Consider the following 72,089-nt stretch of genomic DNA (forward strand, 5'->3'; position numbering starts at 1 on the left):
CTCCATCTTGGGACACAGACTGATAGAATAATGTAGGTACCAAAGACAATCACTCCGAGGCACATTCCTGTTTCCTTATTGAGCTCTGCTTTTTCTATGCTACTCTGTATTTGTAAGATGTATCCCAATCATGTTACACTGCCTGATTAAAAGCTCTATCTATTTTCTATTCAAACTCAGAGTTGCTCTTGGTATGAAAATGTTATAGAAGATTATGTGCACCGAGTAGAGTTAAACATCCCCCCACCCCCCCTACACACAAACACGCACACCAAATTACAAACTGAATGTGCTGGTTTTAAACTCAGGGCTTTTCCCTACCCTTCAAATAAATGGAAAAATACTGAATTATCGTTAAATGTTCAAAACAGTGGGCTACCGAAAAGAGGACTAGAGGGGGAGGTGTTTGCTGACATCTGTGCTGAGTCAGCAGCCAGCTGCAGGTGAAAGGAACAGATATAAGCTGTCAATGTGGATTCCATACCAATCATGTTCATTGGAAAGCAGAAAGAGGAAATGGTCACCATCAACAGATTTATCACCCAAAGGGCTGAGCAGTTCATAAATTTAATCCAGCCAAAGAATTGGGAAATAAAATTGATGCTTATAAGAATCAGAGGTGGGGGTGGGGACTCTTCAAACACCCTTCTACAGGAAGATAGCTGGCAGTACTTGAGCATATTTTATTTGAAACTATTAGAAATATGAAAAGGTGGCTTCCTCCCAGACCCTGGTTGAAATATTGTAGCTTTGTTTTTATGGTCTTTGTAAAAGAAGAGCAATAAAGAGACACAAACAGGGTAGTTAAGTTTAATGGCAGTTAAAAAAAAAAACCAGACACCTGAATATATGTAATTTATTTTCCTAAAAAACTAAGCCCCCATTGAGCTGCTATTAATTAGCATGGAAATGTGTTGCAGAGCCAATATTGCACAAGATTTGTTATCTTGGAGACTTTATGAAAAGGAATAGCAAAACAACCCAGAGAAAATGGTTGTCACCTCATTGAACGAGGAGGCAGAAGAAAGCAATTAGGAGGTTGGCAAGGGGAGGAAAAGCACAGCTGCAGAGGCAACTGTCTCTGCCAGAACCGAGGGCTATGTTCTGCTCCTATGTAAGGCACTTCTGGCCATCTTCATTCTCCAAGTGGGGAAACTGAGGCTCGGGACCTTACCAGCTCCAAGTGATGGAGTTCATTAAGGAAACAGCTGAGATTTAAACAAAGGAGAGCTGAACAAATTTCAGGAAATGGAAAACATGGTTTTCATTGGTGGTGGTGGTGGTATTTGATTTTGCACTCGTTTTCTTTTTGGAGGAGCACAAAGGGAGGCACAGAAAGAGAGAGAGAGGAAGGCTGAATGAATACAATCATGATATTCAGCACACATTAAATGGAAAATGAGTTATGTCACTTGAGGGCAGAGGTGGAAGGGGTAAACTGAGAGAAAGCCAAGACAAGGGTGATATTGTCTAAAAAAGGAAATGCACTTATCTGATCTATGAAATAGTAACCACTCTGCACAACATGTTAATAATAACAATAAAATTATGTTAAGAAATAAACACATAACTAAAATAAAGTAGAAGAGAGCCTAGTCTAAGCCCTCACTTTATCCCACCATAGTTTGGATGCCATGCCCCTGCAGTGCCCTGATTGCTTTCAAGTTGCCAAATAGACCGTGTACCTGCTCACAGAGACATGGAAGAGGCAGACTGTGGCAGCAAGCACCTTTCTCTCACTTGTTTTGAGCTCGCCTGTGGAGGGAGTAGAATTCCTCCTTGCTACTGGTTTTGTTTTCTGTGTTCACTATCACAGCCCCAGTGAGGAGAAACAACTCAATACAACTCGATTGAACAACCACTGGCTTCTCCACTAAGCTATTTCTCTATACAGAATTAACACCGAGCCAGGTTAGTGAGAACGAAACCCTCAGAGTTTCGCCCATGAAACACGTGATGATATCCTTTACGTAAAGGCCCTCTAAGAGGGTGACTTCTGAACTTCTTAGCTGTAAGTAGTGTGTAGTGGAAGGCTCCCCTCAAGGGAGGTTTCCTGGGCTGTTTCTAGAACCTGTTCCACAGTGTTGCATCTCTCACATCCACACTTGCCCACATGCACATGCACAAATAATATCTACTCCCCCATTCATATTGTCACCTTCCTCTCCCTCCTTTTGCTCTGCTGCTTGGATACAGAGAGAAGTGGAGTGAGCCCAGTGCTGTGTCAGGTGAGAGGCCCGGAGACAGGCAGACTGAAACATATCACAATCTGACATAGCAGTAATTGTCCTGTCATCACACACTATCAAGCCTTACAGGATGCAGATACGAATGTCCTGCCTGCAAGTGTCCCCCTCTCCTAACTGCGTATAAGTACACAGAATTCAAAGAGAAGAGAACACAGACTCTTTTGGCTTAGAAATGGAAAAATCACTCTGAGAAACCTCTTCCTCCTCAAATCACTACAAATTGAAGGAATGATGTCAGACCTCCCAAAGGAGGAGGATGGGAGGGGACCTGACTGGTGGCAGTCATTTGGTATTAAACGGGTTTGCTGAGTGGTATATTCCTTCCAAAAGCAGCACCGAATTTCTCTCCAAAATAGGCAGTAGAAATGTTCCCGTGATTAACAAGGTGCCAACGTGTGGGCCAATAATTCAGAATCAGCAAACTCAGCCAGCAGCTGGCCTGAAAACACTGGGCAGACAAATTTATGAGGCTTTGCTCCACTCAGAAAGGGGGAGCAAGTTCGAGCATAATAACCGTATTTCTTACTTGCATTGTCCAGAGAAAAATCATCCCCCAGATTAAGAGGTGGTTTCTCGGATGCTCTTCCATCCTGATTAGAGAAACATAAACCCTTTCGTAATTGTCTCTGCACTCTCTAGCTTTCTAGAGGGGAAACAAAGCTGTAGTGTGCCAATGCCATAAATATCAGCAACATGATGAACCAACTCTTCATTGATGTGCTCTAGTTCAAAGGACCCTGGAACTCGATTGCACATTTCAGCTGGAATAGAAATGTAGTTTCTAATCAACAGGGGCCTTAGGAAATCACAACAGCTGAACTACAAAAAAGAAGATAAAAAAGAAGAAGAAAGAGAAGGAGGAGCAAATTATAGTCAAGAAAGAAGAAAGGAGGCACAAGGCAGAGACACAGAAAAACAGAGGACAGCGAGAGGTGAGACTTAAGAAATTAGAAATACAGGCTGTGACTTGGTATGCGTTATATACAAAGTAGTTTGTGAAAGACTTCTGAACCACTTTCTTGTTTGATATGAGAATGAACTATAAGTTAGCTAATGCTATTTTACAAAGGAGGGAATGAATACAACACAGTAAGTAACTTCACCAAAGTGACCTCACAAGAATTAGAATCCACCAGGGAGTAGAGGAAGAAGAGAGAGAAAAGGAGGAAATTAATTTTTGGAAGGAAACATTGGTAGAAGCTACGAGTTTCTTTGTTAGGAAATGAGTGGCTTCTCAAGCATAGGCAAAGCGGAAAACACAAAGAGGTATTTTAATTGTGCCAAGCTTAACTTTCCGCCCCAAAAAGTAAAACTCCAATTAGGAGATTCCTGCTAAGGACAGAAAATGTTAGCAGAGACCAACGCCTGCAAATTCTAAGACTGAGGAGGATTTTGCACACTGCCATAGCCCTGGGCTCTTTTAAAGGCTAGTAAAGAAAAATCTGGGGAGCACAGAACTCAGTAACTGAAAATAGTTCTGGCATCCAGTCAGGGGAGCCAGAAATGAACATAGCAGAGTTCTAAAGTACTGAGCTTTTTCACTGACTGAGAGAGCGGGAACCTAACACAGCCACACTAGAATCACAAGGAACGAAAACAAATGGATTATATAAAGGCATGTCAGGCATTTTAATTATTTTGCTGGTCCTGAGGATTGAATTCAGGGCCTTTCACTTACTAGGCAGGTATTCTACCCTTGTCTCACACCCCAGGTCCTGTTTGCATACATTATTATTGAAGGGTCTCCCTTTTTGCTCATGTCAGGTTGGACCTCAGTCCTTCTGTTCATAATTCTCATGCCACTGGGGATGACAAGAGCATGCCTCCATGCCAATTTTATTTTTTAAAGGTTGTGATAGGGTCTTATGGGCCAGGATGGACTGAAACTTGGTTTTTCCTGAGCCTTACTCTCCTTAACAGCTGTGGCACAAGGGAAAACACACAAAACCCTGGTAGAAACATAGAGAAAGGAGCCAGGTACAAATATCCCTATTAGATATTACTCCTCAATCCCTCTGCAGTCTGCCCTGGAAAGCCACTGCCCAGACCATGTGCAGTCAGGTTTCCCATCCGGGCCAGCTCAGTCCCAGGGCTTGAGAAAAAATAAAAAGAACCTGAGACTCTTTGTTTTTTGCTAGTCCTGGAGCTTGAACTCAGGGCTTGAGCACTGTCCTTGGGCTTTCCTCAAAGCTAGAGAGTTCTACTCCTTGAGCCACAGCACCATTTCCGGCTTTTTCTGTGTATATGGTATCAAGGAATCAAACCCCGGTCTTCATACATGCTAGGCAAGCACTCTACCACTAGGCCAAACTCCCAGCCCCAAGGCTTCTGTTTGCTGTAGATGGTGTGGTTCCTAGCATCTAGCTCTGCTTCTGCAAATATGACATGGTCAGGGTTTGGGGATTCTTGACCGACTCTTCATCTAAAACATTAAAATTGTAACAGAAACAAGAGTGCACCTCGACTCATTCAGTGTTTAGGGAGCCTGGATACAGGGCCCATGAAGGACAAGGGCCTTATCTTCATGGTGAGGGACAACAGGATGGATGTGGACAAAGCCTAGGGAACAAAAAAGCAAATTCCTACCCTGAGGTTTGTTCTGAGGAGCACAGGCATGACTCTGGGGTGGAGGTCTGATTGGCAGGTGGGCTGCTTCATCCAGTGACTCTCGTTGTCTCTCTGAGGAAGGGCCTATCACGAATGTTCTCAGGATAATAACCAAGACTACAGAGAAAGCCCTTGTGTTTCAGCAGCGGTGTGCACGAGGCCTTGAGGATGGAGAAGGAGGAGCTGGGTCCAAAGACTGTGGCCCTTCTGTCCCGGTGTGTCTCTACTCTCATCATCTTCAACACAGAGCCTACTTCAGAGATGGGGCAATGCCAGAAGCCAGTTGATGCCCACAAGCTGTTTACGAATGCCTCTAGTCGGGATATGATGAAGCATGGGAAGAAAATTTAAAACCTGCTTCTCTATTTAAAGTTCTTCTATTTTGCCCCTGGAAACTAACATTGGCCCCCAAATCAATGGTGCTTCTGAGTACTTTGGTCTTGATAGTGCCCTAATTTGGAACTGGATGTCGCTGCTTCTGTCCCCGGCTCTTGCTTCATCCTTCATCCCTTGGCTACCTCAGCTCTCCTCCACCTCTTCACTCTTGAGCTCCCAAGGTGATTTCTTTTCAACCCTACAGGGCCCTGGACACTCTGGCGATCTTGTCATGATCTATATGCACCTAGCACGGCTGCTTGGCATCCCAGATCACATGGGAGGAAGGGGGGGTATATAAAATCCAGCTCGACTTGCCCAAGTCACTGTTTCTCACAAGTTATGGCATTTGTGTGTGGAGGGATTTCTGTTATGTCTAATAAATATTTGAGATAATTAGCTGAAAAGGAAGAAAGGCTCATTTTGTCTCTTTGTCTTGGAGGCTTCAGTCTACAATTACTGGCTTCATGTTTTGAGGCCTTCAGCAGCTCAGTACACTGTGGTGGAAGTAGATGGAGGAAGATATCTATTATCCAGTGGTATCTGAGAAGGGGGAGATAGGAATAGAACTTAGGATGTCCCCTTTCATGTTAGGCCCCAATAACTTAAGTTCCTCCCACCATGCAATCCTCCTCAAGGTTTGTTGGGCACACAAGATCACCTTGTGGGCTAAAGACCGAGCCTTCAGCTCATTGGCCTTTAGAGGATACTGAAGAGCAAGACCATACAATATTGATTCTCAGGAAACTGCTCTCCACACTAGGCAGAAAGACAGCAAGGTAAGAGCTCACAAACCACCTAGATCTTTCCTGGGCTCTCTCTCTTTCTCTCAGTGCCACATTTATGAACACATCTCTCCCTCAGATCATCTTCCAAATGGAATCCTGCCCACACACAGTCCCCTCCCTTATCCAAGGAGCTATTTCGATCTGGGAACTCACTTACTGGAACATTTGGCGAGCAGGTTAATGGTATCTCTGGGGACTCATTCATTTGTGCAGTTAGGGAAGCTAAGAAGATGTTTTCTGCAGTCAGGTATAGCGAAGAGGTTGTAGAAGTGAAGCCTGTGTGAGAGCTGGGCACGTCTTAGAGGGGCAGGGAGGCCGGTCACTTCTGTGTCATCAGGTGGAGAGGACTTTGGGCTCTGGGAGTTGTTGGGAGGGAAAGTAAAGGACCTTTAGAAATGTCGACCTTTTGATTCCTAGAGCCCAGAAATACTTCCCTCCATGGCAAAAGTGACCTTTGCAGCTATGATTAATTTCTAATTTCTAATTTCTAATTTCCCCTCTATTATCCAGGTGGGGTTAATGTGATCATAAATGGAAGAAGGCAAGAGAGAGACAGAGAGACAGAGACACACAGAGACAGACGAGATTCTGTGCTTGATACAGGGATGGAGGAGCTAAGGGAAATGACAAGTATTCTAGCTAGAGTCCATTATTCATTGAGTCATTCTTTGAGTCTTCCTTTGGTGCATCTGCAAACACTGAGAGCAAGGCCGTGCAAAACTCTCTGTCAGATGCTGGGGAGGGAAATGCTGGGGTGCTCATAGTCTTCAAAGACTTTTGACAGGATAATAGCACCAGGCACTGTGTGCTCAAACACTGGGGTTCCCAGAGTCACAGGCAAGCACAGGAGAGAAGCAACAGAGGAGAACTAAACTGAATCAAAAATAATGGACAAATGTGCCTGGAAGGGGGGAAACCATGAGCTAGCCTGGGAGGGTGGATAAGAACCAGTCAGCGGCAGACAAACGAAAGTCCCCAAGCATTGAGCGGGTAGAAGAACACAGAAGCATGAAAGAGTGTTGATTGCTTGGGGAAATGTGGGATCACAGGAGCCCTGCATGCAGAGAAGTCAATAATTAGGCATGAGACTAGATCAGTAGGCAGGTTATACCAATAATGGACTTGTTCAAAACGTGAAGGGTCTTCTCTCCCACTAACATGTCCCAAAGCATGGGGCATGGGGATGGTCACACACATGAGAAATCACAGGGAAGAAAAAGGTACTCAAGGAATACCTCAAGAACTGGAAATGAATTTTAAATCTATTGTATTTATTCTTAAAAACTTATATACATGGAACCTTTATTTCTTTATGCAATATGTTTGCATGAATACTTAACACTACTGTTAAGACTGCCCACTCCTGACCACCCTCAACTGAGTGACTCAGAGTGAAGAAAGCTGAAGAATAGTTCAGAACCAAATTGTCCATTTCTTTGAACTCAGTCCAGGACAGCCACAGCAGTGAGAAGTTCAGAGAGGCTGTAGGAGAGCAGATACAGAGGGCTTGGGCCACTTGTCCATTGTGTAGGATAAAACTCACTTGCCAGGCAGCTCTACATCACCATGCATTTCTTCCACACCATTCAGGGACTTAGTATATGAACTGAATGGGTATGTGAATAAATAAATGATTCTGAGTTGCCAGAGATGAATGGAGAAAGAAAGGGCTTGGATAATGAGTAAGGAGATACAAACATACACAATGCTTATGGAAGTTCAGGTAGAATTCTATGGACAAGGAGATGTTTGGAACACAGGGTCTCTCCTTCTGTCTTGTACTCTCAGCTTTCCTGTTATTTAAACAACAAACTAAAGTCATGGCTCTTCCATTTGCAAAACAGAATCTCCATAGGTTTAGTCCTGACCAAACTAGAGGCTTGGCACAAGGCTCTGCCGCAGTGTGAGCTTCTGTCCCTTGAGTCTCTCAGACCAGTGTCATCTGTTGGCAAGCCCAGGTCCCCACCTAGAATCATCTGAAAAAGTGAAATATGTAAGAAGAGGGGAAATTACGAACACAAGATGATTGAAACAGGGCCCAGCAAAGACATAAAAATATAATCTGGAATCCTTTACTAAAATTCTCATTTCCTCTTTGCAACAACCACTGAGGTTGAAGACACAGTTACTGTCATTGTTAGGAAAAGGGACTATAAGAAATTATATAAAATATGCAATTTATGAATATAATTTCCAAATCCAAGTCTTTGTGATCCTATTCTCACACTTGACACAAGCACAAATCACAGAGCCACGGCCAATACAATGCAAGGTGAGCTGAATGACTTTGAGCTGGAACGAGTGCAATGCTGCTTGGTAGGTCGCTTGCCATTTGTTCATCCTATTGGAGTTTCTATCTGTGATGAATTGATCAAGATGAGTTATCGTATGCAATGGGTTAAAGTTGGACTTTCCTTTCCTCCTTCCAACAACCGAGGCACATTTTAACTAAAGGAATCTAGTCTGAACATCTGAACGTGTTGACTTTTGCTGGCCTTATCATAACATACCAGTTAATCACTGTTTACACACAATCTTATCATAGAAAGTAAATCTAAATACAAACTTTCTCCACCCAAGCTTGACATCATGCCTGTAATCCCAGCACTTGGGAGGTGGAATCATGCATTTGAGAGTAGCCCTGGGTACATGGCAAGACCTTATCCCCCATTCCATAAATAAACCACCTTGAAATTTTGCCAAACGCCCTATCGCTTCACATTTCAGGATGCTTTCCAACTCACGCTGATCACTAAAGACAACTTGCATTTGATCTACCATCATGGGAAAAAGATGCCAGTTGCAGCTAGGGATGTTATTACTCACTGCAGACTGAATTTTAATAGGAGATTTCTGGTGAAAGGGGAGCAAGCCACGAACAGCAGTTTTCAAGTTTAGGTCACTCAGTTGAAGGCTATCTTCACTCTTATGGGGAGAAGATAAAGTTCAGTATGGTTTGCAGTACTTCAATATTGTTTTTCTTTTTTTGTTATCTTTAAATGGTTTTACACAAATGTTGCCATTCAACAAAGCATTTTATGAATGCAATGCATCTTGCTCAATGGCAACCCTTTCACCATTCTCACCTGTTCCTCTTTATTTCCTTTCCTTTTCTTTTTATCCTTTCTCAGTAATGGAGATTGAACCCTGGGTCTTGCATATCTGCATGTGGTAGCAGACCCCAGAGTTATATTCATAGCTCTCACATTATGTGCTGGGAATGAAGGGGCATTACTTAACTCTGGTGGTTCTCCTCACCTTTCTCCCTGGGGTTAGCAACAGGACATGAGAGGAAGACTTCAGTCATCTGCTTCTCCCCATGTTTTTTCCCTGTGAGTTGCTAAATTATACCCCTGGATAGTGAAGAAGATGCTGAAGGAGAAGCCATCTTTCTGGCAAGGTGAGTCACTGCTCTAGGTGATCATAGAAGTGACCACCCTGAGTTGCGATGTATAAAGTCTATGGATGGTCATCTGGAGATAATCAGGAGACATAGGATACACTCAATCTCCAAACCTCACTGTGTGGGCCACAGTTTTAGCATCTACAAAACAGAGACAGTCAAAGCATTCATGAAATAAAAACTATTGCCAGGATGGCTGTTATACAATGCCCTTGTCACATAATAAGTGATCAATGGAGGGTGTGAGTTAATGACTTTGTCCAGAGACTTGGCACCTGTCTCAGCAGTGTGAATGCAGATACTCTGACTTAGGTCCAGTTCCCCTAATTAAGAAGATGCTCCATCAGCTGTTGGCTTTTGTGACACATCAGTGTGACTTGCGGAAGGGAAGGAGGACACACAGTGAACACACATGACACACACATGCTGCACTTCTCCCCCACATGTTCCCTGCGACCACAGAGATGGCGCAACAAAATCCAGATTCACCTGTGCAGCCATTCAATCAGTACTTTTGTCAACACAGCCAGTGGCTAGCAGGGTGAGCGGCCCCAAGTTTATAGAAGACTTACACAATGGGAAAATACAAAGAATTCAGTGCTAAGCCAAACACCATTCTTCTTCTGCCTCCCGTTAGCCAGAGACCACCTTGACCCAACATTGTCCCCTCCTAAAGCTCATCAGACACCATAACTTTGCAGCTGCTTCCTGGCTGAACCTTGAACCTGAGCACATGCATTTATGTATTAGAGTGAGATAATGTCTCCTCATCTCTAAGTCAAAGACAAAGACTGATTATGCTGTGTCCACCCCTTCTGGTAGCCCTGAAAGTCCAATAAGATCACATTCATACCAGTAGCTAATAATCAAATAACTCTTGCTATCTGCTGGGCAATATAATGAGAACATACAATAACTTGTGAAAATATTCTATCAGAAAGATGATATCCATCTTCATTTCACAGATCAGAAAAGTGAGATGCAGGCCAGTTAAGTAGCTTGTTCAAAATCAGTTACTAAAGGGAAAGAGCTCAGGATTCGAACCCAGGATGGGGAGGGGTTAGGGAGGCAAGTTTGTCCCCAAGCTTTGTGGTATAAAAAGGGTAAGACAGCTCTGTGGAAGTTTGTGGAAAAACATTAGCCAGACCTGGCCTTGCTCACTGACTTCTCTCCAAAAGCAGGAGTTTAGCTTGCAAAGTAAATAAGTCATCATTGCCAGTGGAGTGTGCACAGCTCAGGAAATACTGTTAGTCTATGTTACATCATAACATCCGTACTCAGATAATGCTGTAATACTTCATGGCACCAAATTTGCTTCCACAATAAATCTCCAGCTACTTTCCCTTGCCTTGGACACTTTGAGGTGAGGTAGCCATTTTTTCCATGCCTTCTTTCACTTCTATCCATTGGACGATTCGTTGCATTGGTCAATGTTTTCTTTCCCTCCTCTTGTCACAGCTTCACAGGGCTGGTTCATCCTGATCCCCAGGGCCATGCAGGGATTCTTCTATTAGTTACTTTTCTCATCAGGGTAGATTTTTGGCTCATGGTTACAGAGGTTTTAGAACAACATGGGGTATGACCCAGCAGAGCAGCTCAAACCATGGTGGCCAGGAAGGGAGGAGAACAGAGAGGATGGGGGCAGAAAATACTTCTGGTTCTCTTTTTTTCATCTTTTATTCCATCCGATCCACCAGCCATCCAGATTCAGGATGGGTCTTCCATCCGATCCACCAGCCATCCAGATTCAGGATGGGTCTTCCATCCGATCCACCAGCCATCCAGATTCAGGATGGGTCTTCCATCCGATCCACCAGCCATCCAGATTCAGGATGGGTCTTCCATACCTTAGTTAATCTTTTCTCAAAACAGCCTCAGTCAGAAATGCCTACAAGTGAAGTGAGCTTTACTCACCTCTGGGTGATTCTTAACCCAGTCAAGGTCAGCTATGATAAGCCTACCCTTTTTCTACCTGGAATCCAAATGTACATACTTAAGCCATAAAATTCCACCCCTGGGGCCCCAAAGACTCATATCCATCTGATACTTTAAAATGCACTTAGTTCATCTCCGAGAGTCCTTGTAGTCTTAACAGTTCCACAATTATTCAAAAGTCCAAGTTTATAGCCTCCTCTGAGACACAAGGAAAACTCTAAGCTGTGGGCCCTGATTTTACAAAATAAATACACACTTTCAAAATAAAAATGGCAAAAAGTAAACATCTCCAGTCTCAAAGGGGAGAAGAATAGAATAACAAAAGGACTAGAGCGAGCCCAGCATCCAACCTGACCAACATTAAATTCTATAGTTTTGTGTGTAGCATGCAGGATGCATGGCAGTATGATGTGAGTTCTTAAGGAGCTGGGCAGCCTACCTGTGGCTTTGCTGTTTGCAGCCTCTACGATCTCACTCTTGGAATGATTCTAGTCATCATTCAGGGCATTCACCCTAAACCGTCGGGGGTCTCTGTTGCAGCTTTGTGAATTGCCCTCTCAATGAGAACTGTCTAAAGAAATCCGGACCCTGCCACATGTTGCCAACCTCCCAGGCTTTTCCTTGAAATCTAGGCAGAAGCCTCCACAAAGTTGCAGCTTGCTTGTAAATCCAACCTCACATGGATTACGCCCAGGTGAGCCTCAGCTTGAGCAAATACTCACTGCGTAGGACAATAACTACAGTGACCTCTGAGTGCCCAGATGGCTGGATATGGACAACCAATCTCTACATGGACTTACTCCCAGAGTAAGGTACCCCAAACATTTCTTCTCAGTGCAAAGTATTTCCAATGAGTTAAGACTTTACAGCCACCCAGGTAGTAATGTGTGGAGCCTGCCATTTGCTGAGACATTATCACAGCATCTCAACTAGAGTCACAATGCAAAGTATTTGCATTCAGAAAAATAGCTCTCTAGGACAGGGAGTTTGGCCTAGTGGTAGAGTGCTTGCCTAGCATGCACAAAGACCCGGGTTCGATTCCTTGGTACCATCTACATAGAAAAAGCCGGAAGTGGTGCCATGGCTCAAGTGGTAGAGCACTAGGCCTTGAGAAAGCCCAAGGACAGTGCTCAGGCCTGGAGTTCAAGGCCTGAAACTGGCAAAAAAAAAAAAAAAAAAAAAAAAAAAAACAGCCCTCATGTCTTCAGATTCCACATTTTCCTTAACCTCCACTTTGTATGAGCCTTGTAAAACTGGAAGGATTTTTTTGTTGTTAAGGTATTTTGCTCTGCTTTTCACTTATAATCCTCACTGTAATCTTAGCTGAAAGCAGCTAGCAATAGCCATGCCACTGCATAAATGCTGAGCTGCTTTGAAATATTCTCTGCCAGATTAATTAGTTAAATTCATCTTTACTCAATGTATTAGGGCTTGGACAAAATGTAGACTAGTTCTCTGTTAGAATGTAACAGGCCACTGATCTAATTCCCAGCAGAGTCCTGTTGTCATTTTACACTACACAGACACTGTCTTTTCTTCTTTTCTGTCCACATTCCTGTTAGCATTCTGGTCTTAGGAGCTCCCACCAGAATCGTCCTGGAGAGCAGGCATAATGGGACAGAGCAGGCTATAAAAGGTGGAGGGGGGGGGATGAATTTGATTCCTATGTTAATAAGCTCTCTCCTTTCTCCCTTATACTATAATTGACCCTCAGCCTATAAAAATGCAGACACACCCAGAGATTCTGCACTAATCTACTTGTGCTTTTCAATCCAACCAAGTTGATGACCCTGATTAATTATCATGCCATTACACAGTGCACCCCCTCCCATCCATGCTGCCTGGTCCATTCAGGCTCTCACCTACCTGTTGCCATGGAAGAAATGCTAGAGCTGCCACATGCCCCCTTCCCAGATCACACCTTAGGATTTGTAGAAATCCACTGGGACAGAACTATTGATAAAACACATGTAACACAAATTTTTCTGCTTCAACCATTGCCAAGTATACAATTCCAAGTGCACAATTTAGTAATTTTAAATATATTCTTATTGTTGTACAAGAGATCTCTGGAATATTTTCATCTTATAAAATTAACTCTACATCCCTTACACAGTAAATGTTTGTTTTCATTCCTTGCTGTTCCTGTCAGCCATTCCTTCTGTTTTCTCTTTCTGTTCATTTACTCTGTGTGCCTTAGATAAGTGGGACTGAGCAGCATTTTGACCTTTTGTGTCTGGGCTGTTTGTTTCTTTCTTAGTGTGGTGTCTTCAGTGTTCATGTACACTGTTGCATGCATTTGAAATTTTTTCCTTTATTTCCCTTGTTTTTGTCGTTCTGAGGATTGAACCCAGGGTCCTGGTGTGCTACTTCTCTACCTCCAAGTTATAGACAAGAACTGTACTATTAAGCTATGTCCCCAGATACATGTTTCTTTTCAAATTTGGAATAACAAGCCAGGTGATGGTGGCTTATGCCTATAATCCTAGCTACTCAGGAGACTGAGATCTAAGAATCATGGATCAAACCAGCCTGTGCAGAAAAGTCCATGAGACTCATCTCCAATTAACCAGCAGAAAATTGGAAGCAAAACTGTGGCTCAAACTGGTAGAGGTTAGCCTTGAGCACAAGAGCTCGGGGAAGGTGGCTAGGCCCTGGGTTCAAGCCCTACAATGGACAAAAATATGTTGTTTTTTTTTTTTAGAATAACATTCCATTCTATGTATATAAAACATTTTGTTTCTCTAGTCATTCTATCAATGGACACTTAGGTCATTTCTATTTTGGGCTACTGTGACTAACACCACTATGTGAACAAATTTCTGCTTTTTTTCCCCCTGGTACGGGATTTGAACTCAGTTTCATGCTTGCTTAACTTTTTTGCTCAACTAGAAACCTACCACTTTAGCCTAACTTTTTTGGATACTTTGAAGAAGGAGAGTTTGTGGGGTCAGACCCACACATGAGGCACCGTCTTTGCCAGGTCCCCCATAGTTCTGACTTTATGAATTTGGAGGCTGTTCATCTGGACAAGTTTTACTCCTAGTTTTTGGAAATTTATTTTTATCTTAATTACTGAATATAAAAGCAAGGTAGATACCTAAATCTGTGACATGTTTTCTGGGATCTTGTGGACACTTTGGCCTTTGTCTAATCCCTTTAAAAACAACTTCTCTTCTACAAGATGGCAATGAGCAGACTTCCTGCCACACTGGGCACGCACTCAGGAAGTGAGATCTTTTAACAAGAAGCCATGTGGACCTGAATGACATGAAGAAGGCATCAGTGAAGCTTAGTGTTTGAGAGATGGTTGCAGAAGGTAGTAAATGGGAATGGAGGAGAGAGACATTGCCATAAAGAAGACCCCAAAGGGAGAACTGAAGACAGCGTACATCAAGGCTGACTGGGTTAGACCCTGGAGTGTCAATTTCAGGAGGAGAATCTGTGGAGCTGTATAAATGTCCTCATGATGAGTGAAATCTTAAGACAGCTCCTGGGTCACAGCTCCATACAAGAGAACCAATAACCCCAATCGTGATGCCTTTGTTTGCTCCTTAGCTGCTCAGTGGAGGTGTCAATTTTCAGAAGTTATTAAAAGTGCCCCAAACTATACTTTCTCTTAAGAGAACAACCCATAATAATATGTGTGCTAAGAAGCACGCTAGCCACGCTGCAGATGTTCAATGAAAGTCTCCCAGCCTTGTTCCTCTTGTTATAAACCTCACATCTGGCCCGAGACAATGCTCAGAATCATCTCTGGAAAAGCATTCAGGGAAAGAGAGGAAATATAGATAGTGTGCTCTCAACCATCAGAGCTGCTTTCAGGGGTTTGGAATCTTCAGTGAGAGAGACTGACAAAACACCTCATCAGGACTGGAGTTGCCCAGAACAAATCTTTTCTCCCAACATGAAGGTTTCCAGAATGAATAAAAGGTGGAGCTGCTGTCCATGGCTGAGGCAATGTCTGTTACTTGAATTAAAAAGGATGAATAATCAAACAGATCACAGTACAAATAACACCAGAGACATTTCCACATCATCAGCCTTCCTATTCTGAAAAACAGCCCCCAAAGCACCTGAGAGACACTCAGTCACCAGCAGGATGAGGTTCTGTCTGCACCATTAACATACTTCTTCCCTCCTGTTTCCAGAGAGAGGCAAGCATTGAATCTGAAAGCCTTCTGACCTATGTCCCCACTCCTGTCCCTCAGACTCGTGGGTGGAAGGGAACCTGCAAATGCTGTGGCTCCTGAGCTGGGCCATCCTAAGTATATCGGGGTTGGGGGGCTCCCTGTTTCTCTTTAGCTCCCAGATGAACTTGAGCATGGCCTAGCTATGTGCTCTGGAGAAGTTCCAGGCAAGGTATTTGGAAGAGTTCATAACCCTTGATCTACTAAAGAGTCATCTATTTGAAGGAACTTGATATTTTCTACAAAAATCATGAGAAAAACTACTTTCTACCCATAAATAGCCTCTTATCATATGCCTTTGCAGGAAAAATGAAGAGGTATTTAGACTAGATAATTACCACCATTATTATCAGCACCATCCTCTTCATCACGGCAAGGAATTAAAATATCACCGTAATACATCTAGGCTGAGAGTTAATTGAGGAAGAAACAGCTAGACAGAGAAAGAAGACAAGAGCTGAGGGAGCCAAAAATATCCCAGGCAGAGTGCAGAAGACAAGGCAAGTTGCTCCAGTCTCTTCTCATAGTGATTACCTAAATCCTTCCTTTTCTTTGTCTGCTCCTTTGTTTGATCCATCATCCCACCAGTGCGTCAGCTACTCTTGTATTTGCCTCTATTTTAGATTTGGTTTTTAACTCTGGACTCTGAACTCTGGCCTATTTCTGGTTAACAACTATGAAAATTTCTCATTTTCATTCATTTCTACATTCATTCAAGAAGACTACAATGTTTATTTAACCTGTCTTCTACCAGTGAGGCACTGCGATAGGTGCTGCATATGAATTGTTCCAAGTCCTCAAGAAACCCACAATTCAGTAGAGGAATTTGGCATGGGTTAACAAAATACGATTGATATCCCACGGTCACTCATTCATTTATGTAGTCAGCAATATGCATTGATCCTTTTTACTGTGTACCAAGAACTGATAGAGGCCCCGCTGATATTGCTTTCTTTTCCCTGTCAATACAATTTTTTGAGAACAAAATAAAAAACACGTTTTTCTAGAAATGAGTCTCATCACTATGGTCACCGTCATGCACAAAGAGGTCCTGAGGGAGTAAGAATATCCAAGTCTTTGTTCTGTGATCTGAGAGGCTCCTGGGATAACTGGGGTTTTAGGGGACGCCCAGAGGAGGGGTGATGGAAAAATTGGGGTTTCTGGAAGGTTTTTTTGCATTGCCCACATTATCTACTTCTCCAGAAGCACTGTCTGTCAATTTCTGGTGTAGATTTTGGTTACCCCTGGCAACGCCCGAAGGAAGTAATGAAGGGCCTGGAAAGCACACAGACCTCCCCAACGTGAAGTCATCCCAGAGCCCAGGGAGCGTCTCAGGCCATGTCAGGTGATTAGGATCCTTCATTAGAGTGGGTGTGTTGATTTTGGAGAGGATTTTTTAAAAAAATATATGCGATGTTGCTCTAAAAGGTGCAGAGTGTGCTACTTGCATAAACTAAGCTAGTTACAATTTTGAAAGAGAAAAATGTCTTTTTTTTAAGTGTAATAAAACAATTTCCTGCCCTCTAGCTTTCTGAGAATGAAGTCTGTCGTTCTTGGAAAGACATTCAGGTGCTTACATGGACTGTGCTGATAGAAAATCTGGCTTGATAGAAAAGCTTTCATGTCCATGATAACGCTGTTCTCTCTGAGCGCTAACACCACCACCCTTTAGATAAGGCTACGGCTTTCTCAGAACTTTCCACTGGACTATGATAGCACGGTACTGTGGTTTCTTCTCACCCGCCATCAGAGTATTAGTAATGAGTTGTTATAAAACTTTATTTACACAATCACTTTTACTTGTAGGCTGAGAAATTTGTAGCAACAAGACCATACCTATCATGTCCATATTATTCCAAAACCCAGTACTAACTGCTCTGCTAGTAGTGGTTGTGGCAATAAAGCAATCAGAATCACCAGTGAGTACAAGGGACACTGAGAAAATTGCATCTGTCGGCTATCACTGTACAGTCGTAAACTGCTCAGAACCCAGTGGCTTGAGGTAGTAAACTTTTGTCCTCACAGTCATGGCTCTCCTCCTGACCTGCAGTTCACCAGTCAGTTGAGAAACTCTATTCCACATGCTTGTCACTCACGACAAACCAGCAGAAAGTATGCATGACAATGGCAGAAATACAAGAAGCAGGGTTCAACCATGCCAGCATATTTCAAGTTTTATCATTAAAATAGTCTCACAATTTGTTATTACTTTTTTTTTTGCCAGTCCTGGGCTTGAGCTCAGGGCCTGAGCACTGTCCTTGGACTTTCTCAAGGCTAGAGCTCTACTACTTGAGCCTCAGTACCACTTCCGGCTTTTTTTTCTATGTATGTGGTACCGAGGAATCGAACCCGGGTCTTCATGCATGCTAGGCAAACACTTTAACCACTAGGCCAAACTCCCGGCCCCTGTTATTACTTATTTCATTCCTGTTTGCATCCCATGAACAAAACAAATCATATGGTTAAGCCCAGTTTTACTGGATGTGAAATATACTCTGTCTACAGGGAGTGGGTAAGGGCGCTCTGTGCCTCCTCAACCACATTCCAAGACACCACAAACTCAAAGATTCAATCTTGGGTCTAGCCAACATTAATTTCATAAGAATTTTCTTTTCCTCATAGATAATTACTAAGCAATTCCACTCCTATGCTACGTTGCTTGTTGAAATTCATAATTGGAAAATGACTCATGAAATCTGCTGCTGGAAGTATGAGTATAAAATAAAACGCATTCAAAACAATCACCCTACAAGAACTTGTATTATGTTGGTAATAAAGTCTGCATATTGCAATGGAGAAAGGAAAGACTGTAGTCAGGCAGTTCTGAGTGTTGCACTCGCTGTGTGTTTGGGAGCCATTGTTAACATCTCTGAATCTCTTTGCTATCCCTGTTAAATATGAAATGCTCCCTATCTCACAGGGTGGTTACGAGATGAAGAAGCACGAGTAATATTAACCATGGATAGCCATGGTTCTTAGCTTCTTCACATAATGCTTCTCCTTGTTAAGGCCACATTGTAAAATACTTGTTAGAAACTATGACTTCAACAGTTTTTCATTAGCTGTTTTTGTTTTAAATTCATCAGGTTGAAATCTTCAAAGAAGGAAGTATGAGTTAGATCACATCTTTCATACTCTAGATGGGTCATCTTTCATTTAAGAATTCTAAGAGCTTCTAAAATGTCTAATTTCTCCTGCAGCTCTCTCCATTGGTGGTTTCACCAACCCCCCCACCCCCATATCCTTTCAACCCTCATCTCCATGTTCCTGAGATCCAAATCCATGTCTAAATTGAAAGATTGCCCCAACTAAGTATCACTTGTTCACTGGGTGTCAGACTGGCATTGATATACTTCAGATGAATTAGTCACTAAACTTAAGTATCCATTCCTCAAGTCTAAATCTCTTCCCTTGTGCTTGTCTCAACAAGTGGCTTATAATTCTCCTATCCACCCAGGTTAACACCTCCTGATAGCTTTTTGTTTATCTTCTTTCTGCTTCATCCTAATCCATTCAGTAATAATTGTGTTAAATCAAGATGATGTTGGCTCTGCAGTAACAAAACTCCAGGGTAAACTAGCTTAAAAGAAAAGAAAATATAGTCAGTTCATGTAAGGATTGGTCTAGTGGTGAGCAGTCACAAGCATTCGATTCCAGAACCACTTCAAATTTCTCCACTACCCTACCTCTGCCCTCTAATATGAGTCTCATTGCCACAAATCACTTACAATAACCCCACACATCATTATCTATAAATCAGACAACACAAAAGTTTTACATTCCAAAGATACTTTTTCAAGGTTGAGGGTTCCCTTAATCTATGTTGCCTGATTTTTTTTCTTTGGCTCAAGGTCCATTCCTACACCATTTGCCAACAGAAGACAGATTTATCAGGTTAGTGTGGCCTACCACATCAATTAAATCTTCATCTCATCCCTTCGACAGTAGAGTTTGTAAGTCCCATACATTCTGCCTCTGCCTTATTTGAACTTGTGTCTACCATTATGACTGCCTTTAGTCAAGACATTTACCACTTTACTCAGAAACTATTTCTGTTCTGCTTCTTTTCATGCTCTGGACCCTACCACTTCTCAAACCAACTGGATTTCATACAGTTAACAAAGATAGCTTTTTGAAGAGTTTAGACAATCAACATCTTAGGAAACAGTCCTATCTTCCTCTAAGATGAAGTCCAGACTCCATGACAGGACACTGGCATTCCTTCAAAAACTGGCACATTTCCTTTTCTAATGTTAATCCTTCTAATCCTGGCAGTTTATACTGTGACTTGTTATTATATATCAGCATAGCACTATGACAAATATTCTTTATTCTTTGCTCTGCAGAGTTCTCTGTGAGGTAGATAGTCTTGTCAGACTCAATAGAAAATGAATCCTTGCTTTCAAGTGATTTGAATAATTTCTCAGAGATCAAATGGGGAGTCTGTGAGAATGGTAGGCATAAGCTGAAGTTGAAAACAAGAATAAGTGCTTGTGGCTCCAAAGCTGTATATGTTCCTAACTTTTTCCACATATCACCTTCCTTTTGAATCCATTTCAATCCTACTTTCAACTCATGGCCCAATTCCAAATTCTCTTTTGACCAAATGTAGTGAGAGGAGCCTTAACTTAGGAATGCTAAAACAGGGTGTTCATCTTTGTACCTCTGCTTTAGACCTCTACTCCATCACTCTGCCATGTCCAGCTGCCCCTCTCCACACCTCCCTGACCAGTCATCAATCAAACGCATCTCTCATGCTCCTGGCTGCTAGAGACAGGCTCTTCCTTTGGTTTCCCCATTCTACACATCTACACGGTCTTGTAGAACACCAGTTTATGCTCAGTGGAAATTGTTGACACATTTTTTGAGAAGACATTCACGACATAATGGTGCTAGTTCCTGTGAAGATATCTGAGGCACAGTTGCTACCTGCAACAAGTCCACATTCTAGTGTGAAAGAACTACATAAGCACATTTTGTGTGAATTAGTTATCAGTCATGTATTTGCAGATTTACGACCTGACTATAAGTGAGGCTGATGAGCTGAGGGTTTTACTTTTCTATTTTTATATGAATTAGAGCTGTTACTTCTCCACTCTAGACATTTGTTTTGCTAGTAAGAAGACTCCTGGTGAGATTACCATCCCTCTGTACTCAGCCTTCCTGAAGAGACAAAATGTGATTTGCTACCATTGTAAGAAGTCAGGCATGTAAGGCTGGCCTCATACTGTTTGCTTTTTGTCTTTTTATAGGTTTGCCTGCAAACTGTGTGTTCTCTATGGCTCTCAGCCATGGAGAGGCACTCATCCTCATCTCGCCCTGATCCATGATGACAGCATGATTCACAGCACTTTTTTGTGACCCAGAGCCCTTCTTTGATGCCTCCCGAGCCTTCTTAGTCCAAGTGCAGCTGTAACCCAGAAGTGTCAGAGTCTTGTCATTGGTAGAAAATTGCAACCAATGCAAGGCAAGCTCTGTACATCCATCCCCACCCTCCCTGTTCCTCAGTGGGAAAGTCCAGGATGAGACGATATTCCAGAAAAATTTAGTTTTATTGATGATCTTGCAGAAACATGAAAATACATCCTGGCATTGGCTTTCCCCTTTCCCCACTTCTCATTTGCTCTTATTTAAAAAAAAATTCTCTACCTCCTAGGAGATATTCCAAATAAGTGACCAAACTTATCATCTCATATTCTTTTTTTTTCTTGTGGCCAGTTCTGGGCTTGAGCTCAGGCCTTAGCACTGTCCTTGGACTTTCTCAAGGCTAGAGCTCTACCACTTGAGCCTCAGCACCACTTCCAGCTTTTTTCTATGTATGCAGTACCAAGGAATCAAACCTGGATCTTTGTGAATGCTAGGCAAACACTCTACCACTAGGCCAAACTCCAAGCCTTCACATTCTTTTTTCCAGAGAATGTTAGGACAGATGACTGTCTCAACTGTGTGGTCTCAATATGGGTTCCATTCTAAGATGTCTCTCATAGAGATTAGGTAGGAAATACTCAGCTGTGTGAGTCACCCTGTCACATCCTCAACCAACTCAGATCCACAATCTTGTGGCCCCCAAATTGGAATACACCAGTGGGCCTACAGTGTTCAAGCCAGGGCTGGAAATTATGGCCCACTCACCCAATGTCTCATGTGCAGAAAGACTAGATATATTTCTATTAGAAAAGGAGACTTAGACTGCAAACTAATAGATGCTGAGTAGACTAAACAATAAGTGCTCATTTTTAAAAACAATCACCCAAAATTCCCTTCATTAGTAGTAGTAGAAATGGCTCTGTGGATAAAGAAGATTGTGTGGTCTTTCTCAGAGAAGTGATATCTTTGTTGGTTAGACTTGGAAGTGGCCTGGGAAATCATTGCACACAAACTTCTCCTGTTACTGGAGAGTACAAAGAGAGTAAGTCCATTTGCTTTAGGCACATCCCTCCCACCTAGGAACTGCTTCCTCCACAGACCTGCTACCTCTGTTTCTAAGAATCACAGAACAATTCTGTAAAAATAACCCATTGTGCCTGGCACACTGGCTCATATAATCCTAGCTACTCAGGAGGCTGAGATCTGAGGATCAAGGTTCAAAGCTAGCCTGGGCACAAAAAGACCTGAGACTCTTATCTCCAATTAACCTCTAGAAAATGGGAAGTGGGGCCTGGATCAAGGATAGGGTAGTAGCCTTGAGCTGAAGAGTTCAGGGACATTGCCCAGGCCAAGTACAAGCCCCATGACCCACAAAAAACCCCAAAAAACACTGTTATACACATGATTGTCTTGGCTCCTGGACCCTTTCTGGATGTACTAATTCAGCCCATTAAGTCTAATCGGTGTCTGCAAAGATAAATGTTGCCTCTTGATTTACTTAGCTTATGAGGCTCTATTTCTTTCTGTATGTAGAATGCCTGGGGCCATCTCTGAGTCAGCTTCCAGCTGCCCTTCTTTCCTGATGAGTTAGGGAAGAGTAGAGCTGAGGCTTGAAAGGAAGGAGGAGACTTAGCTGGAAGTCTTTGCATCAGAACAGGACTTTACGGTTTTGTTTAAATTTTTGTGTGATTTTTGGGGGGAGGGCTTGAACTCAAGGCCTGGGCACTGTCCTGATCTTTCTTAAGACTAGAGATCTACCACTTGAACCACAGCACCACTTCCACTTTTTCGGTGTACATAGTACCTAGGAATGGAACCCAGGGCTTCCTGCATGCTAGGCAAGAACTCCACCACCAGGCTACACTTCCAGCCTTGCTTTGCTGGTTTTGAAGGACAGGTCAGATATCCATCCACTGAAAACAAGACTTGGGAGACGAGAGGCAGGCATTATTGTGTTTAGAATTGGGGCACCTTGTTCTGAAACAGGACAAAGCAACTGAGTGTGTATGAATAAGCACAGAAGGCTTGACTATGGTGGAAAATATGAATATGAATGTTTAACAGAAAAATGTCAACTGGAGAAAAAAGCCATGGATATGGTGCAGGGAGGAAAAGTGGAGAAAAGGGAAGATAAATTGAATAAACACTATGCAAAGGAACAGAAAAAGAGTTTAAGCTTATTATTAGCTTTTTAAAGCCAACAGATGGAACTTAAAAGCACAACAATAGCTATCAAATGCTGAAAAGAAGGCAGAGTAAGAAGGGAGGAAAACAACAAATCAAGAAACACGGTTCCAAGCACAATATCTAGAGCAGTGGAGGCCATCAATGGAGTGAATAAAATCAGAAATGCTATGAAAAGGCTGTTTCTGCCTGGTGGCACTGGAATGAGGGAGGAGAAAGCATTCCATTACACTGGGGGCCTTTCTGTGCCATATAAATAATTAGCATCTGCATGTATTACTTTGAAATTTGGAAAACAACTCCCCAAATCAGCAGTGAACATGTTAACATGAATTGTGTATGTAGATAACTCTCCTGTACCATCACAGCACCTCTGAGCTCTAGCCCTGAGAATCTGATGAATAAGATAGAACCTAGGCTTATGTGTTAGGGTGAGGGAATTTTTCTATTTGGGAGAAAAACAAAGATATGGAACGATTTCCCCAGGAAGTAGAGCATCAGGGAGATATTGAAAAATGAAGAAGAATCAACCAAGTAACCAAGGCCTGAGAGGCAGAGATCAAAACATCCTAAGTCAAAGAAGCATGGAATGAAACGAAATCTTTGAATAACTTCAATATCACTGGTGTCATTGGTGCTGGACTATGAAGGTCTAATTGCGAAGAATCTGTGTGCCAGATTGGAGGGCTTAACTGTCTTCTGGAGGCCAGAGCTCACGTAACTCAAATGCATGGCACAATCTACCAATGAGAAGAGGAAGAGGAAACGCTGTGGTAGCATATCCTGTCTGGGATCAGGGGCAGAACATTGTCTCCATCAAGGGCTCACAGGCCAGCATCTGAGATTTTTCTAGTTTCTCAAACCAATCTAGCATTCAAACATTTTTTAAAAAATATGAAATCTCTTCATGGTAAATGTTGACAAGTTTATAAGCTAGACCATGATGAGATAGCAAAAAGACCTCCAGTGCTCATGTGGTAACATAATGCAAATTTATTTCCTGCCTGCAGGACATTGAATGTGGGAGGGACAGTCTTCCTTCTAAGTGCTATGCCCACAGAGTTTGTGCAACTCATGGTCAGCAAAATCATTGATGTGAGACAGAGGCTCTTGTTGCTTCTTAACATGGGTCTGTGCCTGGAATGAGTTACTTGCCCTCGGTCTAGATACAAAGGAGACTAAGACTATATCTTAGGTATGGTATGAACACAGAAGCATGCAAACTTTATTAATATATACCCCTTGGTTGGTTTTAACAGAGGAGTAACCATTTCAGAAGATTTCGGCCATAGTCAGGAACTTATGATTGTTTCAAATATCTCATGCAAACTGAGTGTTGGTGCCCCACGCCTGTTATAATAGCTACTTGAGCCTGAGATGGGGAAGATGTGTAGCTTAAGACCAATCTCATGGAGAAAAAAAATCAGGATACCCATTCTCAACAGACCACTGCTATTGTCCTAACTATGCCAGAAAGCCTCACATAGGCAGATGGTGCCCAGGCACACACCTGAGAAGAAACCCGTATCAAAAATAGCAAGTGATCATAGTGTATAATTTTTTGATAAGTTATTATAGACGGTTGGCCAGTATTTTGTTGAGAAGTTTTGCATCAATGTTCATCAAAGAAATAGGTCTATAGTTCTCTTTCTTTGATGAATCTCTGTCTGGTTTGGGGATGAGGGTTATACTGGCTTCATAGAATGAGTTTGGTAAAGAACCTTCATTTTCAATTTCATTGAAGAGCTTGAGGAGTATTGGTGTGAGCTCTGCTTTGAAGACCTTATAGAATTCAGCTGTGAATCCATCTGGCCCTGGGCTTTTCTTAGTTGGAAGTTCTCTAATTGCCATTTCTATTTCAGACCTTGAAATAGGCCTGTTGAATTGGGTTAGTTCTTCTTGGTTCAGTGTGGGTATGTTAATATTGGCTAGGAATTCATCCATTTCTTCTAGATTCTCAAATTTGTTGGCGTAAAGGTTTGAGAAGTATTCCTTCATGATATTCTGGATCTTGGTAATTTCTGTCGTGATTTTACCATTTTCGTCTGCGATTTTGTTTATTTCCGTATGCTCTCTTCTTTTTTTGGTAAGATTTGCTAAGGCAAAGCTGGTTCAGCATAGCAAATCAATTCACATAATTCAACACACCAACAGGAGCAAGGACAAAAAACACATGATTGTCTCAATAGATGTGGAAAAGGCATTTGACAAGATCCAACACCCCTTTTGTTAAAAGCTCTGGAGAAACTAGGAATCCATGGAACATTCCTCAATATAATAAAAGCTGTGTATGACAGACCCACTGCTAATATTACACTTAATGGTGAAAATCTAAAGCCATTCCCTCTAAAATCAGGAACGAGACAAGGATGCCCACTCTCTCCACTCCTCTTTAACATAGTTTTAGAATTCCTAGCCAGAGCAATAGGCAAGAAGCAAGCATGAAGGGGATCCAAGTAGGGAAAGAGGAAGTAAAACTATCCCTCTTTGCAGATGACATGATTCTGTATTTAAAGAATCCTATAGACTCTACTTCCAAGCTCCTTGAGCTGATTCAAAACTTTGAAAGGGTAGCAGGCTATAAAATCAACCCTCAAAAATCAACTGCCTTCCTCTACACCAACAGTGAGAGGAACGAGGCAACAATCAGGAAAGCAACTCCTTTTGCAATAGCCTCAAAGAAAATAAAGTACTTAGGAATTAGCTTAACTAAGAATGTAAAGGACCTTTTTGATGACAACTTTAAAACCCTGAAAAAAGAAATTAAAGCAGAACCGAGGAAATGGAAAAATCTCCCATGCTCCTGGATTGGAAGAATCAACATTGTGAAAATGACAATCTTGCCAACGCAATACCCATCAATATCCCAATGTCATTCTTTAAAGAAATAGAAGAGGCAATCCAAAATTTCATATGGAATAATAAAAGACCCCTGTATAGCAAAATAATTCTTAGCAGAAAGAACAGCGCAGGAGGAATTTCAATTCCAAACTTTAGACTCTATTACAGAGCTATAATTATCAAAACAGCTTGGTACTGGCACAAGAACAGGCCTGAAGACCAATGGAATAGAAATGAAGACCCAGATATTAAACCACAGACCTATGGCCACCTAATCTTTGACAAGGGAGCCAAAAAAATAGAATGGAAGAAAGATAGCCTCTTCAACAAGTGGTGCTGGCAGAACTGGTCAAGCACCTGCAGAAAACTAAAGTTGGATCCTTCTTTGTCACCCTGCACTAGAATTAACTCCAAATGGATCAAAGACCTGGAGGTAAAAGCTGACACACTGAGAACTTTACAAGAACGAATAGGAGATACACTAGGCCTCCTTGGCACAGGTCAAAACTTTCTTAATAAGGACCAAGAATCACACAAATCAGAGAAAGGCTCCAGAGCTTTTGTATGGCAAAGGAAATAGCTAGTAAATTAATTAGGAAGCCTACAGAGTGGGAGAAGATCTTCACCAACAAAACAACGGACAAAGGCCTCATATCTAAAATATATCAACAGCTCAATCCAAAACTAATCTCCAAAGTAACAACCATCCCATTAAAAGATGGGCCAAAGACTTAAAGAGAGTCTTCTCTGAAGAAGAAACAAAAATGGCCTATAGACACATGAAGAAATGCTCAACATCTCTGGTCATAAAAGAAATGCAAATCAAAACAACTCTAAGATTCCACCTCACTCCAGTTAGAATGGCTAGATCAGGAAAACTAACAACAACAGATGCTGGAGGGTATGTGGCCAGGAGGGATCCCTACTACACTGTTGGCGGGAGTGCAAACTCGCTCAACCACTATGGAAAGCAGTATGGCAGTTCCTCAAAAGACTAAACATAGAGCTCCCCTATGACCCAGCAATTCTACTACTTGGCATTTACCCAATCATCCAGAAACAAGGCCATACTAAATCCACTAGCACAACAATGTTCATTGCAGCACTATTTACCATAGCAAAGATATGGAACCAACCTAGATGTCCCTCAGTTGATGAGTGGATCAACAAGTTGTGGTATTTGTACACAATAGAATTCTATGCTGCTGTCAGAAAAAACGACATCGCCTCATTTGTTAGGAAATGGAAAGTCTTGGAAAAAATCATATTAAGTGAAGTAAGCCAGACTCAAAGGAACTTATGCTCAATGGTTTCCCTCATTTTTCATAATCAGTAGAAATCTTGGGCTCTCCTAGCAGAGATTTGCAATAGAGCAAAACCTTGATACAAAAGGCCATATAGTAGGACGCTGAATGAAAGGATCTCTAGGATATAGAAACATAAGCCATATAATGAATGATTGTTGTTCTTAAGGTACTATGTTATCTCTCATCTCTTTTGCTGTCCCTTGGTTATCTCATATTGTTGCAGTATCTCACTTTGTTATCTGATATATTGAATTTATTTGTATTTCATTATTTGAAATTGGATAGGGAAGGGGGGAAAACCAAGATGGGGGGAGGGGTGGAGGGGCGGGTAATGGGGACCAAGACATGTGAAAGGGTATCAATATATGTGAATTAATGCACCTTCTATCTGGCAAATATCATGTAACCCTTTAATTAATTACAATAAAAGAATATAAAAAAAACAATAATAGCAAGTGGAAACAAGGCTAGAGACACTGCCAAGGGGCTAGAGCACCTGCCTATCGAGTTCTGGGGTCCTGAGTTAAACCCCAGAACTGCCCCCAAATTTTTATAATCACGTTTTTCTTCCAATAAAATTAATTCCAAATGCAGTGTGCAGGACTGAGCAGAGAGGACAATGCTAGAAGGAGAACAGTCACTGTATTGCCTGCTGGAACCCATAAGACAGAGGATATTTCATTGGACAGAAACACTGGGAACAGAGCGGATTCCCTAGGGAGCATGAATTCTCCTGGTTTATAAGAAGAGTATGTCCATAAAGTCTGCGGGAATTGCCCCCGATTGCCAAATTAACAAGCAGTTGTTCAGACTCTCTGGGTCCAGCACGTATTTTTTTTTGTTTTTTGTTTTTATGACTTCAGTAGATTGGTAGGAAATGTAAAGTCTTTGACTTTGAGAATCGGGCTTCAGGGAGCTTATCTAATGCAAACACCCAACGCCATTGGATTTTGTTCATAACTGATTTTAAATGTGAACCTCCTCAAAGATACCACTTTCATCTTAACTTTTAAGACCTGCCGATGGGTAAACATCAAACAGATAATGTATTCATTTTCTAACCTTGATTTAGACTCTTTTCCTATTACCTTCTGGGAAATCCTCAGCTTAAGAAAGAAATATTTTTTATCTTTCTCACCTCTAAACGTGTCCTAGCGATGGAACAGGAAGCATTCTAATCAGCATGGCTCCTCCGCTCTTCGTGGTGGGATTTCTGCGGGAGGATTCATCTAAGTCTCCAAGGCTCAGAAGTAGTTAATCGAGCTGAAAACAGGAAGAAAAGACTGAATGGGAAATTCTTGAAAGGAGGAAAGCAGTAGGAGAGAGAGATAGAGAGGTAGAGAGAATATGTAATAAACAGGAGTGTAGTTTTGCTTTAAAACTTAAAAAAGAATATACTACTAATAGAAAATTAGTACTAAGCAAAATACATCGAATATTAATTATACATATAATTATTCTGTGAATGGTGAGCTTTGCAAGTCCAGGACTGGTCATTTTCTATAACCATTCCAATTAGTTACTCAGTACTTGTGGCACACATAATGGCTAATGTCACTTTACAAGTAAGAAAACTGAGACTCCCAAATGTAGCACAGCACACACTATCAATGAATCAATATGTTCGGACTAAATATCTGAATTTTACTGTGGACACTTTGTAACTGTCTTATGTTTGGATTACAAAATATATATTTATCAAATATTTGTCATGCACTTCAACTTCAGAAACAGGGCTTCTCACATCATGCTTGAAGTGACTCTGTGAGGTGAGGGGATGATCTGGTTAATTACTGCAAAGGCATTGGAGATATAAAATAAGGAGAATTAAATGCCCTACAGTTCTTTCTAGGAACCGTAGGGAAGGAACACAAGTTCCCGAAGGCCTGGACCTTTTCCTGGCAGTGCCCTCCCTCCCCCACCTCCTCACTCTTCTGGAAAATCCGATTATGGAAACTTCCCAGGTTTTGTCTCTCTCTCTCTGTCTCTCTCTGTGTCTCTGTCTCTCCCTGTGTCTCTGTCTCTGTCTCTGTCTCTGTCTCTCTCTCTCTCTCCCTCCCCCCCTCTGTTGAGAAAGCCTACTTGAAGAGACAGTTGGGAGGGGAAGTACTTGATCATCTCAAGTATTTGTAGTTAATTATGCTATCAGCATTTATGCTTACCTTCTGATGAGACATAATCAATTATATGATATGTCCTGATGATATGCCATTGGATAATATGTTATGAGGTCCATTACTTGGGTGAAAGATAGAGAGATGAAGTTGGCTTCTGAGGAACACTTGTTCTGCAGAAATAATGGAAACTTTGTCATTCTCATATAAAAATGTAACTGGTGTTTTACTATTGGAGCAAAATCATACATGTACAGGGATCCAACCAAGACTAAAAATATACAAGGCAAAGAAGCAGGAAATGTAACGTAGGCTAACATCTAATTAATCAGTAGGAACGGTGTCTGAGATAGCAAGATGATGGAATTTGTAGGTGAAATCTTTCATGTAGTAATTGAACTTACGTTCAAAGAAAGGATGCACGTAGGAGTTGAGCAGATGGCCCTTTCAGCAGAGAAGTTTAAACTATCGGGGGAAAAAACAAACAAAAGGAAAATCTGTGACCAAAAAGAACAGTATTAGAAGTGAAAACTGTACTGAATGTTATACTGAAATTATGTTTTCCTTCTTATCATACCAGTACAAAGAAAAAGGTGATCAAGCTTTAACTATGATTACAGATACATATAATCACATATAATATATGATATATATTATATAATGCCTCAACACTGACATTTTGCTCTATAAAGACTGAAATGCGCAATTGCTTGAGCTAACTTTTCAGAACTTAACTTAGTTGTGGGTACCAGGTGATCTTCATGCTGTGTCTCTTGAGAATGTTTTTAGATAAGAATCTGTATTTTGGTTATATTTGCTTCTAATTCAGTAAACTCTATTTTTATCTACCTTTGTCTAAATATCCTTCCTGCAGTTACCATGTATACAGTTACACTTGAAGGTGGCTTTGCTTTACCTCAAATGACTTCTATTGGTGTTAGCCCCATTGTCTGGGCACAAACTCAGTTTTCCTATCGTTCTTATCATTGTTTTACTAAACCAAAATTCTCAGAGGCACACTGGACTTTGAACTTAGGGCCTTACTCTTTGTAGGCAGGCATTCTATAATTTATTTCATTGTTTCAGGTATTTTTTTTGAATACTGGCTTCCGTTTTTACCAGAGGCCAGCTTTGAACTGCAATTTCTCTGCTGGTGCCTCCTGAGTGTCACGATCACAGATGTGAATCATCAAGCTCAGCTCATAGGCTGAGAGAGACTTTTTTTTTGCCATGACTGGCTTTAAACTATAATCACATCATTCCCTGTCTCCCAAGCAACTGTACCAGGCTTCTCTTAATCTTTATTTTAAACAGTTTCAATTCTTTGAATGGGTATCTTAAAATTTAGTTGGACTCTGGGGTTCTGTGGGTTTATTTCTCTTTTTGAATTATCCTTCATAGATTTTGTTCCAAATCTTGAAATTTTAATCAGATTTGGGGGAAAGTTTTGTCATTATTTCTCATTTTACTCCTTAGTTTCATTCTTTTTTTCTTTCCACAAATGCAGTTACTGAACTTCAGGCCATTCTGCTTATTGTATTACACATTCTTTTGGCTCTTTTTCTGGAAAGTATAGAAATTTTTAAAAATTAATTAACATAATGTGAAAGTCTGCACTCAACAAATGGAGACTGTCATATTTTTCTATTGTAAGCATAGACTTTTTATAACAATAATCATGTTTTAAGTCATGAAGAAGTCTTAGAAATCCATAAAATCAGTGTGATATGAGCCAGAACTTCCCAAATTTTATTATGTGTGAAAATCACCTCATGAACATATTAAATCACAAGACATTTCAGCACAAGAACTAGCAATTTGGATTCCTTGCATCTGGGGCAAAGCTTAAGAATTTTCTAAAAGGCTCTCAGGGTAACAATAGTGACAATTCCTGGGAGATTTTTTTTTTGACAATTCACATTACTTCAAAATCAGTCTGCACAACTATCTGATAAAAGAAATCAGTAGAAATTGTGTCTAAAATTGTTTAAAATGCTCTGCCTTAATTGTTCATGCAGTAAAAAAAATGTCACAATGAAATCTGCAAAATGTTTTTTAATTGAACTACAAAAAGCCCGAAGTCATAACCTAAAAGCTTGCTGGGCATTCAGATGACTCACACATGTAATTCTAGCTCCTCAAGAAGCTGAGATCTGAGGACCACAGTTCAAAGCCAGCCTGGGCAAGAAAGTCTGTCAGATTCTCATCTCCAATTAACCTCCAAAAAGCTGAAAGTAGAGCTGTGGCTCAAGTGACAGAGTTCTAGAATTGTGCACAAAAACCTAGAGATAGCACCCAGGCCCTGAATTCTAGCCCTAGGATTGGCACACGTACACATACATGCGCGCGCGCGCGCGCGCACACACACACACACACACACACACACACACACACACACAAACCTTCACATACACACAACCTAAAAGAGGAAGTTAATGTGATATTTACAAGGCAATAGCTTAATATGCATTAGTTTACACAAACAAGCAATATGGGAATTAAATGAATTATGGGTTCAATTCAAGAAGCCAGAAGCAAACAACCAAACAAATAATTTTGACTCTGGTAATGACGAGCTAGCTTACAGCAGTCTTAAACAGTCAGAGAACATAGTGAATAAGTGCATAAATTATTAAAAAGAATCCTTAATTGTACGTTATCAAATAGCCAGCAAGGGAGTCAGAACTTGGGCTACTGACAGGGAAGAATGTGCTGGAATGAGTCATTCCATACCACGCTCTGCCCGAGAGTCATATAGCTCTCGATAGCACAGGGAAAGGAGCTGAGAAATGGGACACAATGACTTTTCAAAGTAGAAAAGATGAAGCTAATTTTGGCATTCCCCTGGAACCGGACCAAGAAAAATGAGTTTCATGGCACTGAAGTCATCCACTGCTTGACACTCTCAGCTTCTGCTCCTGTGGGTTAGGAAACTGCCTAAGTCCAAACCTGGCAGCCACCAAGTATCACCCAAGAGAAGCGAAGATACCAGAAACCAATGAGCCCATTCAGCAGATTTTGGGTCTGAAGAAAGCTAATCAGAGCTAGACTGCTATCATGCTTGGAATCCTTCTAGACAGATCTAATAGATATCTAATATTTCTAATATGCTATAATGTAGTTTATATTATATAATATATTAGTACTTTAATATAATTATATGAATAAGATTACCTTAATATATAATAACATATGCAACATGTTACATAACATATAGTACAACAATAGTTATACAGTATAAATTTGTATGTGTAATTTATCTTTATTATTGACTAAGAAAGGAAATCTGGAAATAGTTAAGATCTTATCTTAAGAACTTGAATCATAAAATCTTAGGGATATTAACAAAAAAGTGATGAACTGGATGTCACAAGGAGAAGTAGCTCAGTGTAGAATTAGCGTAATTACTTATTTGGTAATAGGAAATTAACAGACCAATCTAATTGTTTATGTAGAACAGTGTACCCCAATGTTGTGGGAAATATAAGCTTTCTAAATATGCATTTTTCAGCATTTACCATTGATAAGCAAATGATTGCAAATGAAACTAATTTTAACTTACATTCTGGCCATAATGGGAGTAAGGTAGCAAAGTAACATACTAACACAAAAGTTATTCACCTTTCCTGACATATCTATCAGCATAATTCTAAAGGAAATTAGAAACTATTTTGAAGCGTATTATAATGGAGAGATAATTGTCAAAGTTGTGAGATATTTGTTTATTGTCCACTCTGTAACACTAAGTAAACAGAAATGAGAACATGGGAATTCAACCATCTACATGCTTCTTTCAAGTTTGTAAAGGAAGATTTGCTGGATCTCAGTGGCTCACACTTGCAATCCTAGCTTCTCAGAATGCTGAAATCTGAGTGTTGGGATTCAAACCCAGTCTGGGGAGGAAAGCTATGACACTCTTATCTCCCATTAACCAGTAAAAAAATTGGAAGCAGAGCTGGGGCACAGTGATGGAGAGTCAGCCTTGAGAGGAAAAGCTAAGGGGGAGTGTGAAGCTCTGTGTTTAAGCCCCAGTACTGGTGCATGCATGAACACAGACACACACACACACACACACACACACACACACACACACACACACACACTGATAAATTACAACTTTTTAATAAAAAAGAACAAAATGGAAAGAACAGAAACTTGCAGAATATGATGCAAGAAATATATGTTAAATAAAATAAACAGACATAAGTCTTCAAAATCAGCACTGAATTGATAAGTAGTGTGAGAATCTGATCAAGGAAATAATTGATGGAAGTGTGAGTTACCAACAGTCTGACATCAAGAGGGGATTTTACCATAAGAATGACAGTCTGGGGCTAGTACCAGTGACAGTCTGCCAGTGGGTTTGAAAACTTGCATTAAACAAATTCCTACCATCTTCACAAAACTGACCAAAGAAAAAGAGAATATCAATAACCCTAAATGGAACCACTTGTAGCAATGTTACATTGTAACACTGATAATCTTCCCAGACTAAGATTGCAAGACAAAAGGGCTTGTTCAATGAATCTTTCCAAATGTTTAAGGAAGAACATTGGCTTCATAAGAGTGCCGCTAGAACACAGCCGAACAAGGAGCCTTTCCACTACATTTTACCATACTAGGATAACCTTGAGATCAAAAGGTTTAAAAATTACCAGGAGGGAAATTACAGGTCAATCTGTCTAAAACTTATGATGATTTACTATTGTATCATAACAATGTTGGTAAAAACGGTAACATTGTAATGAAATTAATAGGAAAAGCATACAGTCTAATCAATGTTATTACCACATTTGATAGTAATAGAAAGCAAAAACACCTACCTGACACTATTCAAAAATTCAGTTAGAGTGCAAAATCCAAATGTGAATTCTGAGTGGAAAACTTAAAATGACTCTATAAACAACACAAGAGAAAAAAATTAGTGACCTTCAACTTTGAAATGCATTGTTAAATAACATATAAATGTCACTACTTTTACAGGAGAAGACTACACTAAAACTAACATTGGTTTATCACAATAAACATTGTGAAGAGAGCAAAAAAGGAAAGCTAGCAGATAAGAGAAAATATTTTCAAGACATATACTAGACAGAAATCTGCCTTAAAATATACAGAGACAGCTTAAAAAACAGACAAGTAAAAGGCAATCTGCCCAATAAAAAATAAAGCTGATTATACAGTTTGAGGAGATTCAAGTATTCTTTATCCCAAGAAATATTATCCATTAGTAAAAATATATGCTGCACATATATGTGCAACAATACTGGCTTAATTATGACATAGTGTTGGAGTAGAAACTAAATCCTAAAAGAGAAAGTGATCAATGGTTAATTGATCGACTTTGGGAAATAGTCAGAACTGCCTTGTGTGTCTAGAACGTAAGATGGTGAGTGTGTGGATGGGGAAAGAGCAGGTGAAAGAAAGGCGCCCACGAGGTTGGCAATAATGTTCAATCTTGATCTGCACTGCTGGTACATGCTTGTGTTCTCTTTTGAAAAATATTTTAGGGTCATCTCTGGTTTTCCAGTGGGTGCTTCTTTAAGACACTGATGTCAAAGTGGGTTTAAACCATGATGAAGTTTATTTTCATCTTTCTTTTCATTAATGTGAGAGGCAGTGGTCTACAGCTCATGAGTCAGTGCTCTGCATTGGCATACATGTGAATACATGTAGTGCATTGCAGAGCCTCAGGAAAAATATATCAGCCCATTTGCCTTGTTGAGCACCACGCGAGAACTGCTAATTCAAAAATAGTCACCGGTACATAATTTAATGTGCAGGGTTGCTTCTGCCCAATGATAGCTACGCATTCAACTTTGGCTTTTCATTCTCATTTGATTAATTCCAGTAGCACTTGCCGAGCTTTCTTTTTCCATGGGTGTTGGCCACAGAATCCATGATGCAACAATGAGCAAAACATAACTCCTTTAGCAGGATCCAGAGGCTCGCACCTGTAATGTTAGCTACTCAGGAAAACCAAGATCTCAGAATCACAGTTTGAAGTCAACCCAGGCTTCAGATTGCAGAGACTCTTGTCTCCATTGAACCAGCCCAGAACTGGAAGAAGAGTTGTTAGCACACCCTTGAGCAAAAGAAAGCTAAGTGAGAGAATGTGGCCCTGAGTTCTAACCCCACTACCAGCACAAACAAATGAAAACTACTACAGCAAAAATGTGACTTCTTGCCAGAGTGACTCCATGTTTCTGATGGCCTACAGGACAGTTGTCTACCCACATGGTCATCTGGGATAATAATCCTTGCCACCTTTTGGTCTTGTGACTTGCTTTGGCAGGTGCCATGTGAATAGCCATGGGCTGGGTGTTGTTTCTGGTGGAAGGATTTATTTCTAGCTTCTACGCTCAGCTTTACCCTGCACTGTGATGGTGAAGGACACAACTTTGCTGAGATGTTGGTGCAAAGCTGAGCTGGCACGGAGGACATTTGACCTCGAATATCTCCCAGGTCATGAGCCATTTTTGTGCCAAGTCAACTCAGATTTTGGTAATGTTTTGTACCTTCAGACTGTCTCTGCTCTGTCTCGCATAATGATGTGGGAGTTTGCTACCCTGTAATCAGGACAGGGCAGCTTTGTTTCTTTAACGTAGGTTTGTTCCAGAGGAACAAACAGAGAGAAGAGAACCAGCGGAGAAACACAGGCCTACAATGCCAGGGGCAGGGGGTGTTGTGGGACAGTGGCTAGAGAGTGTGGCTAGAGGAGGATGTGTGGGGAAACCAGGGATATAATCAGGAGCTTTGGAAAACTCAGTGTGTCTCCTTGGTTGAGACACACAGAGGACCCTATTAGGAGGGGGAAGAACTTCTATGGGTGCCACTGTATCCAGAAGAGCCCTGGGCAGGGAATCTGTGGTTCAAAACCTCAGGTACCTGTTTCCTCTCTCAAACCTTGGATTCATGACCTACAGAATTAACTATGGACCACATACTGAAACCTCTCAGTACTGAGTTTTTGTGACTGGAAAGTCTTTCTCGGTATCATCCCAGATCCATCCCCAGATTTTCTTTATCACCAGAAGGCAAAGAAAAACATCTGGGATGGGGCCTGGAGTTTGATCTAGTGGTTGAGTGCTTGCCTAGCATGCATGAAGACACAGGTTCGATTCCTTGGTACCAGATACATAGAAATAAGCTGTGGCTCAAGTGGTAGAACTCTAGCCTTGAGAAAAGTCCAAGGACAGTGCTCAGGCCCTGAGTTCAAGCCCCACGACTGGCGGAAAAAAAAGTCTGAGATAAGCTCAAGGAACAAGGAAGGTAAAGAAGATGCTAACAAGTTTTTTAGGGCTTTTTAATCAGCAGAATTCATTATGGTAACGTGAATGGCTCTATAGAGCTCGTAATTTCCTACTTATCTTGTTAACTGGATTTGTTCTATAAAGGACTTGACTTTTAGCTTTGTTGACAAGAATAGACAAGAGCAAGTAAATAATTGCAGACAGTAAATGTTCTTTACTGTGTGTCAACCGAACAAGCACAAAACAATGTGTAGACAAGTAGCCCAGCCCCAGTGCATCCTGTGCAGACTTTGGCTGCATAGCCAGGACTTAGTCCCTGCTTGTCATAGGTACTCTGAGTCTCAGGGAGCCAATGTCTAAACCCAAATGTGTAGAGATGCATCCCTTGCTGTCAGCGGCCAGTTAACTTTGTGTGTCTTCTCTGGGAAAGTGTGTGCATTTTAGCAGATTTTAAATTGAATTATCTTCTAAAAACACAGCTGGTTTTCACATTAAAGCTTTAATGTTCATACACAAAGATATATTTATGTTGAGTTCCTGGAATTCAGAATTGGAGGAATTCTTTATAGATAACTCAATAGACTTTAGGGTGTTGAGTTAATTTAGCTAAAGTTAAAGAACTATTTATTTGATGTAACATTCTGCTATATCAAGTTACTGGGAATGAAAGGACCTCTAGAAGGTATCTACCTGCAACCAGTGGTGTACACTAACTATGAACTTCTTTGGCTCAGGGACAGGCATCAAATTGTGTCTGAAAGCTATGTTTCAAAAAGGAAATGCGTAGGAGGATATGTTGTTGGAATTGTCCTGCGAAGGCTCCTGTGTTACAGGTTTAGACCACCTGGTGGTGCTATCAGAGGACAGTGGAATCTTTAGGGGTGGGCCCTGGGAGGGGTTGCGCAGGTCATGGTGGATGGAACCATTCCTCCTCTGCAGCTGCTTTGCCAGGAGGTGAGCAGCTTTGCTCCACAAAACATCCCACTGTGGTGGTCTGCCCCACCTCAGGCTCAAAGCAGTGGGCTAATCATGACACTGAGAATCAAAGCTCATCTTTATAAGTTGATTGTCTCAGGAATTTTATTATAAATGATAGAAAATTGACTGACACTCTGCGTTAGAAGTGAAGAGGAACCCTTGCCCAGCCTGGAAGTAGAAAGAGCAAACATATTCTCAGGAAGAAGAAATTCGAGGGAGGCAAGTGATAAGAAATTCGAATACATATTGCAATAATTTGACAAAAATACATGAGTGCTGAATCACTCCCTTCCTGAATGTAGATTGGGATTAAAATTTTCTCATACTTTTCATATGTAAGATTAGGAATGTCACATAAAATAGTAGAGAACTGACCCCCCTCCCCCTGAAAAAATACCAAATATGAAGAAAATCTTGTAGAAATCAGCTTCTTTGTAATGAGCTTCTTCAATTTTGCAGAAAGAGAGGATAACTAAAGTGAAATTGCTGGCAAACATTCTATAAATTCCAATCAAGTGGGGCATGCTCTCACAAATATTGTTAGATGCTCTTCTCACAAGACTATCTGCACAGTCTTGAGCCCCAGAGAAATTTGTCCATCTTAAATATTTAGTTCTGAGCACCATGCACACACTCTGGTTTAACGGTGGTGTCCCCTACATTGATAAGATACCTGTTGAGCCAATGTGACATCACGGAAGGAAAAGCTTGCAGCAAGTGATTCAGATTGGGAAGGGATTTAATCTTAATGAATGAGGTAACTGGCCTCGTGAACGGGCTGGAGAGTGGTGCGTTGTTCTCCATGTGACATCTCTGGTGCCACCTGTGAGGAAGGACCTACAGCAGACATGGGACACTGTAGCCTCCAGAGGCCCAGGCAATGCTTTTCTATCATTTACCAATGATCTCCAATGAAGCAGTGCTAGCGCAGGAAAGTCATCAACAGAACAGAGAGACAGCCTGCAGAATGGAAGAGAACAGGCCAGAAATTCACTCAATAAACCTGCATGTCCAGAACATAGATGGAATTAAAAGACAACCACAAAAAAAAGAAACTCAAGTAAAATTTGGGCAAATTATTTGAATATGCCTGGTTTTAAAAGAACATACAAATAGCCAAAAGTATTTGAGAAATGACCCATGTAGTCAAACATCAGAATTATTCAAAGCCATAATGAATTAGTATCACATCTAAACTAGAGTATTATAAAACACACAGAAAATAAGGTTGAATTCTAGAGAAGACATATAGCAAATGGGACTCAGACCCTGTTGGTGGAGATGTAAATTAGCCATTATGGATAATAATCAAGGTGAAAGTAGGGGCCTGGGCTGTATTTCTGTATCAGAGCACTTGCTACCTTCTCCAGCACTGGGAAAAAAAACCCAACAAACTAAAATAGATCTGCATGAGCCAATCACCCACTCTGGATGTTCATATACAAAAAAAATGAAATCCACACACTAAATACAGAAATATGCACTCAAATTTTTGAGGAACTCTTCATAACAGCTAAGACATGGGATTACTATGACCCCATTAACTGAAAATTAAGAAAATGTGATGTGTACGGTTATGTGATTTCATATTATTATTTTATAAAAGAGAATGACCCATTTGTAGCAAAATGAATGGAACTAGAGAATGGTATCTTTAGTGAAACAAGCTAGACATGGATAGACAAGTGTTGTGTGTTCTCTTGCACATGTGGAACATTGAAATAATCACCCTGAGTCTAGATGGGGGATTTAAGAAGGAATGAGTTCCAGTGTTCCACAGCACAGCAAGCTGACTTCAGTTCACGATAACTGACCCCATATGTTAGGATGACCTAGAAGACAGGAGCCTGAGATGAAAATGCTAATACTCTGTGACCAGAGCATACTTTGTGAATGTGCTTCAGTACCACAAGAACCTATTAAGCCATGTTAAGAAAATGTTACAATTAAACTTTAGAAATTAAAAAAAAACATTTAAAACCAAAGAAATTGCTTAGTGTATTTTGTGATAGCTGCCAAAATGGATGGGCATAGTCAGTGTCTATTGTTACAGATTAACCAAATTTAGCTTAATACTGCCATAACACAACACCACCCCAAGTGCCTTAAAGAATAAAAAATTATTTACAATAGCCATGCAGGCTGGCAGTCAACACCAAGGTGCCAAGAGGACTGATTGTGAGATAAAACTGAGGGACATAATTTTCCCTATGGGTTTTTGGCCATTGTTAAATATTATTAACCATGTTCATTTTCATGGCTTTTATTGTTTCCCTATGGTTGTTCATTTTGTTTTGCTCTGTTTTGTTTTGTTGCTGTGAATGGGAAAAACTGTTGGGAGCAGGCCATTTGGCCCTGCGATCCACAGCTACCAAAGCTTTCCCTTAGACCCGGCTGCTTTGTGTAGGGATCTCTAAACCAGGCAACTGGCTGGCTTGTCAGACTAGCATCTCTGCTGCTTTAACAAATCACAGATGCCTTGAGGAGACCGTGCCTGGAACCGAAGCCATGCGGTGCTGAATCCATGAATATTAGGGAAAGAAACAGAGGAGTGAACATAAGCAATGAACACTAGTACCCCTCACTATGTGTTTAGAAACATTAAACAAATCATTTCTGCTGCAGGAAGCCTTGCTCCATTCAGGATTGCTTCAGGCAGCCTGCACAGGCCTTGAAGAGTCCACTAGTGCCTCTGTGATCTCTCCATGGCCTGAGCACTCTGGAGTGAAGCTCACTGGAGACAAGAAACCTGTGAGAGAAAAACACCTGTGATCGGTCCTTCATTAAAACTTGGGATTGATGGAATTGAAAGCCAGGCTCTGATTGGTGAACATATAATGCATGCACCGCTCACACCATGTCCCTTTTCTGGCTATTTAAGCAAGTTGTTTTTCACTCTCTTCAGATTAATATAAAAGCCTCCTCTCCTATGTATTATTCCCTGGTGTTGCGGCATTAGACCCTAATAAAGACTTGAACTGTCTTCTGCTTACTTGTGGATTAAAAAACAAAACATGGACAGAGCAAATTAGGTCTTGCATGACAAGCACACACAAACCTGGTGTTTCAGGGGCCTGAAATGTCCATGCCTGAAGAGTTCTGAGAGTCACCAGACACTCTGATCCCTGACACCTGCACCTGTGAGCTGTAATAGCAGAGAAGAGTGAGCCAAGGACACCAACATAGACAGCTCTGAGCTGTAACTCTGTGAGGTAGCCGAGGAGCTTCAGAAAGCAACCCAAGGGCAGATACCGGAAGCTGCAGTGGGCAGCAGAAGTGTATGAAGTTAAGACAGCAGTGAAGGAGAGGCCAGAACTATGAAAGATGAGAGGCTGTGAGGAGCTGTCATTCGAGAGAGTTGTCAAGGGCCAAAGAGTAGGAGAGCTCAACACCCAACATTCAGGAGCTATAAATCTAGCCACTGAGTTCTGCTTCTGTTTGTTCAGAGTTGTAAGCTTCTGCCTTGACACCCAGAGGAGCAACTTCCAGTTTTCCAAGATTGGGGCCATAAGCTTCAAGTTCTCAAAGCCTTTGGATTTGAAAGCCCAGCTCGTGGGTGTCTGGAATTCTGGACCATTAACACAAAAGCAGCTGCCTCTTGCCCACCTGATTTCCATGTGGACAGAGCGCAGGACCCCCTGGCTGTTGGTTATGGCTGCACATGGTTACTGTCATGCTTTCCCCTCACATAGCCTGTTAATGGTACATTCAGAGCATCAACAGGCTGGGAGGAAAAGGTGAGGATGGGAGAAGGTGAGGGAGGTAGAAGAGATGGAAATAGAGGGAGAATGGAGGACAGTCGTGTAAATGTAATTAGGTCCCATGACTTCACCATGGGCTATACCTGGGCTTTGGGCCTCCAAATATTCCGTCCAAAGCTGACTGTATAAAATACATATTAAACTTGTATTTTCTTTTTTGAAATTTTTCATATATATTTTATTGTAATTAATAGAAGGGTTACATGATATTTGCCAGATAGATGGTACATTAATTCCCATACATTGATACCCTTTCACATGTCTTGGTCCCCATTTCCCTCCCGCGACCCCCACCCCTCACCTTGTTTTCCCCCCTTCCCTATCCAATTTCAAATAACCAAATACAAATATACCTGATATACCAGGTAACAAAGTGAGATACTGTAACAATATGAGATAACCAAGGGACAGCAAAAGAGATGAGAGATAACATAGTACATTAAGGACAACAATCATTCATTATATGGCTTATGTTTCTATATTCTAGAGATCCTTTCATTTAGCGTCATACTATATGGCCTTTTGTATCAAGGTTTTGCTCTATTGCAAATCTCTGCTAGGAGAGCCCAAGGTTTCTACGGATTATGAAAAATGAGGGAAACCATTGAGCCTAAGTTCCTTTGAGTCTGGCTTACTTCACTTAATATGATCTTTTCTAAGTCTTTCCATTTCCTAACAAATGGGATAATGTCATTTTTCTGACAGCAGCATAGAATTTCATTGTGTACAAATACCACAACTTGTTGATCCACTCATCAACTGAGGGACATCTAGGTTGGTTCCATATCTTTGCTATGGTAAATAGTGCTGCAATGAACATTGTTGTGCTAGTGGATTTAGTATGTCCTTGTTTCTGGACGATTGGGTAAATGCCAAATAGTGGAATTGCTGCGTCATAGGGGAGCTCTATGTTTAGTCTTTTGAGGAACTGCCATTCTGCTTTCCATAGTGTTTGAACGAGTTTGCACTCCCACCAACAGTGTAGTAGGGATCCCTCCTGGCCACATCCCCTCCAGCATCTGTTGTTATTCATTTTCCTGATCCTGGCCATTCTGACTGGAGGTGGAATCTTAGAGTTGTTTTGATTGGCATTTCTTTTATGACCAGAGATGTTGAGCATTTCTTCATGTGTCTATAGGCCATTTTTGTTTCTTCTTCAGAGAAGACTCTTTAAGTCTGGCCCATCTTTTAATGGGATGGTTGTTACTTTGGAGATTAGTTTTGGATTGATTCAATTTTTTGAGCTGTTGATATATTTTAGATAGGAGGCCTTTGTCTGTTGTATGGTTAGTGAAGATCTTCTCCCACTCTGTAGGCTTCCTAATTAGTTTACTAGCTATGTCCTTTGCCATACAAAAGCTCTGCAGTTTAATGCAGTACCACTCATCCAGCCTTTCTCTGATTTGTTGTGATTCTTGGTCCTTATTAAGAAAGTTTCAACCTGTGCCAAGGAGGTCTAGTGTATCTCCTATTCCTTCTTGAAAAGTTTTCAGAGTGTCAGCTTTTACCTCCAGGTCTTTGATCCATTTGGAGTTAATTCTAGTGCAGGGTGACAAAGAAGGATCCAACTTTAGTTTTCTGCAGGTGCTTGACCAGTTCTGCCAGCACCACTTGTTGACGAGGCTATCTTTCTTCCATTCTATTTTTTTGGCTCCCTTGTCAAAGATTAGGTGGCCATAGGTCTGTGGTTTAATATCTGGGTCTTCATTTCTATTCCATTGGTCTTCAGGCCTGTTCTTGTGCCAGTACCAAGCTGTTTTGATAATTATAGCTCTGTAATAGAGTCTAAAGTTTGGAATTGAAATTCCTCCTGCGCTGTTCTTTCTGCTAAGAAGTGTTTTTGCTATACAGGGGTCTTTTATTATTCCATATGAAATTTTGGATTGCCTCTTCTATTTCTTTAAAGAGTGACATTGGGATATTGATGGGTATTGCGTTGAATTTGTAGATAGCCCTTGGCAAGATTGTCATTTTCACAATGTTGATTCTTCCAATCCAGGAGTATGGGAGGTTTTTCCATTTCCTCAGTTCTGCTTTAATTTCCTTTTTCAGGGTTTTAAAGTTTTCATCAAAAAGGTCCTTTACATTCTTAGTTAAGCTAATTCCTAGGTACTTTATTTTCTTTGAAGCTATTGTGAAAGGAGTTGCTTTCCTGATTATTGCCTCGTTCCTCTCACTGTTGGCGCAGAGGAAGGCAGTTGATTTTTGAGGGTTAATTTTATAGCCTGCTACCCTTCCAACGTTTTGAATCAGCTCAAGGAGCTTGAGAGTGAAGTCTATAGGATTCTTTAAATACAGGATCATGTCATCTGCAAAGAGGGAAAGTTTTACTTCCTCTTTCCCTATTTGGATCCCCTTTATGCTTGCTTCTTGCCTTATTGCACTGGCTAGGAATTCTAAAACTATATTAAAGAGGAGTGGAGAGAGTGGGTATCCTTGTCTCGTTCCTGATTTTAGATGGAATGGCTTTAGGTTTTCGCCGTTATAAACTTGTATTTTCAATTGCATGTGCTGGCAAAAAATGTCAATGGAATTTTGAGTGGAAGTGAGGGTTCTCTCTGTTTTGATTATGGATGCTGCGATCTTCCTTTCTTTATTTGGTGAATGCCTTATGACTACTAGGGTTGGCCTGGAATGAACACACTGTGTCTGATAGACAGATGATAAGATATTGTGAATGAGGCTTCATGCACAACTCCTGTGAGCTTTTCTTTTTTTATATAATGTGGAGTTTAAAGTTAAGAATGGAGCTACAAAATATTCCAACCATTCAATACCACGATGTTTAAAAATTAAAGATTCATAGCTGGCAACATGAAGTAGAGAGAAATCTTGGGCTTTGGAATAAACAAAACAGATTTATGTCAACTTCTGGCTTCCTCCCACACTCTGAAAGCTTGTGGACATGTCATTAAGTCTTCTTGGGCATCTGTTTTTTTATCTGTAAATCAAGGCAGCAATAGTAGCTGCGTGACAGTTGTATCAACTGTGCTCACACAGCCTTTACTGGACAACTACTCACAACCGGCATTTAAACAAATAACAAGAATATATAGCAAGAAACAGAGGGAATGGGAGCTGTTTTTGTCCACTAAAAGAATGAAGACAGAAAACAATGATAACATACATTTCAGTTCAAATATACCTCTAGAGTGAATTAATCTAGGAACAGGTTCTGGAAAACTGGAAATTAATCAGACAAAAACCTGTGATCTGAAAATGTATGTACTTCCCCAGTTTACCAATATGGGCATTTTTGGAGGTGGGCTCTTTGGAAGATAACACAGTCATAGGATGGAGCCTTCAAGAATAGGATGAGGCCTTTATGAAATATTCCCTAGATTGCCCCACCATCTCCTCTTCTTTGAGTGGGCACACCAAGAAGGTGCCATCTATAGTTCAGAAGGCAGACCCTCACCCAGCAACGAATCTCAGGCACCTTGACCCTGAAGTTCCAGGCCTCTCTATGGTAAGAAATACATTTCCATTGTTTATAAGCCACCCAGTTCATGATGTTTCAGGGTACAGCAGCCCCGACTATATATGACCTGTAAATAGGGTGTCGTGGGTGAAGGGACAAAGCCTGCAATGTGAACAGCTGTCTTTCCTTCATCTGGCATCAGCAGTGAACCCAGCCTTTCATTATATGAGGCCATGCACTATTTCATTTCATATCAATGGAATGGAAAAAACAACATTGAGAGAAGATGGAAAATACCTCCCTAGATTAGAAATAGAAGGAAACCAATTTAGAAATGTCTAAATCATTCCAGTGTTTATCCATACCATGGCACATTTTAACCTATCACGTCCCCTTCCAGATGCATGCAACTTACCCCCGTCACCAAGCACATAAATGCTGCCAGCAATATAAAGCTAACAATTACCTTTTCTATCTAGTGGTCCAGGCATTGCACTAATCATTTAATATTTGTCACCCATTTAGTTCCCTTTGAACAGCAAAGTAAGAAATATTATATTTATTGATTTTATTAGAGTAAAAAGTAAACCTCAGAGAGTTAAGTGAATGGCCCAGGACACCTGCCATGAGATTATTCATCACTTAGAGAGGGTTTCAGGTCACATGTGATCCTGGTACACCAGGCCACTTGCTATGTCCCCTACCTTGTTCTTATCCCACATGGCTTCACTGAAAGAAGAGATGAGGACTTTTGTGGCCTAAACGGGCAACATTGTATAGTTTCACCTTCAGGAAGTACCATGCTGTTTTCACCTTGAGGAGAATGACAGCATACTAGGAATGGGTTTAAGGACACAAGTCTTTTGCAGTGTCAGATATGGTAATAATGAAGATTTCTTCCTCTTATGTTAAAAAAAGTATCTCATTAGTTATCTCATTCCAGTCCTTTCTTTTTTGGGGGGGGGGAGGGCAGGGATAACTGTGAATGGAAGACCTGTTACCTTTGTATGTTTGGTGATCTATAACCTGAACTATTTAAAAAAGGAAAATGGCCTGAAATGCTATAGATTTAGAATCCTTGGACACAGATACATTCCTGTCAGTAAACATCTTATTAATGGCAAAAAGGATAAAAAGTCTCTGTGGCTGCAAGTTCACTTGCCAAAATAGAGTTAGAAGTTCTTTATTTTATGGCCTCATGAATAAGGCATGTCACCTGTCACCTAGCAATTCCAGTGTGTCATGTTCCCTAAAGATGGATGGAAGAGGAGTGATCAGTAGCATAAATCTACCCTAGAACTTAGGATTCTGTGAGACTCAACGTTGTGCTTCCCTTTTCTGTACCTGAACCCATTCCCTTTTCCCATGACCCACACCTGGCCTTATCTGAATCAGTACAGAGACCATCCAATCTTCCACTTCTGATTTTCCTTCCAAGGTGTTGTGGCTTTGTCTCACGGGCTGCCTGCTGTGACCTAGATGCATCACGTGGATCTGACACTCTAGGGCATCTGGCAGTTATGTGTCTGAGTCATCCAAGCTTCTCTGTTGCATCCTCCTATCATTGGCATCTGTTGGGCCCCCCAGATTTAGTCATCACCATTTATTACCTCCCCAATGAGATCACAGGGCGGAGTACATTAACAGTCCATTCCAGGGTTCCACACCAGAGGCCAACTGGGAATTCTAACCCAGCAAATAAAACCACAGTTCAAGGCCAGGCCAAAATCTGTTGCTATGTGGCAAGAGATGAACGAAGCGGAGCTGGAGTCGCTGTAGGAAATAAGAAAATGGGAGCTGGAAGCAACGTGGGCCCAAACCATGGCCCAACCCAGCAATTCTGGATATGTGGTCTTGCCATTTGAGTCCACTGCAAAAGATCAAAGCCCTCTACACCCTCGAGCTCACTGCCGTGTTTAGCAGACCTGCTGTCTCTCAGGTGGTCCCAGGTGTAGTGGGGGGGGTCGGCATCCCTACATGCCTCACTGGCAATCAACTGCACTCTTTGCTGAAAAGTCAGCACGAGGCCAACTTTGATCTCTTATACCCTCAGCACAGAATTCCCTCCCTTGTCCATTCTCTCACACAGCATGAAGCTGCTTCCAGCCAACATTGCCACCACAAGATGAGAGGTTAAGTGATACACAAGTGATGTCACAGGTAATGGCGGTGGTTGGGAAGCAGGGGTATGTGGAACAGCCATCTGCTCAGAGATTTCCGGCACTCCTGCAGAAAGGATCGTGGATGTGATTGTCAACTAAAGCAGAGCTAGTTGTTGACCTCTAAGGAAGCTGCTTGGATGGACGTCAGTCAGGCATCACAGACAGTGGATGAGTCGGAGCAGAAGTCAGGGAGAGCAGGTTCCGAGGGAAGACCATCTGACTCCAGCATCTGCTTTGCTCAACAAGACTGAGGCTGCTTCTCCACAGGCATCACCACATCTTCCGTTAACCAAGGTAGTTCTGGCATCCCCGTTGTCTTCTTTGTGTTAGCTTTCGAAAGTCCATTGGATCGTTCACGTCGCAATAACCATTCCTTTCTCTTCCGAATGTAAGGATATGTATGAACAGTGAACATCACTGTCCACTGTCCATGAAGAATGGAACACCATCCAATGTTGGAGCACAAGCACCATATGCCTCTTCTGGTGATGACAAGGGTAACACAGATGCCAGTGACGATGATGGCCTTGATCGTAAGGTCACCGGCAAAATGAGAGGAAAGAAAGAGGAAAAGGAGAGAAGAGAATAGAGGAGATGCGAGATGGAGAGACAAGAAGAAGCTAGGTGGAGAGAGATGGAGAATATTCTATAGAGAAGAAGAGACAAAGAGTGTGACTGCTGTTAACCTCAGGCTGGCGATGTGGTTCTCAAATGCACTGTCTCATGCATCCCGGTCTCTAGAGTTTTGTGAGGGCTCAGGCAACAAAGATTCAGCTCAGGTTCAAAGGCCTGTCTCAGTGGGGCTCAGGGAACGTCTTCAAGTGGGGCAAGCCTTTAAGAGCATCCTCTGCTCCGCTTGGTCTTCACGCGTGTGCTATGAGAAGCTTTATACTGCAAAAGAAAGTGGGTTTGGTGTGGATCTAAGCCCTGAGTGTTACCCTCCTTCGAACATTTCAGGAAAGGGTGGCATTGACCGTGTGTGGCATACCAAGGTGTGCTGAGTCCCCTCTCTTATAAACTAGGAGGTGGCAGGTCTGATAAAGATGGCAATGCAAGCTCCAAGAGATGACTTGGGCCCTTGGCAGCAAATGGTCTCAAGTGGCTTCTCCCTCAGGGACCATCTTGTCATCTGGGTGGCATCTGGAGCATGGGAGGCAGAGCTTCACTGGGCATGGTAGCCTCTGCTCTCAGGGGAAGAGGGCAGAGGGCAGCATCAAGGGAGCAAACAGGACTTCTCTAAGAAAAGGAGCCAATTTCTTCCTGGCGCCCATGTGGCTGCAGAAGCGAGGGTGGATAACTGAGATTCATTTGCCGCTTGAGAAAGTGCACTCAGTGCCAGCACACTTGTTTGCTTTTAATAATGGATTAGAAGCTAAGTGGAGAAGGGAAAGCTCCCCAGGCACCAGAGAAAACAGTTGACATTCCACCTGCTCTGAATGTCAACCAGTAAGCTGTCCCCGTCCTCCCATCAGCATCCTGCTCACACAGTGCAACTCCTCTTCCCTGCCCCTGCCCACCATCTACCTGCACCCCAGAGAACGCCATGCAGTGGTGGCAGTACCTTCCCCACTTCTCTCTGGCCATGAGACCTTGTTTGAATTACTTGACCTTTCTGACCTACAAGAACAGGAGGGACAGAGGGTCCACTGGTTGCCAAGGTAAGAGGAATGAAGGCCAAAGGATGGGCTGTGTGGGAGGACAGGGAAGTGAGAGCTTTGTGGGAGGAGGCAGAGGCCCCTGCAGTCCCAGGCTGGGAAAAGAAACTGGGGCCCCAGGGTGGGGCCTTTTTCTAAGCCTGCCAGGTATATTCCAGTCCCTAAACACTCACAATTTCCAGTCCCTTCATCCTGGAAGATATCTATGCAAATCCTTTTCCTTTCTCTTGCTGTTTTTTTTTATTAGCATACATTAATGGTACAAAGGAGGCTCACGGTGAAAATTTCAGGAATTGGGTGTTTTGAGGGGTTTTGACCATCGGAGCATTGTGCCTGTCAGTCAGGTGCTGGACCACATAGGGCATCTTTCTCTGGTCATTTATTTAGTGTACAGGTAGCTGTTACATGTCTGTGATGGCTGTGAAGGGATTGTCTTGAGTCCCTCTTCTGTCACTACCTCTGTGGGATCGCCAATAATTCTATGCTGATGCGAAAACGTCTTCTATGTGAAACTGAGGCCATTGCACTTCTCCCATCCTGACTGCCAGGTCCCAAAGCAGTGAACCACGGAGAGCCATGTTCCAACCATCTCCACAGCAGGTTCTGTTTTTACAAAGTGCCTTCCTGCTTAGGTACTGAGCAGCCTCCTCGCATGGACTGTGATGTCCAAATGTATTTTTTCCCCTCAAAGGTAATCTTGAAAATGTTTTTTGTTTGTTTGTTTGTTTTGTCAGTCATAGGGCTTGAAGTCAGGGTCTGGGCACTATCCCTGAGTTCTTTTGCTCAAGGCTACCGCTCTACCACTTTGAACCACAGCTCCCTTTCTGGTTTTCTGGTGGTTAATTGGCTATAAGAGTCTCATAGACTTTCTTGCCTGGGATGGCTTTGAACCACGAATCTCAGATCTCAGTCTCCTGAGTAGCTAGGATTATAGGCATGAAACACCAACACCTGGCATTCTTTAGGTATTAAGAAATGTACTCCTTAACAAAAGACATCCAAAAACGCAGATAATATGGAAAGTACACATGTAATCATATACTTGATACATGTGTGATCATATACTTAAACCATAATGTTGAACATGACAAAAACACCATAAACCAAAACAGTTGGTGAAAATAAATTAAGATTCAGACATCTTAGACTAAGTCATTGCTTGGATTTCTGCACAAGTTCTGGCACTTAATTTTGTTTTGATACCTGAGTTATTCTTTTATAGGAAAAATAAAGTATGTGAAAATTCTGGATAATTACTGAGTAGAAGTCTCTTGAACTTGATTTTTGAGCCCAGATTCTGATTCCTGCTCTATTTGAATCCTGCTTTTCCTTTTAAAGAATTATAGGGAATGAGGGAGTAGTTCAGCAAGGAAGAGGTGAAAGAAGAAGGTGAGAAAGAAGAAAGGAAAAAGAGAACAGGCCAGCTATAAATACTCATTTAGTAATACTGAGCATCTTGAAATATTTGTAGAGACCTGTGACGTGGATATTCCTGCCCTATCTTACAGAGGCTGGGACCGAAGTTCATGAAAAAACAAGTGTACCCAGAGTTTACAGCTCAGACACGTCTGCTGGGGTTTAAACACGCACTTCCTGCCTTCAGACAGAGATCTCTGCCTTCCATCACGCCTTTTCTCTGCCACTCTCAATGCACCACCACTTCAGAGCTCTGCATCTGGTCCCACACAGAACGTCATGGAAGTGTGATGTTCACATCCTCCTAGAATTGGTATTCTGCCTCTAGTGTCCCTTCCACTGCTCCCTCAAAACGACAAGTTCTGTTTTTAGAAAAAGATCTGTCAGAGGCGTCATGTTGTTTGGCTGACAGCAGAGAGAACTTCTGTTGGCTTCCATCTGGGAACCAAGTATTTACGGATGGGGGGAGGGGTTTTACTGCACCCTTGAAGATTAAAATAAGAAGGCTTCTGCTCACAAGGTTAATGACTGTAAAGGAAGGGGAAAAGGCAGGGCTGTGAGGCAGTGCCATACATCATGGCCGTTTAAGATGTGGGCTGAGATTAGCGAATGGTCCCTGCACCTGCTTCCACCTCACCCAACCCCCGAGCCTCTCGTCACTGCCTCTCCTCGTGTCCAGGAGAGAGTGCCCTCTATTTATAAGGGAACTAATTTTGAACTGCATCCTTAATGACTCTTTGTTTCACGAAGACAGAGATTGGGAGGGAATCTAAAACTATGTAAGAACAATAGAAAAAAAACATCAACTTTGCTAAAGGCTGTAAATTATTTATAAGTATCAAAGCTAGGATCTAGGGGACTCAGGTGAATAGACCAGAAGTACACAGGTAAATGACAGGCAGTCTCAGGATAATGAAGACAAAGTTGAGTCAGAGACATGACTTTCTGTTCTGTCTTGGGGTATTGGCCTTTGTTCAAGCATTTCTCACAGTGCTCACTGTTCTTGATAACCTAGGAGCCAATCAATATTAATGAAGTCAAAACCTGGCATTGCTGAGGGCTGAACTATGAATCACTTGTCTACCTGTGAACAAGGTAGAGGAACTGATGCACATCTTCCTTTCTCTCCTCAGTGTACACAATTACACCACAGTACACGCTGGGTGCTCTCTTAAGATGCAATAAGCAATACAAATGCATTACAAAGTACAGTTTGAGACTGTTTATTTATTTATTTTTTGCCAGTCCTGGGCTTGGGCTCAGGGCCTGAGCACTGTCCTTGGACTTTTAAGCCAGTCTCAAAGGAACATAGGCTCAATGGTTTCCTTCATTTGTCATAATCAGTAGAAACTTTGGGCTCTCCTAGCAGAGATTTACAATAGAACAAAACCTAGATACATAAGGGCACATAGTATGACGCTAAATGAAAAGACCTCCAGGATATAGAAACAAAAGCCATATAACGAGTGATTGTTGTCCTTAATGTACTATGTTATCTCTCATCTCTTTTGCTATCCCTTGGCTATCTTATACTGTTACAATAGTTCACCTTGTTATCTGATATATTGTATATATGTGTATTTGGTTATTTGAAATTGGATAGGGAAGGGGGAAAACAAGATGAGGGGTGGGGGTTTGGGGAGGGAAATGGGGACCAAGACATGAGAAAGGGTATCAATGTTTGTGAAGTAATGCACCTTCTATCTGGTGAATATAATGTAACCCTTCTATTAATTACAATAGAAATATATGAAAAAAAAGACATGTATCATAATTAGTGGAAGAGGAAGCAAGGAGGAGACCTAAGTCATTCAAATAGGCTCTGAAAGACTCTTCCTTCTGTAAGTTCATTGTGGAGAAAGATGTTTGTTAGAAAGTGCATGTAGAAAAGCGTGGCTCTGAAACTTTCAGACTTCAGGAAGCCTGCATGATTTAATATCTTACACACAGCTCAAAGCATTCATGCAGGGTATGCCTGGCCCTCAGGCTGAGGTTTCTCAACATCACAGAAAGGAGCCTGCAGGATCTGCTGAGTTGCCAAATCAAGTTACAATATGAGGACAATTTTACAATGTTGACTTTTTAGGCCCATGATGTCTCAAAATGTGTTGTAGCTTTTTCTAAAGATGCGTGAGGACAACTTGTATTAGGTTTATTTGTGGGCAGGCATTTGATACTATTTGATCTGCTTATTATTTTAGACTTGGAAGTTTCCTTCTTGGTGCTAACTTACAGAGATAATAAATTATTAGTAGAGACAAGAAAGTCAAAGTGAATTAGCGCAATTTCCAGGAAGCACATGAATCCAGGCTGGGATTGGCTGTGGTACCTTAGCTGTAACATTTCCTCAGAATCTAAGCTCGTCCAGGGACAAAGAAAGAGGACTGAGTGGAACTGTGGCACCCTTGCACCCTTGTCCTCTCAGATAATGCGTGCCCTTCTCATCTCATGCAGGCATCCTGACGTCCTAAAGTAACAGCTGCTATCCTCCAAGTTGCTCATTCACTTATTTATTGATCTAAGCCATTTGGTAGAAAATACTTTCTAGCATTTTAAAAATGATAACATCTCCCCCTCCCTCTCCTCTCCAGAGACACCAAGGGTTTTTTTTTGAGTGGTCTCCATGTGTATCTACCTGACTTGTGTCTCCGACCACTCAAGCACGTTTGTGTAACTACTGCTAACGCCATGCTTGGGAAGCAGGGTCATCTTGTTGTTGAAATGCGAGAGACTCACTTTCCACAACGAGTAGGACATCCTGGTCGTGGAGAGCCAGCTTGTGAGGAGCACAGCTTGTGAGGAGCACCTACCTACCCTCGGGTGAAGATCCAAGGGTTAGCCATGCCATCAGAAGGTGGTTTTCTATGCCTTCCCCGTCATCCACCGTGCACTGTCTGCAGAGAGGACAACCACCAGGAGAGTAGCATGCAAAGTACCTGTTGGGGACAGCAAGTGCATCCTATCCAGCATGATGTGCTTGGCAGAGTAGATGCTTCTTGACCTTTACTTAATGAAGGGCTCACCATTCTCCAGGTTCTCAAAGCAGGCTCTCTTCCTGATAACCTAAGAGCCAGGATTAATTAAGTTCAAACCTGACATTTCATGTCCCAACAGATCCTTCCGTCTTTTCTACATCTCTTTCAGAACATGTCCCATTTTTCTTTGTGGTTGTTTTGGCTTTCTTTTCTTTTTGTCTTGCTTGTTCATTTATCTGTCTTTGGGAGAGTAAGGGGAAATATAAAGAAATGCTGTAGTACTCACTAGACACTCTGTGGAAAATGAACTACACAACTGTGGGTGAGGACAGGAGGGAAAGAATGAAGGAAGGGTAACACTGTAAAAATAGAAATTTATTCTTTATCTGACATACATAACTAACTCCTATACATCACCTTTATGACAACAATAAAAATGCACGGGGGATAAAAACAGAGAAGACAATTCAGAGAAAAAGAATATGCCTTTCTTAGGTCAATTATTTTTTGAACGCCTATCTTGGGTCAGTTACTCTTCTCATTTGCCCAGTAATAGCCACAAACTTGGGCAATTCTCCTAGCAGGTCACATGATTTCTTTTATATGCAGAGTTTAGGCTTAAAATTTGGGGAGAGGCAGTATTGAGGGTTGAATGTTCTTGACAGGTAAACATTTAACTGCTTAACCCCCCCAGCCCTTTATTTTTGTTGGTTGTGGGGCTTGAACTCAGGTCCTGGTTGTTGTCCCTGAGCTCTTTGAGCCACGTCTGAGTTTCCAATTAGAAAGGTAAGAGTCTCACAGACACTTTCCTGCCTTGTCTGGCTTCCAACCACAGCCTCAAATCTCAGCCTCCTGAGTAGCTAGGATTATAGGTGTGAGCCACTGGTCCCTGGATACCCCAGTTCTTTTCAAGTTTAGTTATATTTCACGTTGAATCTTGTGCTTTTTCCCCTGGACCAGCCTAGCGCCATTATCCTCCTACCTCTGCATCTCAAGTAACTGGCCACAGGCATGTACCACCGTGCCAGAGATTTGTTATTATTCCTCATTATTTATTGGGGACATTTTGTATTCCTGTGGTCATACAGAACATGGAGCACTCCATTTTAACTGCTATAAGTCACGGTGATTGGTGTTTATCCATCCTCTAACTACCCACAGGCAGAAGTATCAATTCAGAAGCAGTGTTGATATTCTGCTCTCTTCTCTAGATCAGAACCATAAGTATCCAAGACCATGAGAATCACGTCAGACAGACAGAAATCCTAAAGGTAAACTCAGTACATTTAAGTTAATGTCAGTTCAAAGAGACACAATTATCTCTCACATTGAAGCCTCCATTTATTTCATGCAGTCAAAATGCAGCTAAATGATAAGAACTCAAGAGAAATTATTGATAAGTAGGTGATTCATAAATTTTTCCAGGTAAGATTCTGAGTCATCATAGACTTTTAAAAATGATGTCTCTTTTGAACATTCTGTTTAGAAAGTATCTCCCAGCCAAGAAAATAAACTTCATCAGAATTGATGAATTGGAGCTGTTTTAATTAGTTAATCCAAGTTGTTTTCAACAGGACAATTCAGTTGTTCTATTGGAAAAGAACTGGGAAGGAAGGGGATTGTTTCTGAAAAGGACCTGTCACTAGTGGGACTTCTTGGAATGTGGTTTGAAAACCACTTCCATGGAAGAGGGAAAGAAACAGAAGGAGATTATAGGAAAGAAAAGTTTCAGGAAAGATAGATCACTGAGGAAAAGAAGAGCTCTGGAGGCAAATGGGTTTAGGTGAGGTAGAACCATGTATTAACTGTTAGATTCAGTTTCTAGAGAAATTAGAAAAATACTCAACTTCATTCATCCATTAATGAGCAAACTCAAACAAAACTGATAATTGAATGTAACCCAGCTCTAGCAATAGTCAACAAGCAGCAATATTGTTTTTAGAAGCATGGCTAACTTGTACAAGTGACTTTGATTTCATGCCCACATATGCCACATATGCATATGAAGTTTCGTGATTAGATTCCTTATTCCCTCTCCCATTCTCAAACCAATCCCAATAATCTTCATAGTTTATCGACACATGTTCATAACGTGTACTGACTACTTTCCTCTCTCTCCTCCTCCCACACACTTGTATCTACCTTGGATCATGACCTGTTTTACATCTTGCCATTCATTTTTTTAAGAATATGCTAATTATTCAAAGGAGTTTCACCTTTTCTTTATTAGGTTTTTATTTCCTGGTGTAACTGGGGTTTGAACTCAGGGCCTCCCACTTATTAGATAGATCCTATCCCACTGAGCCATGCCTCCAACAGCAAATAAGCAATGTTGATGAGAATGTAAACTTTGAGAAGTGATATTTATCAACATTAAATGTGAAGCATTTGGCTGACCCAGCAACTCTACTCAGCTTTTAAGTTCTTTAATTTAATAAAAAAAATTATGTTTCAGTGCTAAATGCCAGGACTATAGTAGATGTGAGAAGCATAGAAAAGAATAAAGCAAAATCCTTGATCTGTTTAGCCTTACACTCAAGGCAGCCCTTTTATCAACCAAGCTAGACATGCTACTATATGCCTGTAAACTCAGTTATACATAAGTATTCGGCAAGAGAATTGTAGTTCAACGCGCCCCCCCAACCACCACGCTCCAGCAGGTATAAAACAGGAGATCTTACTGAAAAATAAACTAAGAACAAAAAGGGCTGGAGGTTTGGCCTGTGGTAAAGCACTTCTAAACTGTCACTGAAAGGAAGGTCCTGAGTTCAAACCCTACTGACACCAAAAGACAAACAAAGGCAACAACAAAAATTGCCCTTTCCAGGCACAGTGGCTCATTTCTGTAATCCTAGCTACTCAGGAGGCTGAGATCTGAGGATCAAGGTTCAAAGCCAGCCTGGGCACAATAGGACCTGAGGCTCTTATCTCCAATTAACCTCTAGAAAATGGGAAGTGGGGCTTGTCTCGATGGTAGGGCAGTAGACATGGGCTGAAGAGCTCAGGGACACCCCCAAGGCCCAGGGTTAGGGTGGTAGCCTTGAGCTGTAGAGCTCAGGGACAGCTTCCAGGCCGAGTTCAAGTCCCATGACCCACAAATAAACCTGCCCAGTTAATCAAGGTCATTTCAATGTCTTTGCTCGTACCTTCATTTCTTCACATCCCTCCACCCTTTTCCCTTTCTGGTGACCTTTTCTGTATGCAGTTTACACTCTCAGAGCATTTCCCCACTATTTAAAGCATACTTTCCTCTGGTCTGTGCTTAGTTTGCACCATATATTATGAGCCTATTTTGCTCAGTAGCACAGGGTCTCCTCTGAACATTTAAGGAGATCAATTTCAATCCAAATGGGAGCTATGCCATGTACCACAGAGTCCAGGTGCTGAGTGCCTAACTGAGGAGGAAAATGGCAGAATGAATGCTAATGGGCAACACACAGACACCAAAGTGGGTCTGTTGGTGTTTAGGTGATTGTCCTATCATAAACTCTGAATGAGACAATAAGCTCACATTTCTGTATTAAAGTAGGAAAGCAGAGGCACATACCTCCTTAACATTTTGTACCTGCTTGATTTATAGGAACAAATTCAGCTTGCAGAATCATCTTGGAATGGCAGGAATCTTTTTACATTAATGTATTTAACCTTCCTTGAGTTTTATAGTGATTGAATGAGCTCATGAATGAGAAAAGTTTTGCTATATAAAAAAGGCATCCTAGGTTATAAGTTTTCCTGTTAAGTATATCTTTCATCTGCCTCAGCACAAAGAGCATTTGGAATTCGGTGACTTGAGTAGAATTGCCATTTTGGTACTTATCATTCATGGGCTCTATGCTTTTCTCCCTCCCTACCTCTTTGCTTCTGAGTTTCATTCCAGTGTGCACTCACTCAGGATACTGTCCACATCACTTACCAATGTTCACATCTGCCCAGCCACCAGCGTTCTTGTTTGTGTTTGCCTTTGTGGTTGCTGGTATTGTTTCATGTTCTGAGTTCCCAAAAGCTGCTGGGTCTAAAAAATATCACATTCTTTTTCATTCTCTATCGCTCTGATTTTTACCTTGAAGAAATTTTGACAAGAGCTACCTGGAATAAGTCCAAACTCAAAGAGGAAGAATGGGATCATTACCAAATTTCATTTCTTTCAGACACACCTGTTGCAAGGTGTTTAAGTTCCTCCAATCACAGATCCAACCAGCTGACAAGAAATCTGTGGGTTTCCCATCTCCTTCAGTCTCGGGAATTTATCCTAATATCTTAAAGAACCCAGGAAAAGGTGACGCACGTGATTACAATTTTATGAGACCAAAAGATATAGGTGAGGACCAGTCAATGAATGAATGCTCCATGACAACATCAGGGCCGTTCTCAACTGAAAAACTTTTCTCATGGATTCAGTTTTGACACTCATTGGGTAGCAATATGCTCACAACTCTCCTAACCAGAGAAACTTGAGACCCTCAGTTCATGTCCTTGAAGCTCATGTGCTTTGGCATACAAAGAGTTAATTAAGACTTCATTAGAAGGCATGATTGACAGGACCATGGGCCCAAAGGCTGAACTCAACCTTTTATGTTGGGACTGGATGTCAGACACATGCTATCTACTTCTATTTCCCAGTTCTCTAATCACAAATTTGGATGGTATATAATGAATCAAATTCTTCTTTTTGAATGCTATTTTTGTATCTAAAATATTCATCTCCCATGCCCAAATTACACAGGTATATTTCTTTTCTTTCTTTTTTTTTTTCTTTTCGGTAGTTCATGGGGCTTGAACTCTGGGCCTGAGCTCTGTCCTTGAACTCTTTAGCTCAAGGCTAGTGCTCTATCACTTTGAGCCATAGAGCCACTTCCGGTTTTCTGGTGGTTAAGTGGAGATAAGAATCTCATGGTCTTTCATCCCTGGGCTAGCTTTCAGCCATGATCCTCAGATCTCAGCCTCCTGAGTAGCTAGGATTACAGGCATATGCCACTCGTGTCCAGCACACAAACATGTTTCTATACCTTCTAATATTATTATTCTTACATTTTTCTTGTTGAGCCAGTTCGAATTTATTTTTTTCATTGCTTCTCTGTGACATTAGTGAATTGGATTAATCTTTAAGATTCTACCAAGCTTTAACTTCAAGCGATAGAGTATCTACCATTTACACCTTGCTTTCTGTGTTTCAGGAATTGTTCTGAGACCTTTACATATCTTACTTTCCTAAGCCTATTATCACTCCTGGGCAGACACAGTTAGCATTAGAAAACTAGGTTGATGTGGGACAGTAAGTGATAGGAATAGATTTGGGGCTCCAACATCTAGCTCCAAGTCATTTCTTACTGCACCATTAAATGCTTATGCTAAATATTAATACTATATACTGAATTCTTTATCAGATTGTGTTCTTTAATTCTTGGATTTCACATAGACTCAGGGCATAGAATACTCTTCATGCAGCTTTGTTTTATTTAATTGAAAATAAATATTCCTCTCTATCCTTGATGTTTGGATTCCTTTCTGGGTAATCTTCAGCTGTGGAATCTAATATCAGATATATGCGTTTCAGAAATAGTGAATCTCCTACCCAGAGGCTAAACAGGCAAGGGCCCATATCCCAGTTTATTTTTGTGGAGAATGGGAATTCTCCATGTGCCTGTCTTGTATCTCCCTGGTTAACGTGTCCGCTCCCTGGTTAACGTGTCCGTAGATGAATTTTCTCCTAGCAATACTCTATATTCATGATGGAAAACCAAGAGGTAATGTATCTGCTCAAAGATCCAAGTGCTGAAAGAATACCAATGCTTATTTATGGACAAGAAGGAACAAATACAAGATGGCCTGAACTCAGCACAAGAGATTGGCTTTCTTTCCTCATATTGCCACACTGTGAGCAAATATATCATGAGCTTCCTCTTTCTCTCCCTGATGAAAAGTGTACCAGACAATGGCATGAAGAAGTTGGCAGGGCATAAGGAAAGGTGACCAGCTGTAATCTGGACTATTTTTATTCTTTGAGTGCTCTCCAAGTTCTACTTCTATGCCCTCTGTAATCCTCAGTTCATAGTCATGATCTTGTTTCGTCCCATGTTAGTCCGAATGAGGATTTTCTCTATTTTATGGTCTAAACTGAGATAAGAAAGTTTCACCAGACCAGAGACGATTAACTCTGCTAACTCAGTGGTGAATCTCTGTCCTCTCACAGCTCCATGTGAACTTCTCTTTCTCATTATAACACTGCCCAGTGGTCAACTCCTACGTAGAATTTACTCAAGTCTCAAACTGGGAAGCCAAACAAAACAAAATGTTATCTGTATTTTAGCCTGTGTTAGGTACATTTGGTGGTGAGATGTTCCTTTTTTTCTATCTGTCACAAGCCTTTCACTCTGTAACTGGAAGGACATAAGCTTTAGAATAAAGACGCAGATATAGTATAAGACCCTTCAACCTTTTAAAATTTCATTTTGTCATCATAAAAACAGTATATTTTATTATGCCGAATGCCTTTGTAGGGATTAAAAGAGTGCTGCAGAGACTAATAGAAGGCAGAAGAGTAGATAATATGCATATTTAAACCAGAGTTGGACAGCCTAGGTTAGAGATTTAGATTTTCTGTACACTCAGTCACTATGTGATTACTCTGGACAATTACATCAGCCCTATTCATCTCAATCTCCTATTCCAGAAATCGGGGCCCACTCTGATGGTCACATCACAGGGTCAATAGCAGTAAAAAGTAGTGCCATGCAGAGGGTGGGCCCTGCGAGTGGGCTCCATTATTACTGTCTCTGTTCAAAACTGGTGGTTGTCCTTCTTCCCTATCTAAGAAGCTTCCATAAGATTTGGTTATGGCCTGACCCACCTATGCATTCTGGGACATGCTCTGAATAAGAAGATTCCTTTCTGATCTCACAAGTTAGTCCGCATTCTCACAGTTATCTCCAACCCTACTGGCTTTGAATGGCAGTCCTCAGATCTCAGCCTCCTGAGTAATTAGGAGTGTAGGTGTGAGCCAGGGTGACCAGCTGACTCCAGCCCTATCTGGATTTAGGTCCATCCTCTCAGCTGTGTTATCTAACAGGTTGCATAATTAACTCTCTCCCTCCCTGTTCTAGTATGAGCTCTAACTGCTCAGTTCTCAGCTCTTTCGTAGCCATTAACTGTTGAATGTGTCCTCTTAACCTCTGCTTCATTAGGATGAGTTATTTTACAAGGCACTAAACCAAATTTACTTCTAATGGAACTAGATCTCAGCAACTTCTTTTTTTTAAGAGCCTTACAGAGAATGCTATTACAGGTTTGGAGAGATTGATTTTGTTTAAAACTGAGTATGTAGGAAAGTAGACAGAGTGCTTCTGACATAAATTACGTTGATTTATTGAATGTAAAGGCAAGTACAATTTCTATCTCCCTTTTAGCTTTCTGTGTTTAGCAGAGGGCTGTTGATTTATCTTTTTATCCCTTTCAACATCATGTAGGCTTCCTTGAGTTCTAGAGATGAGGGGATAGATGGTTCATGTTGGAGGGGCTTGCAGAAGAGCAAAGAAAAGAAGAGTGAAAGAAAAGACCACTCCTTCAATGTCTGAGTCTTCAGTCATTACCATCTGGCTTATCTCCTTCCTTCCAACCCAATTTGACCCAAGGTAGAAGAAAATCAACAGCAACTAGAAGAAATATCTCAAATGGAAATCAATAAGTAGTTTACTAGGTAGTTACCTGAAGCTCAATTTTGTGTAACAAGCTATAATTACATAAAATATCAAACCCTCCTCATTGAAGGGCAGATACAAAACCTATTATGTTATAATCTAATTTTCATTTCTTTTTTTCCAGGTTCTGGAACTTTTCCTTGTCTGATTTTATTTATTTTTTAAAAAGTAGGCACTGAGAGATTAATTTTCTTACGTCGGGAGTCCTCGTTACCATAGTTACTGTTGGGCCAAGATATTAATCACTGTGTGTAAGGCGCTTGAGTATTTCCCACAAATTATCCTGATGCGGACATGGCAATGTCCCAGCCAGAGTGCCCCAAAATTCCAAACTTGTTTGAATAACACAAAAAGAAAAAAATGAAATTCTAGATTAAAGACAGTGCTGTGAGATGTTTCAGAGTGTTCATTAGGGTGTTTTGCTGTAAATTTCTAGCGGTGTGACAGGACATTGAACTTTTCAAGCTTTGGTGGGAAAGGAGTGTTTCTCTAGTGCCTCCTGCTGCAGCCACGTTCAGTGAAGGGAGCTTGGCCGTGCCTGCTTGTCTTCACTACAGGACTTACAGAGGCTCTTCCAGCTGCACGTGGCTCTCCTCACCATGCTCTCTCACATTACATGCCTTTCTCCCTCAAAGACTGCTTCTCTTCCAGCTCCACCAGGTCAGTTCTCTTCTGTCTCAAAGCCCTTTCCTCATGGCACCTCCCTCAGCTGGAGTTATAGTGCCTTACCAGCCGAGTCAGACGAGCACAGGCAAGAGGCCTGACCATCTAAGTGGACGTCACACATCACTGCAATCGAGGGGCAACACTAGAGTATTAAAATTTGGTGGAATAATAGACCTAAAAACCAAAACTATAGATAGGTGTCTGTGACTCACACCTAGAATCCTAGCTACTTGGAAAGCTTAGACTGGGAAAATCAGCTCAAGGCCAGACTGGAGAGTTAAAAAACAAAACAAAACAACAAAAAACACACTTTTTTTTTTTAAAGATTGTGCGATCTCTTAACCGCCAATTTCTGGGCCTGGTAACGTGTTCTTGTTAACTTGGTTATAGGGGGAAATGAAAACCAGGAAGATCACAGTCCTGGTATCTGCACAGACAGGAAGCAAGGTCCTATCTCAAAAATAATCTGTGCAAAAAAGCATGGAAGTGTTGTGTAGTGGCAGAGTCCCTGCATGGCAAGAGTGAAGCTTTGAATCTAAACTCCAGTACCAAGGCACAAACAGCTGCCTACAAGGAGGCTAATTCCTGGATTTGGAAAACAGAAAGCCGTTGAAGAAAGAGTCATTTTAACAGAAAAAAAATCAGTGTGATTCTCTTTCCTAGGGACTTTATCTGGAAGAACTTTGAACAGAGTGGAGGCTGGAAACTGATTGCCAAAGTTTCAAATCGATCACCCTAGTGACTAATCATCCCTCCAAATGGAAGTTAAGGATTATCGATACATCAGTGTTATATTGTGTGCCTAATAGATACCCTGACCTCTGAAAAATGGCAGAGGAACAGTCTTCCTAGAGGTTGTTTCCATTTTCATCCTTACTATGGTGTATTAATATATCTTCTATATCATCGCGTGTTACTAAATTATTGAATTTTTCTCTTATGCGACATATGTAGAATGATGCCACTATACTTTTAACTTGTTTTCTCTTTTTCTGTCTGAAATTAATGATGTAGTTTTCTGGGGGTGGTTTTTACTTTGTGAACATCAATAATTTCACCATCTTTGTCCATGTTTTCACTGGAGGTTTCTTTTAAAAATTAATGGAAAGTCTCTTTATGTATAAAAGGAATTTATCTTTGATTTTTGTTCTTAATTTCACTAATTTTCAGATGACCTTTTTGTCTTTCTGTGTTATTTGTAGTATTTGTACTTGTAGTTGTTCCCTGAACAGACTTGTTTTTGCATTATAAAATTTGGTTTACATCAAATACTGAGATTCAGTTGTTTGTTTTTGAACTTGGACAAGTTCCCTGAGCTCTCTCAATTCTTTTGTTCATAAACAAAAGCAGAGGTCATAATTTGGGATAATCAATCCATTCTTATAAATTACCTTTAAATGGTTAACATTTTCAAGTGCTCTCTGTACTGTACTATGCACAACCCAGTCTTAAACATGCTAACAGTGCTGGTTGCTGAGGAGCAGGAGAAAGGAGAAAAGATAGGAGGAAAGATGGGGAAAATTATTTAGGGTTCTACATCAATTGTGAAAGACAACCTGTTTGATATAGCATTGAAAGCTCACTCTTTCATCCCACCTATGGTGGCAGACTAATTTTACTCTGCAGCACAAGTAACATCCTGCTTCACTTGACCCAGTCATGTCTTCAGTCTTGTTCAACTATGTACCACCACAAAACCAACTCCAAGAAAGGTTAACTGAGGCCTTCGGATTGATTGACGTGCCTGTCAGGGTGTTGTCCCTTGCCGTGTACAATGGGTTTTCATTAGAATTTTGTTGTTTGCCTTCCAGTGGTTGACGACATTCTCATGATGGATTAATCAATTTTCCAGCTAATGTGTCCACATGTGGTAATCACTTGCTCAGACGCCTCTAAGGCTGTCTGAATGGACCTTAAGGAATTAAGTGGGGCCATGGAGGGATCAAACTTTCAATTAAGAAAGAAAGTTCTTTTCTAACCTTGAAAATGAACCGGGGCTGTTAATTTTCTTCTTCCCCATGACATATTATAAAGTTAATAAAAAAGCTAAATGTATAAAAAACATCATTTACATCTTCAATTTGTAGTGCTATTGGATGCACCATTAAGTATAAATGGGTCACATTAATTAGTACAAAAACAGCAAAAAAAGCAAGATTGCAAGTTCCTTTTCAACTTCCTCAGAAGGAGAGAAAGGAATATATTTGTATACCTACACATAACAAGAAACCATTAACTTATTGTTCTATGAAGAATGCAGGTAAAAAACCCACCAAAAACTCATACTTAGACATGATAAAGTATACAGGAGTCTAGACATTCACACAGTGAGACCAATGGAGGATATTCTTAGGAGAGGATCTCAAAGGTTCAAGAGCTATAGGCATATGGTTACATAAAATGATGTTTATATCTAAACGAATTCCAAGAAATAGAAGTAAGAGGGTTCATGTTATTTTGCTTTGCATTTTTGTTTTGCCCACTCTTTTGTTGCTGTTTCAAATTTCTGGATCTTTTGTCTTATAGTTAATTCTGGGAGGGTAAGCAGGAGCACAGAAATGATGAGACAAAGGATGAACAAATCCAGCACTAGACACTGTGTTGAAAACGAACTACACAACTTGTGGGGGAACACTGGGAGAAAATGGGGAAAGAGGCGACATTGTTCAAAAAATATGTACTCATTATCAGACGAATATAACTGTAACTCCTTAATATATCACCTTCACAATAACAATAAAAGTAACAACGACAACAACAACAAAAAGCGCAAAAATCAGAGAGAGAGAGAGAGACAGAGAGACAGAGACAGAGACAGAGACAGAGGGAGAGAGAGATCCCGAGATCATTTCTGTAAGTCACACTGTACCATGGTCTCAGACAACTCTCTTCCTCAAGATCAAGTGCCTAGAAAGATGACTTCATGCAGTTCCCTATTACTTGTCGGTTACTGTCTCACAGATCAAATCAGTTGAATTGACAAGGCAAGAGTTGATTTTCTCTCCACTTCACCACTATCCTTTTGATACCCTCTGGACTCCAGCCCTGGTCTGCTCTTTGAAGTGGTCCTGGGACCTTTGGATGAAATTGTAACCCCAGCTTGGACAGGGGAAGGGCTCCCTGCAGCCCCAACATTACCATTTTATAGTGACTCCAGTGACCAGCTGGACTTGAGCTGAGGCAAGTGCAGTTTTCACTGGAAGCTGTTTGGAGCTGCTTTTGTTTGCAATTGTCATCGTCCACCAAAGGCATAGTGGGTCTGAGCTCCACTGATGGCCATGCATATTTTTTTTTTGCTCAACACTCTGTCTACAGAAGTCATCAGGTAACAAAAACAAAAGCCTGCTGCTAAGTAAAAAAAATAAAATCTCCATTGGTAGGCTTTACCCTATTTGTAGTTTTCTCCTGTAGGAGATGGAAATTCTGATAAACAATAATGACATTTTCAAGGAAGACGAATGTGAGGAGGATTGGTAAGTTTCGCCCTTCTCTAAGGTAGAAATCTCTCAATGTCATACACACCAGTCCTTCAAGATGGAGGAATAATATCTATCCACCATTTACCTGTTACTGAGGTGGGAACACACACACACACACACACACACACACACACACACACACACACACACACACACAAATAATAGGACGAGGAGCAACGCAGGAACAAATTACATAAAAGTTGAATGGCTCCAGATGAATTTGAGGGTGAGTGGATAAAAAACAAGAATATGAACAATGTTCAGAGACCAGAGAGCAGACTTCAGCGGCTACGGGTATATGGCTCCAGGCAGGAATCCTTACTGAGATGGTGGACTTCTGCTGAAACCTTGAAGGACTGTGTGGGTGGAATGAGAAAGGCACAGATTTTACTCATCTCAGATCCTGAGCGTACAAATGGATATTCGCAGCAAACCCTCCAGAACAGAATTGAAAAGTGAATGATTTGGTCAGCTGTGATACAAAAGACAATGCCTTCCAGATAATACTAACAACTCTCCAAAAAGAGGGTATCGATTGAGTTCAATCTGCAGGTTCAGTAGAAATAGAAGGATAAAAGATATTATGGAATGAGGAGGTAATAAAAGCCAACTTTCAAAATCCACAATACCTGCCATCAGTAACTCATGTGCAGATCAGCAAATCTGGGTGATATGCATCCCAAGGAATTAATAAGCCTAGATCCTTTCTAAGCAGAAAAGAGTGGAGAAGGGAGAACAAAATTAGAAAGACATTGAGCAAGAAGCAGTTTCTGCAAAGAAATTATAATATAGTTATTATTTCCCAGCTCTAGCTTGACACATATTCCTGGCCAAATAGAAGTATGTGTTACAGTAGCTAACCAGTATGTCTTGAAATGGATACCACGTGGACTCGTTCTCTCACCGACATATTTCTCATGCACCCATGCTGAAAAACAAATTTTATGCTGCATTCTAGCATAATTTATTCTTCATTAGTCTAAGCTATGACTTGCTCATGATTACATTCAATTTCAATGTTTACAGATTCATTTTCATAATATTGCCTCTGGGTTTATTATCTCCATTTGTAAAAAGTTTCTAAGTCAGAGTATGCAGATGTAATTTGCAAGGGAGCATTGTTCTGCCTCACACTAGGCCAGCAGCTTTGCAACAGTAGCTTGATGATGCTATATTTGAGAGGACTTGCATTTCTCCACAAGGGGAGCCTCCTACCTTCTTCTGGGACTCCTTTGCTTATCTCAACCTTCTAGGGTGTTGGCTATGTAACCATGTTGGGAGGTACCAGGGGGCTTGTGGGGAACAGATGCTTTTGAAAGTGTGGGTTTATTTTGTCTACAGCAGTCTCTGCACTATCTCTCTGACAGTCAGGTATATGGCTGCCAAAGGGCAGTCACAGAATAGAAATCTCACTGGAGCTATATGCAATTCAATTATATTCATTTTCCTATAGTTTCCATGTGTTAATTCTAAAGCTCTAGCTGGAAAAATGACCAGTTATGGAAAGGTTATTTAGTCATCTAACAAAAATTTATTTATTTCTTCCCTCCCCTCTTTTCTCCCTCCCTTCCTTCCTCCTTCCTCCATCCTTTAATCTTTACTTTCTTCTCTCCTTATTTCCTTCTTTCTTTTCTTCTTTCCTACTACCTACCTTTCCTCCCTCTTTCTAACACTCTAGCTTTCTTATTTTCTTTCATTTACCTTTCTTCTTTCCTTTCCTCTATCCTTGATTTCTTTGTTCTTTCCTTCTTTTATCTCCTTTTCCCTTCCTCTCCTCTACTCTTCCTTCCATATTTCCTTGTTTCTTTTCTTTCTTGGCTTTCACAATACGGGAGATTGAAGCCAGGCCTTTTTGCATAATATGCAAGCAACCACTTGAGCCATAACCTCTAACCTTTTATGTTCTTACATTGCTTTGAAGTAAAGTCTTACCAGCTTTTCCCAGAGTAGCCTCAATCTCTCTGTTTCTGGAAGTTCCAGTATTATGAATATGTGCTACTATCTACGTGTACTTTGTGTGTGTGTGTGTGTGTGTGTGTGTGTGTGTGTGTGTGTGTGTGTGTGTGTGTGTGTGCCAGTCCTGAAGCTTAAACTTGGGATCTGGGAACTGTCCTTAAGCTTTTATCCCTCATCTCTACCAGTTGAGCCACAGCTTTACTTCCAGCATTTGGTGACTATTTGCAGCTAAAATTCTCAAGCCTGGCACTGGTGGCTCATGCCTGTAATCCAAACCACATACTAAGCTGAGATCTGAGGCTTGAACTTCAAAGCCAGACCATGCAGGAGAGTCTGTGAGATGCTTTTTTTCTTTTAATATTTTTTGTCAGGGTGATGTACAGAGGGGTTACAGTTACATACATAAGGTAGTGAATTGTGAGACTCTCATCTCCAATAAACTATTTAGAAAAAGGCAGAAGTGGCATTATGGTTCAAGGGGTAGAGGACTAGCCTTGAGCACAAAGAGGCTCAGGTGCAAATTCAAGCCCCAGGACCAGCAATAAAAATCTCTCTCAGACTTTTCTTCCTGGCTTCCAACCTTGATCCTTAGATCTCAGCCTCTGAGTAGCTTAGATTACAGGTGCTAGCCATCAGAGACTGGCTCAATCTACAGTCTCTGAGAACCTTGAACAATTGAACTTGAACAATTATTGTACTGTCTACTTCTTAAGAGCTATTCAACTGATGTTTCTATGTAGCATTTTCAAATCTAATAGAATGGACCCACCAACAGGAGTACTTTCTATTGTTTGTGCATCTTACTGATGCTATGTCTTTTGAAAGCTTTTTATGTAGAAGACCGTCTGGTTTCCTCTGTAATGGACACGAATATATTCATTTTATGGGTGCAACTAATAGAGTTGAAATAACTTACAAACTTGCATCAGAATTGACCCAGTCTTTAATATTCCTTCACACGTTCTTTACTGTACTATAATCTTTTATTTATCAGAATCCTTTTAGTCTCGGAACAAAAAGCCTATCCAAAACTGATTTTTCCACAGAAAGCAATGTATTGCATGGTGTAACTTATACCCCAGAACTCCTGTGACTTAAGATATATTTGCATGGGTGCTGAACACATGTCCTAGGCTGTGCTGTCTCTTTCTTCCTGTATCTTGGCTCTGCATTCTTGGTGATGGCCCTGGTTTTCAAGAGGATTTCAGAATCTGCTGACTTTCTAGATCTCCTTCTAGGTTCAAATCCAGGAGAGAAGCTATGGAGCTCAGAAGTGATCTGGCTTATCTGATCCAGCTGCCTCAGGTTGGAAATTGGCTGTTGAGTCACGCGATGTGACCAGCTGGTGGACACAGGCGTGCTTCGTGTGTTCTTTGAGGAGTGGGTGTGAGCCTGTTCAGAAAAAGGTGTGAGAGCCCACAGATCCACAAACAATGCCCTCCCCAACCTGAACCATTGCTTCACAACATGAGAATACATGCCGGGAAAACACAGTCACTAGAGATTCATTATTACCCAGGTTAAATGGAAAAATAAACATTCCATTTGAGGGAACAGCAAGAAATGCTGGCGGGGATATGGGAGGAAATGAACCCTATTAGATAGTTGGTGCAACCACTATGGAAGGCAGTTTAGAGATTCCGTAAAACAAAAACTAGGTGAGGATACGAGAGACACACATGCACACCCACACTCATTTCTGCACTATTCACCATAGCCAAATTATGGACACAGCCCAGAGACCCTGCAATGGATGAATGGATCAAGAAAATGTGATATGTACATACAATGGAATTTTGCTCATCCAGCAGGAAGAATAATATTATGTTATTTTTAGGGAGATTAATGGATCTGGAAAAGCTATGTTAAGTCAGGGTAAATGAATGAGACAAAGGAGGTATGTTTTCTCTTATATGTGGAGGCTAGACCTAAATTATAAACACATATGGAAACATCTACAGAATCATATGCATATATACATAAACAAATTGACTAAAGTATAGTATACTCAAGGAAGGAGTGCAATAATTAACTTACAGTTTAACAAAAGGAATACCAGGAAGCTGAAATACTTCTTGTCAGCACTTGGGGAAGAGGTTGGTTGAGCAGGGAGGTCAGTGGGAAGAAAGCAAATGGAAAGACAAAAGGTGCGCGAGTACGGGTACCATATGTGAAAATGAAATCAATTTTTTTTGATGCTGGAGGGGATGTGGATCACTACTACACTGTTGGTGGGAGAGCAAACTTGTTCAAACACTATGGAAAGCAGTATGGCAGTGCCTCAAAAGGCTAAACATAGAGCTCCCCTATGACCCAGCAATTCCACTACTTGGCATTTACCCAATCATCCAGAAATAAGGACATACTAAATCCACTAGCACAACAATGTTCATTGCAGCACTATTTACCATAGCAAAGATATGGAACCAACCCAGATGTCCCTCAGTTGATGAATGGATCAACAAGATGTGGTATTTGTACACAATGGAATTCTATGCTGCTGTCAGAAAGAACGACATCGCCTCATTTGTTAGGAAATGGAAAGACTTAGAAAAAATCATATTAAGTGAAGTAAGCCAGACTCAAAGGAACTTAGGCTCAATGGCTTCCCTAATTTGTCATAATCAGTAGAAACCTTGGGCTCTACTAGCAGAGATTTGCAATAGAGCAAAACCTTGATACATAAGGCCATATAGTATGAAAGGACCTCCAGGATATAGAAACAAAAGCCATATAATGAATGATTGTTGTTCTTAAGGTACTATGTTATCTCTCATCTCTTTTGCTGTCCCTTGGTTATCTCATATTGTTACAGTATCTCACTTTGTTATCTGATATATTGGATATACTTGTATTTGGTTATTTGAAATTGGATAGGGAAGGGGAGAAAACAAGATGGGGGGATGGGGGGGAGGGTAATGGGAACCAAGGTATATGAAAGGATATCAATGTATGTGAATTAATGCACCTTCTATCTGGCAAATATCATGTAACCCTATTATTAATTACAATAAAAAATATCAAAAAAAAAGAAAATGAAATCAAGTAGCTTGAGAAGATGAGTAGGGGTCAGAAAGACGCTGAAGAATGATGGATGGGGTGACATTGATCAACATGCATGATTCTCATAAATGAAAACCCCTTTGAATAATCACTTCAATATAACAAAAATCAATTTTAAAACTTCAGCTTGCAAACCAGGCACCAGTGACTCATGTCCACAATCCTTAACTACTCAGGAGCCTAAACTCTGAAGCTAGTGGTTCAAAGCTAGCCTGAAAAGGAAAGTCTGTGAGACTCTTATCTCTAATGAGCTATCAAAAAGCCAAAAGTGAAGCTGTGGCTCAAGAGATAGGGTTCCAGCCCTGACCATGTATGTCCAGAGACAAACTGGGTGGCAGGTGTCGGTGGCTCATGCCTATAATCGTAACTACTCAGGAGGCTGAGTTCTGAGGATCACGGTTCAAAGCCAGCCCAAGCACAAAAAGTCTGTAAGACTCTAATCTAATCTCCAATTAACCACCAGAAAACCAGAAGCTGTGCTGTGGCTCAAGTGGTAGAGCACTAGCCTTGGACTGAAGAGCTCAGGGATAATGACCAAACCCAGAGTTCAAGCCCCACCACTGATTTAAAAAAAAAAAAAAGAAAAAAAAAAGCTCAGAGACAGCGTTTAGGCCCTAAGTTCAAGTCCCAGGACCAGGATATCAGAAAAAATCAATTAGTTGCAAAATGATGATCTAATCACATGTAACTATGGCTTACTTGGAGAAGATTGACCTACAAGGGCGATCAAAAACAGTGAAAATGTGATTTAAAAATAGAAGAGCTCGGGCTGGGATGTAGCTCAGTGGCAAAGCGCTTGCCTAGGAAGTGTGACATCCTGGGTTCGATCCCCAGTGCCAAAAAAGAAAAGACAAAAAAAAGAAAAATAGAAGAGCTCGTTGGTGAACCTCAATCTGCAGGTGCTGTCACACTGTGCATCGGGGCAGTGCACTTCTCCCGCTTGTTTGAGGAACCTGGAAGGAGAAGTAGCAAGATGTGTTGTGTGGGAGGCAGGAGGCAGGACCAGCAGTGGTGGATAGCTTGTTTCCCCGGGTGGGAACAAGAAGCCCTGCATAGACCTGTGTTTCCCATCTCCGTCGCTCTTTAAGTACAGTTTCATCAGACAATCTGTCAGGGAGAGTACAGACAAAAGTCAATCACTGGGTGAGTGATTTCACCAGCTGAACTGCCCCTCTGATGTTTGGGATCCAGTCTACTTTTTTTAAGAACTGTAAATTCAACATGGAAGGCACCTAAATAGCAGATTTTACATGGTGACCAAGAGGCAATTCTTTAGAATAAAGGTTACCTGGAAAAAAAAATAAGATTGTCTTAGGAGACATATGAGAAATAGACCAGGTTGATGAGGAAATTTGGAGTGAGAATTTCCATTTTAATATGATGTAGAGGAAAAAAGGGACAAATTGCTGAAGATAAGAAAGGTAAACTGGAAGTCTCTGGTGACTCATACTTGTCTGTAATCCTAGATACTTGGGATGTTGAGATTTGGGGATCATAGTTCAAAGGCCTGGCAAAGGGAAGCCCAAGAGACTCTTATCTCCAATTAACCAGCAAAAAAGCTGAAGTGGATTTATGGCTCAATTGGTAGATCACCAACGTTGAGAAATGAAGCCACGCAATATATATATAGCCATGAGTTCCAGTAGCAGAGAAAGGAAAGAAGGAAGGAAGGAAGGGAGGGAGACAGGCAGACAGACAGACAGACAGACAGAAAGAAAACCTCCAGTAGAAAATTCCCAGTGTTTTTTTTCCTTCCATCTTGGAACAAGTCTGATACATGGCTTTAAAGTCATCTTCAGGGACTATTTCCAAGTCCCTGCTCAAGCACAGCAGAGCATCACTTTAAAGTTTAAGTGAGGACTACTTTGTTGTCATTGTATGCTATTTTCCCTTGGGAATTCCTCCTTTCTCCATAAATAGACCTAAAACCTGGACTTTAGCCCTAATAGAGAACTCAGAAGTCACTGTTCTTTAGAGACAAAGGCTATTGTTTGAATGTTTCTCTCCAACATTAATGACATTAAAAACTCAATACTTAAAGATACATACCAGTAATTATATACCAATAAATTCTCTGGAGATGTGGCCTTTGAGAACTTGTTAGCATTAGATGAGGCCATGAGGATAGAAAGATATCCCCCCATAACACCTTCCCCGCTACAGTGACATGAGTGGCTTTATGAGAAGAGGAAGAGAGGAGAGCTTGGGGAGCTTTCTTACTGTCTCCCCTGCCCCTGGCCATGCTGAGTT

General features: G+C 41.2%; 2 long non-coding RNA genes across 2 annotated transcripts; one reads left to right on the forward strand and one right to left on the reverse strand.

The window, feature by feature from the left end:
- Positions 1-29,414: 29,414 nt before the first annotated feature.
- LOC150059275 (uncharacterized) lies at positions 29,415-46,344 on the reverse strand. Its single transcript, XR_016536628.1, has 3 exons — positions 46,150-46,344; positions 29,765-29,825; positions 29,415-29,533 (listed from the first exon to the last, which is right to left on the reverse strand). It is a non-coding gene; the product is annotated as an uncharacterized LOC150059275 (long non-coding RNA).
- Positions 46,345-46,458: 114 nt separating this feature from the next.
- Positions 46,459-48,587, forward strand: LOC150059276 (uncharacterized). The gene is made up of 3 exons (XR_016536629.1): positions 46,459-46,712; positions 46,863-47,229; positions 47,329-48,587. It is a non-coding gene; the product is annotated as an uncharacterized LOC150059276 (long non-coding RNA).
- The last annotated feature ends 23,502 nt before the right edge of the window (positions 48,588-72,089 follow it).

The sequence above is a fragment of the Megascapheus bottae genome, chromosome 9, assembly GCF_031878675.1.
Source record: "Megascapheus bottae isolate mThoBot1 chromosome 9, mThoBot2.hap1, whole genome shotgun sequence".
In the NCBI taxonomy this organism is placed as follows: Eukaryota; Metazoa; Chordata; class Mammalia; order Rodentia; family Geomyidae; genus Megascapheus; species Megascapheus bottae.